The sequence below is a fragment of the Stenella coeruleoalba genome (assembly GCF_951394435.1).
Source record: "Stenella coeruleoalba genome assembly, chromosome: 6".
NCBI lineage: Eukaryota > Metazoa > Chordata > Mammalia > Artiodactyla > Delphinidae > Stenella > Stenella coeruleoalba.
Window position 1 is genome coordinate 1776406 of NC_137151.1, and position 70376 is coordinate 1846781.

The following is a 70376-nucleotide window of genomic DNA, read 5'->3' on the forward strand; positions in this document are numbered from 1 at the left end:
CTCACCACGCGGGTCTGGGGCTGCCTCTGGCATTCTGGGATTGACCGTGACCGCCAGCAAGCCCTCGCTGGGTGCCTGGCGCCTGCTGGGGGCTTGTAGTGCATGTAGACGGGTTCCTGTGGCCACAGGGCCACCTGAACGGGGTGGGGGGTAGAGGGCGGTTGTTATTGGTTTCCCTTTACAGGTAAGGAAATCGAGACAACCCTTTAAGTACCTTGTCTCGGACCACAGGCAGGTAGAGCCAGGACTGGAACCCAAGTCCCCCTGGCCCCAGAGCCCAAGCTCTGAACTGTGAAGTCGACGCATCCCTGAGCCTCAGTTCCTTCATCTGTAAGATGGGTGCATGGTTTGCTGATGTCCCAGTTTTAAAAGGTGTGGCATGGCGCCTGGGACGTGTGTTTCTTTCTCTTCCTGGTGTCTCTGCTATGTGTCACCTGCATAGGACCCCACAAAGTCTGGCTCCACCCCTGGTTGGGCCAGAGGTGCCAGGGAGCGGGTAGGCCCCGCAGGACGCTCCACCCCCCTACCCCCCCACAGGAGGGTCTGGCAGCCCCACCCACACCGTCAGCAGCGGGCCCGAGGGTGAGGAGTGGGTTGCTGCCCTGTGGACACGCCTATCTCCTGCCGAAGTGGTCCACGACCAGCTGCCAGAGCCCTCTGTGCCCACATCCCTGCCCAGTCCCGGCTCCCGGGGGTGGAGAACCCCTTGCAGGAGCCCAGAACTTGGTTTTGCAAGGGGGAGGGGGCACGGGGTCCCTCAGTCTCTCTTCTCAAACCCACTTCACACACCTCCTTTTCTGCCGCAAGTGAGGAAGGGCCCCTCCTCCCCTCTCCCTTCCATGCTCTCCACGTGGCATCTGGGGCTCTCCCGGGTGGCCTCACCTCACTTTTACTCTCGTGTGGCTTACAGGGTCCAGTCTCATCCCACTTACAGGCAGGATAACGGAGACCTCACAGCCAGAGTCCAGAGACCAGATAAGAGCCTGTTCTTTCGTTCCCTTTGGGGCTCCAGTGTCTGGGACACCCAGGGGTTATCCTGCCGGGGAGACATGGAGGGCCCTGTGCAGTGCTGGGCGGCTTCCTTCAGCCCGTTTTCCTCGTGGCCGCACCCTGCAGTGAAGACATCCAAGCCACAACGGCCTGAGTTTGTCTCTGAGCCTGTTGTGTCCAGCTGGGGGCTCTCGGCCACTCACCCAAGCTCTCTGAGCCTCAGTTTTCTTGTCTGTAAAATGGGCTCAGAACTACTTACATGCAGGGTGCTGAGGATTAAGCAAGTCAGTCTTAGTAAAATGCCTGACTCATGGTAGGCAGGCAACACACGATCACTTTCATTACGCTGTGGAGACTCGGTCAGGCAGGGCGCCCCAGCGTGGGTGGTGCTTGGGGCAGGGGATGTCAGGCCAGGGATATGTCTGCTGAGTGCACAGCCCAGGGCCTCTGTGGGAGAAACAGAAAATGCTTCCCTGCGTTCGAGCAGCTGGCACTCTCAGAGGGGCCAGGAGCAAACCCCGCAGACCCCGGTGTGTTTGTCTGAGCAATGGTGCGACGGTTCTAGCAGTGGGGACCAGGGGGTGGGGGACGGGGGATAGGGGATGGATGGCCGGGACCAGGGTTTGCAGGAATGGCTTCTGGGGTCAAGCGGGGACCAGCTTCGGGGCCTGGCAGGTTGGGTGGGTGTGGGTAACTGGAAGGGCAGGAGAGGGGCTCGACTCGGGCCAAGGCCCGGGGGTGAGCACGGTGTGGTGGGAACAGTTGGGATGTGGGCCTGGCATGGGCCGAGGCTCCACGTGGGGAAGAAGGTGGAAGTGAAGCTGGGCGTGAAGCTGGCCTTCAATTCTCATCCAAGAGGAAAGGGAGGGAAGGGCAGAGGAGAACAGCGGCCTCTAAGCATGGTCTCACACCCCTGAGTAGGAGAGATCTTTACTGCCACTCACGTCTGAGTTAGCCAAGGCTCAGAGAGGTTAAGTGACTTGCCCCAGGTCACACAGCTGCCTTCTGTTGTAGACTCCAGATTGAATCTGGAAAGCACCAGATTCAAATGTGAGCAGACTTTCCAGCTGGGGCGGGGCATGGAGAAAGCAGCCTGAGGGGGGCAGAGATGAGGAGGGTAGGTGGGCTGCAGAGGGCTGGGGGTTCAGAGGGTTTGCGTGGGCTAGCGGGCAGGAACAGATGGAGGGTGTGTGAGTCTGGGAGAGGACTGGCCTCTGCACCCCCAAAAGGGTAGGAGACTCTGACTTCTTGGCTTTCGGCACCGCCAGCTCTAGCTCTGTGGCCTGGGACTCTGCTGTTCCCCTCCCCGCTCTCCTGCTCCCCCCTTGAAGCTGAGAGAGGCCGGGCTGGTCCTCGGGGCCCCAGGCTTCCTTCTGGTGCAGACCCAGAGAACAAGGCCCAGAGCTGTGCGCTGGCTGCCTGGCCTCCCGTTTCTCAGCCTTTCTGGTGAGTGTATGTGTGTGTGTGGTGGGGGGGGGGGGGGGCGGGGGGCGGGGGGCGGGCACAGGCTGCACGCAGACACATCCTCTTCAAGGGGCCCCAGAAGCTGTGCACGTGTCAGGCAGCCCCCCAAGTTCCCAACAAGCCTGCCCCAGGGGTGGCTTCTGCCCTAGGAAGACCCGTGGTTTGTGGAACTTCACCCAGGAGCTGGTTTGTAAAGAGAGGGGGCTGGGCCGGTGGCTGCCCTGCTCGATCCAGAGATGGCACTGATCCCCCAAAGCAGGTGGGCACAGAATGGGGGGGTATGTACATCAGGAGGGAGGCCAGCGCTTCAGAGCAGAGGCCAGGCCCAGGCTCCCGGTGGGCGGGGAATTCGGGAGCCCGCCGCTGACTTGGCACCAGTGGTCCCGGGGCAGCAAGGAGCTGGTGAGGGCGGGCAGCCTCGTCTCCATCAGTGGAGCTGTTCTCCGCAGGGATGTGTCCAGCCCTGAGCCGGAGTCTCTCTGAGAAGCCACCAGGGCTTCGTGCGGACACTTAGACATCAGGCTGGGAGAGAAGCAGGCGCCCCTCGACGTCCGCGGAACGCACCTGCCGTGCGGCGTGTTCGTATTTGCTGCAGGCACTCACGAGAGGAGGCAGCCGTTCATTCATCCCAGAGCCCTTTACTGAGCAGTGACTACGCCAGCGCGTGCCCAGCACTGGCGTTTCAGAAATAACAAGGCAGAAGGAAAGAAACGCGCTTCTTCGTCTTCCTGCTCTGCACGCAGCACGGGCTTTCACTGCTCCCAACGCCAGCCCTGGGGCCCGCTCGTCCCCTGCGCCTTGGCTCTGACTTACCAGCCCAGGGGCCTCACCTTTTGGCAGCTTCCTTGCGAGGCTGCGCTAAGGACTAAGTGACTAGCTCCACACCTTGTTCCCAGCCCGGCGCCAGGCACAGAGAAGGCCATTCGGGGAAGAGGAACAGATAAAGAAACGGGCTCAGAGAGGTCAAGCTACTTGCCCGGCAACACTGATGGGAAAGTGGCAGAGCTTGGGTTTGAACCCGGCCAGGGAGGTGCTGAGGCCCCAGGAAACCGAGCCCTCGAACCTGCCTCTCCATCTGCTGCCCTGGTCTGTTTGGCCAAGCATGCTGGCGTGACTTTTTGGGGGGGCTGCCATCCCTAGGTGGACCCGTCTGAGGACCCTGCAGGGTCCCCAGGGTGCACTGACCCGAGCTGGGTGTGGGTCCCTCCTGTCTGGGTGCCAAGTCCTCCACACAAGGGGAGCAATTCCTTCTGCCACCCTGTTGCACCCTGCTTGCTCCCGTGGCTGGCAGCTGGGTTTAACGGTGATGTTTGTTTTGAACTTGACTGTGTTTGTTGCAGGAAAACGCTTCAAGGAGAAGGGCAGGTGAGGCAGCGAGCAGGGAGGGGCAGCCCGCCCAGCCCCACCTGTTTGCTCAGCACCCCCTACAGGGCTCTGTCTGCCTGGTGAGCCCCCCGCCCAGCCACGCGCGCATCCTCAGCTGCGGCCACAGGAACAGGTGTCAGGGGCACCTGGTAGGTGGGCGGAGCCAGGAGTCAGGGAAGACGACCGGGTATCAGCCAGTTTCACTCTTGACTTGCTGGGCAATCTGAGGGGCAGATCCTTCGCCTCGCGTCCTCAGCCCGAAGAGTCAAGTGCTTGTCACAGAGGGCAAACTGTCCCTTTTTGCCTGGGACCGTCCCAGGTTTAGTCCTGAAAGTCCTGCCCCCCGAGAAACCCCTCAGTCCTGGGCAAACTGGGACAGCCCTACAAACCTCCTGTGTGTTATCCCCTAGGGCCTCAGGGCCCCATAAGGCGGATGAAATCATGGGTCATCGTCCCATTTCACAGGTGTGGAAAACAAGGCGGGCAGCACTTCAGTTTTAGAGGGCAAGACGTTCTAATGCTGTTGTTCTAGGACAACGTGCTTGAAAAGCACAGACACACCAAGCACAGACACCCAAGACAACGTGCTTGAAAAGCAAAGACACGGGCCAGGCCAGGCGCTGTGCTGGTCCCGCCCTGGGGCTGCCTGAGGTGGAAGCAGAGACCTGGAATGAGAGCTGGCCTCGCGCAGGCTGTAGGCTGTGGGCTCGGGAGAGTGCCTGGGGCCTGGCTGGGTCAGCAAGTCCCTGAGAACGAGAGAGCGCTCCCACTGTGGTTCTTGGTGTGGGACTGGGGCGGCGGGAAGTGCACCTGAGCTGAGATCCCGAAGATGAACAGGGAACCGCCGGAAGCGCTACGGGGCTGGCACTACGCTGCTCCCTTTTTGGCTGTGTGTCCTCGAGTAAGTCGCTTAGCCTCTCTGAGCCTTGGGTGCTGCCTCTGGAGATGGCACACATCTCCCGATTGACGGGAGGCTTCAGTGGGTACCAGAGAAGCAGCTGGCCGAGGTAGGCACTTCCTTAGAGGAACAGCTACACTGAACTGGCGACTTGTGTGCCTGGCTCTGCCTCGGGAAGAAGGATGGGAGAGACCTGGCTGGGATGCCCCCAACCCAAGGTTCTGCCCAGGGGCGACTTCCACCCCAGAGGAGGCATCTGCCATCACTCCAGCCAACAACTGGGGACCGGAGACAGTTACAGTCCAGAGAGATAAGACTAGTAGATGCTCAACACTTCACGCACAATTGTGAATTTTTAAAATTTCAAGCTCTACTCAGTGCACTGTGGTCCTCAACGTGTGGACCAGAAAGCTCCCCACCCGGGAACTTTCACAAATGCAGATCTCTGTGTGGCAGGGCTGTGAGGAGGCAGGGGAGCAGCCCTCCAGGTGATGCCGATGCTTGCGTGAGCTTGAGAACCACCGGGCTATGAGGTCTCAGACTTCCAAAGCTCCATTCAATGCCTATTACCAGTAATAGTAAGAGTAGCCGGGGAGCCGATGTGTGCTGAGGATTTTCTGTGTGCCGCCCCGTCCCGAGCACCCTACACGCATTGTCTCATAACAGCCCGTGAGACTGTCATGGTCATTACCCCCATTTCACAAGTGACCACGCTGGAACTTTGCAGTTCGCACCCAGCCGCTGGGCTCTGGGTTCACGGGTTGCACCTCCAGGCCACCCTGAGCCTCAGCGGGCTGTGATGACGTGGCCAGAGTCACCCTGAGCTAGCCAGGGTCTGGAGGTCACCATTCACCTAGCATCGTGACCAAGGGCAAGTGACTTTCAGCGGCCTCAGAACGGGAACTAGAGCAGCCCCCACATGGGATCGTTGTGAGGACTCTGGGGGGTGATGGAGGAAACAGCTGACACTCAGGAGATGTACGTGTGGCTGGGGCTCCCCTTGCTTGCAGCTTGCCGAGAGAGGTAACCGGTCCGTGACTCGGTTTACCCATTAGCACCAAGGGAAGGAAGCTCTCTAGGCCCGGATCTGTCCTCCCCACAAGATGCGTGAAACGGGTGCTTCTGACCTGGCGAGGGAGTGGGGTGTGGTCGAGTACACAGGCCCTGAGGCCGAGAGACCGGCCTTGAACCTGACTTTGCTAGTCCCACTGTGCAGCCCTTGGCAGGTTACTAGACCTCTCTGGGCTCAGTGTCTGCATCAGTGTAAAAGGGCTGAGCCCCGGTGTCCCAGCAAGGCCTGTGGGCCAGCAGGTGTGTGGACCAGTTGGCCTTCAGGCCTCACCTGTGTTACTCGTTCCCACCCCAACCCTACACGCCCCATCCAGCCGCCAAGAATCTTCCAGGCATGAAACTTAATCTCGATCTCTGCCTTCCCTTCTGAAAAATGAGCCTGTTCATTGTGTCTTGAATGTAGGCGAGCCTAGTGCCATGCCAGCCTGGATCGTGTGCTCGGCCTGGGGACTCCGGGGGCACAAGAGGGCGGTCCCCTGGGACTCTCCACAGCTGTCTCTGGAAGGGGCGCTGTGTTCCTGGGGACCTTCCCAGGTCCTTCCCCGGCCCTGACCGAAGATGACGAGATAGCCCCTGGAGACGACTCTCCCCTGAAGACACAACAGAGGGCCCAGGAGGGCTGCGGTGAGGGCCGAGGAAGTCGTGCTGACCTCACCACGTCTGTTGACTGGTAAGGCGGCTGAGGCTCGGCCTGAATTATCTCTCCCTGCCCCGAGCTCCCCCCCACCCCGAGCAGCTGGGGCCAGAGGGAGCGCGGCCTTGGCACGGGGTGGTGGGAGGGACCCTCCCTGTGAAGGTGGATCGGAGCCTCTGCTTCCCTTGGGGCCTCGGGGTGGGGCGGGGCGGGGGACTCTCCACTGACCTGGACTCAAGTCCAGGCTGTCACCTCCCAGCTGTGGACTTCGGGCTGACTGCATCACCTCTCTGCCCGGGGCTCCCGCACATGCAGAGTGGGGCTGGGCCGTGAGAACTGCGGACCGGCAGGATGCCCTGCGGGGACGGACACTCCGCCCCGGTGGGGATGCAGGGCCTCGTTCTCAGGCTCCGTCCCCGCCCTGGGCGACCGGCCCTCCCGCAACCAGCCACCCCAGGGCCCTGTTTTGAGGTGGCCGGCCCGTGTAGGCCCTTGTAGGCCTCCTTGATGTCCGTGGCCTGCTGTCTGTCCACTTCGGGGGCCTGTGGCCTGGTCCCTGGGGCTGCCATGCCTCCCGATGGGGACTCTGGCCCTGTGGGTCTCCTCGCCACCCCACTCCTGGGGAAGGCCTGGGGCCAGGAGGGCTCATGCCGGGAGAGGAGGTCGCAAAGTCAAGGCCTCACCCCCCACAGGCCTCCACCAAATCATCCACAGGGGCTTGCGAGCCCCAGGGTGTGGCCACAGAGGGAGTGTCCGGCTGGACTCCAGCAGACCTATCTTCTCACCTGGGGACAAGCCTGGCCGTGGCCGGGGCTCAGCAATCCTGACCTGGTACCCTGGGCTTTGGGCCCACGTGGAGAATGAGTGAGCCTTCTGCAGGGGACGGCGCTTAGAACCTGGCATGTGGGCAGCAAGTACAGGGACGCCAGAGGCTCCCGAAGGAGGCCTGACCCACCGTCCCCAGGGCCATCAGGTCCCCGCTCCCAGACCACCAATCGCTTTGACAAGGTCCACAGGGCAAGGAACCACCTTGAGATTCATGAAGCATTTCCGGCCCTAGGAAGGGGCTTCCAGAACCTCTGCTGCTAGAAAAATGTCATTGGGAACACAGATGCTTGATCTGGGAGGAGCGGCTTGGCTGGGCTGGGGGCGGTGGGGGAGGAGGCTGGAGGCCTGGTGGAGGGAATGCAAATCGGCGTCATGAATTATGCATCAGCCCAAGCTTCTCACACATTTGGGGCTGGATGAAATCATGTTTGCCTGGAGAAGGGGGAGGGGAAGATAGGACGAAGATGAGCAGGGCCTGGCCCGGGATAGTTGGAAAGAGTGTCTTGCTAGGTTTCAGGAAGGGCCCTGGGAAGGTACCGGAGCAAGAGTTGGGGGTATCTTCCTGAGGCCCGCCTTTTTGCTGTGTGACCTCAGGCCAGTCTCTTACCCTTTCTGATCAGTCCATTTCCTCAAGGACATAATCTGGTTGAGAACCTCTGCCCTGTTTCACCGTGATTGAGGGCCAATTCATTTGTACAATTGAGAGTGATCTACCTGGGGAGAATTGTTACTATTTTAGAAAAGTGGAAATGATGATCTCTAGCTTATTATTATTTACTTATGGTTATTTACTGTACGGCTGCAGAGCTAAAGGCTTTGCACTTATTTTTCATGTGATCCTTGCAACCGTCTTTGTATCCGGGGGCTATTATTCTCCCCATTTTACAAAGGAGAGGCGTGGGGCTCAGAGAAGTTAAGTCACTGCCTAAGGTCACACAGCTGGGTAAGGGGCAGAGCCAGCATTGGATTCAGTCCTTCTGGCTGCAGGGTTGCTGTGCCATGGGTCAGGGCAGGAGGTGGCTCTCCTGGACTGAGGCAGGTCAGTCTGGCTTCCAAGGAGAAGCGACCTCTCTTTTCCTGAGTGGTGAGAATCCGGGGGCTTGCTGGGGGCCTTGTTGGGATTGTTCTGGGTTGTTCCCAGAATACCTATCAAGATGCTAGGCCTAGAAAAACCACTCAGTTAGGACTCCCTGAAATGTGTCACGATTTCCACTAAACAGAAAAAAAAGAAAAACAAAAAACCAGTGTTCAGGAAAAAACAAAACAAACAAAAAAACCAGTGTTCATTGAGCAACTACTGTATTCTGGGCCGTGGCCCAGGTGCTCCACAAGGGCTAAGATACCCCTACACTCTGGGGGAGGGTAGCTCCTCTCTCAGGTGCAAAAGTCGTATCTTCCCTCTTCATTCCTTCTAAATCAGGCCAACACTGTGGAGACACTTAGCAGAAGCGATAACTCTAGCTGCTCTGTTATTTCAAGTCAAGGACCTGGAAGTAATGAAAGTAAACTTGTTGGGGGTTAGGGGAAGTATTGTTTTGTCCCCAGATTGCAGCTGGATGAAACTTTGTAACCAAGATAGTGATGGTCAGAGTAGAGGAAAAGGCTGGATGATTTTTTAAGTGACTTTATTCGTAGGAAAACATACTGTGTTTCTGGTTTGTTTAAAAATATTTTTTGTGATCTCAGCGGTCACTTACTGCACCCAAACCATATCACGCAATAGTGTTCCATCCACCCTCCCACCCATCCATCCACCCTCCCACCCATCCATCCACCCTACCACCCACCCATCCATCCACCCATTCACTTATTCATCCATCTATCCACTCATCTATCCATCCATCCATCTGCCTACCCACCCACCTACCCACCGTCTCATCTATCCATCCATCCATCCAACCACCTTCTCATCCATCCATCCATCCATCCATCCATCCATCCACCTTCTCATCCATCCATCCATCCATCCATCCATCCATCCATCCATCCACCCATCCCTCCCTCCCTCCCTCCATCCATCCATCCACCTTCTCATCCATCCCTCCATCCATCCACCCATCCCTCCATCCATCCATCCATCCACCTTCTCATCCATCCATCCATCCATCCATCCATCCATCCATCCATCCATCCACCTTCTCATCCATCCATCCATCCATCCACCCATCCATCCAAATAACTGGGTGGGAGGGATGGGGCTGGAGAGCTGTCTGCCGCCTTTATGAGCTGCCCATCAAGCCACCAGCAGTAGCATGCAGGGGAAACTGCTTTTCAGTAGTTACTAAATTGCTACTAGTTAGCTTGGGATTTTGAAGTAGTTCAGTTTTTTTTTTACCATGAGGATTCCATCCATCCATCCGTGCATCCGTCTGGGGTGCGTGCCCCATCTATCTTCCCAAGTGTCCATAGGAATTTGTGACATCAAAATTAGAGCAAGACATGCCTCAGGTCCTGGAGGACCAGTGCTCTGAAGTGATGCCCTGGTGACTGGAAAGACAAAACCTGTGTGTCCTTGGAAGTGCCCGTCCTGCCTTTGCAGGGCCCCAGTGTCCTCAAAGGGTGGGGCGGGGCTCTGCATCCCGGGCGGGGCCCGTGTGCCTGAAAACCCGATGGCCTGCCCGCTGCAGCTGTCTTATCGCCACTGTTTGGCATTACTAGTTACCTCCTCCGTGGGAGGGCGTTTCCCGCCTTGACAGCTTCTACTCCTTTCCCGCCTGCCTCCTGCCCTCCCACTGCCGCCAAGGCCACTGCCAAGGTCACCGATGCCCTCCTAATTGCCAGCTCTGACAGGCACCTGGGGGCTCTTACAGCGGTTGCCCTCTGCATGGCCTCTGATGGGCTGACCCCGTCCATCTCCCGGGGGCTGGAGCTGGCTCCCCTCTGGGCTCCTGACCTGCTGGGCTCCCCATCGCAGCGCCTCTGCAGAGTTCCTGGGACTCTGGCTGCAGGCTCTCCTGGGGATGTGCTCTCCCACAGCTTCACCCCCCACAAAGCTCGGGGGACAGAGTCTGTGCTCTGAGCTCCCAGCCCCTCCCCACCCTGCAGCTGGTGCCCAGATCCGGAGCTGGACCCCGGTGGGTGTCACTAGTTCCATTTTACACCTGAGTAAACTGAGGTTCTGAGAATTGAAATACTTGCCCAAAGCCACTTAGGAAGAAAGTCGTCCAGTGGAGATGCAGACCGAGGCCTGTGGACCCGGGGACCCACCCATGTCCCGAGACTGCGTCGTTCAGGGAGAAAGGACAGGGGACCCCATGTAAACACACACAAAAGCTGCAAAGTCCTGGCGCTCAGCTGTCTGGCTGGTGTCTAGTATTTAATGTCTCCATTTCACAGTTGAGAAGACAGAGGCTGGGTGAGTTAAAGGACTTGCCCAAGGCGACATGACAGTCAGGATTCAGAGCAGAAGACCTCAGAGTCTGCAGTCTGGGGCCCGGGGCCTGACTGGACATCCCGACTCTTGGCACTTACCAGCTGTGTGACTGTGGGTGAATTACTGGCCCTTCAGTCTCTTCATGGGGGTGGGGCTGGTGTTATTTATCCTCGAATGGGGATCACATTTGCATGTCCTCCTGGGCCACAGTGAGGCTTAAATGAGCTTAATCTCTTGGAAGACCCCGACCCGCGGTGATGCTCAGTGCCAGCTGTTACCATTCCGGACTTGCCATGCCAACCTCTTCCCGCCACCCTGAAGGAGTTACGCTTTTTAAATTGTCCTGTTCTTGCCTCTTGCTGTTCTCTTTACCTGGAATGTTCTTCCTTCCTTATTTTTCTGGCAAATTCATGCTCCTCTTTGGAAACTCTGCACAAACATCTCCCCCAGGCAGAAAAGCAGTCCTTCAGTTATAGCTCCCATCAGACCCCATCAGGGTGGTACCTGCAGCTGCAGGGCACAGAAACCCCACTCGGTGGCCTTATGCAGCGGGGAGTTCTGGCCTCTCCCAACTGCAGCTCTGGAAACGGGAGGCTCTGGGGGAGACTCAGGGCGTGGTCTCCACAGTTCCCTCAGCTCTGTTTCCTCACGGGCCCCTCCGGGCAGGGAGCAAGAGTCCCCACCAGCTCTGGGATCCCTTCTCTGCAGGACAGCAGCTGGGCAGGGACGAGAGGTCACTTCTCAACCTGGATGCTCTCTGGGAGAGAGAGGACCCAAGTGGTCCAGAACCCCCCCGAAACCTCTGTTCCAGCCTCCTCGGCCTGCATCTGGACAGATCGCCAGCAAAGAGTGGGGTGCCATCACTCCTGGGGCATCAGTCACCGCCCCCCTCGCCCAGGTCCTGCTGGCGAGAGGAAGGAGCACAGGCGTGGCTGGTGGGTGGTGGAACGTGGGCACAGAGTCTGGGCGCTGGAGGGAGGACGGGACCAATGGCAAGCGAGGAATGGGCGCGGAGTCTGTTATGGAATTGCTTTCTAATTTCTAGTGGACGTGGCTTCCTCCCTCATTGAACCTTTTGCCCAAGGACGGTGGGCAAGGCTGGGTCTTTTCCTCTCTGCCCACCCGCCCCGCACAGGTGCTTGTTCACGCAAGCTCCCTCTGAGTAAGGGCTTGTAGGATAGATCACCAGAGTTCCTCTAGCCCGTGGCTGCCAAGCCCTCATTCACTCATTCATTCGTTCGTTCATTCACGCGCTCATAGCTAAGAGCCCTTTCTTCAAATGAAATACTTTGCAGGAGCCGAGTGGGAGGAACGGACTTCATGGCACAGCTTCGAGGCCCCTGCTTGGCACCTCTGGGGATCCTGACGCAGAGAATTCATTCCACACGGGCGGGGCTCGTGCCCCAGAATTCTTGGTGGCCCTTGCTGGTTCACATCCCTCCTGCCTGATGTCAGCCAAGAGCCCTGTGCCCCAGAGGTGGCCACAGGAGGCTGGCAGGGGGAGTGGGCTGGGCGTGTGGTCAGTAGCCACGGGATGAAAACTGGAGTGAGCTTTGCTTCTCCTTGGGCTGGGGGACAGACGGCCTCGGGGGGCTGCCACTTGGCCCTGACTCTGGTCGGTGTGCCCAGCTGCTGGCTGGCACTGAGGCTGTGGCACCCAGGCCATTCCGTGCCCCGGTCTGGATCCAGCCTGTCGTCTGAGGTGATGGCTACACGGGGGTTGGGGCAAATCACTCCTAGGTGGGACGTCATCGTGGGGCCTGCATGTCTGGGCCAGGCCTGTGGGCACTCGTCCGCATCTAATGTTTTATCACCTCCTTCTGACGTCAGCATTTCCTGATGTTCATTGTTCTCTTTAGGGCCCTTGGAGGGCCCATAAGGAGCCAGTGAAGCTTGTGAGAGGGATGGGGATGCAACTGAACCTGACCCAGATACGGGGGGCGGGGGGCAGAGAGGAGTTGCCCTCCCCGCCACCCCCGTGGCGAGGCAAGGCCCTGCCACCAGGATTTCCTGCAGGAGCCGGCCAGGGATGAGGCAGCCCTGCTTGGGGCTGGGGTCTCTGCCCAAGCTTCTCAGCTGGAGACAGGTGGGTGCTGTGAGGAGACCTGCTATGCGGGGGATTTGAGGGCAGGCCCTGAGTCCGTAGGCTCTCTCGGTGGGGAGAGAGAAGTCTCGGTGGACTGAGACGTCTTTCCTACCCTTTGGGTACACAGAAGTTTATCTTCTTTAATAAATGCACATACACATTTAATACAAACCTTTGTGTGTGTGATATGACTTCACAAATGAAATAACAGAAAAAAAATGATCTGCTGCTCTCTAGATATTCTTCAGGACTTCAGTTACAATGCCAAGAAGGAGAGTGGCATAACCTCCTTTGAGAATATCACCCCCTCTCTTCCCCTCTACCCCTCTTCCCTTTGCAGATGCTGCTGGCTTCATACCCAATATGCATTCTCCATGTCTTCTTTTCCAACAGAAACCTGATTTATTCCACGTGGTCAAGTTCTCAACTCAAGACATCTCTTGTCTCCCTTTACAGCTAGTGTTATAGCTAAAGGTATGCTCTTTAATGTATTGCCTCTCCTCTTCACCCCAGTTTGCTCCACTTCTTCCCTGGAATGAAGACTTGATGGCTGGAGCTCCAACAGCCATCTTGGAACACGAGGCAATCTTTAAGGGTAGAAGCTGCATTGAGGTGGCAGAGCAGAAAGGTGGGAGAAGCCTGAGCCTCTGAGGAATTTGAGGAGCTGCCCTAACACTTTTGGATAGCCACCTCAGGACTTCTTTAGATGAGAGAAAAACATCTATCTTATTTAAGTCACTTATATGTGTTTTTTGTTTGTGATGATAGATTGATTACGAAGATGGCTGTATCATCCACTCCTTTCCAAACAATGCAATGTATCTTTGCAGCTCCCGCATGAGAGATAGAGTCGGTTTCCTCACCCTTTGAATCTGGGTGGGCCTTGTGACTTGCTTTGGTTAACACAATGTGGCAGGAGGACCATGAGACAGCTGTAAGCCCAGGTCTCAAGAGGCCTTACAAACTTCTACTCACCTTCTTGGAACTCTGCCCAGCTGGTCTGCTGGAGGATGAGAGACACAAGGCTCGGTCCCCATCACTGCCAACCCCCAGGTGACCTATCTCGGATGCATTACAACCCGGCCGAGACAAGCCTAAGTCTGCAGAGACCAGAGACCCTCCCAGCGGAGCCCAACCCACGTTACTGACCTGCATACTCTTAGGCTAAATAAGTAGGGTTGTCTTTTTAAGCCTCTAGGTTTGGGGGCGGTTTGTTATACATCACTAGCTAAACGATCCACTCATAAACACCACCTTTAACCATCAGAGACAGAGTGAATTGTCCAAAAGGCGGCCATATGTGCCACCTTCCTCTGACCACTAAGCCTCCAGGCTACATATTCCCCCCCATCTCTCCTTTCCCTTTTTCCCCCTTCCTCTGTTCTTTTCTGCCCTTCATGTATTCATAGCATCCCAGAATCTTAGTGCTGAGATGGACCTTCTCAGCTAGTTTGATTTTCTGTTTGCCCATGTGAGGGAAAGTCACTTGCACACGTGATCACACCCCTTTGCATGTCTTTACACCTGGGGGCCTACTGCAGGACCAGGCGCCTTGGGTAAGTGTTAGAAAGAGGTCTGCTTGCCTGAGAACCTGGCATCTGAGAGCTGGAAGGCACATGCCTTGTAAGGTCTGACAAAATCCAAGCGCCACTAGGACTGGCGAGATGAGCAGAGAAACCAGGGGTGGGCAATAGGGAGGGGTGGGGATTGTGGTGAGCTGGGCCAGCTTCTCCATGGTGAACGGCTGTTAGGCACCTGCAGCAGGTTAGTGCCCTGGAGGATTGTGAGATTTCCAACAATCTCCTGATTCTGAGATGTCGGCAACTAGTTTGATTTTTTAAACATCATTTTGTGGACCGCAGTGTATTGACCAAAGAAAAGCTACCTGAGGGTCACATTCAGCCTTTAGGTCCTCAGTGTGTGATCTCTGATCCGGGATCTGATCCACACCCACCTCCACCAGAAATACAGGAGTCCCAGCCCAGTGGCTCAGTGGCCCAAACAGCTGGCTCAGCCCTCCCCAGATGACAGATCCTGGGCTGAAAAGGACAGCAGACCCTCTAGGGGACCCACACATGGGCCTGGCACTTCTCTGGGACCTGCCTTGGTTAGAGCAGTCTTTGTGAAGAGGTGCCCCTGGCCATCCACCGCCTCCATGCTGTCCTCCCTGCTTTCCTCTTGGGATGTAACCTGGGCTTCAGAGTGTCTTATCTCTTCCTTCAGTGCCCCAAACCTCGAGCACCCAAAGTTGTGGAGTCAGATAGACCTGGGTTCCGACTCCAGCTCTGTGTCACCTCAGGACATTGTGTAACCATGTCGGAAGCGGGTAGAGTGAAATGCAGTTAGGGTGATGAGGTGGTGTGTCCTGCTCGAGCATTTGCTGAATGGATCACAGCTGCCTGGGGAGGGTGAGGCGTGGGTCAGGGGGTGCCTGCCTGGTTATCCATTCCCGTCCATGGGCATCTCCTGGGTTTGTGCATCAGAACCCTGCCCTCACCCCCACCCCCACCCCCAGTCTGCAGGGGTTTCCATCTTCACTGAGTCGTTCTTGCCATGGGCACCTGTGTGTGTGTGTGTGTGTGTGTGTGTGTGTGTGTGTGTGTCTGTGTCTGTATCTCTGTGTGTTTGTCTCTGTGCGTGTGTCTCTGTGTGTGTGTCTCTGTGTGTGTCTGTGTGTGTGTGTCCGTGGGTGTCTCTATGTGTGTGCCTGTGTGTGTATCTCTGTGTGTGTGTCTGCATGTGTCTCCGTATGTGTGTCTCTGTGTGTGTGTCTGTGTGTGTTTGTGTATGTGTGTGTCTGTGTATTTCTCTGTGTGTGTGTGCCTGTGTGTGTTTGTCTGTGTCTGTGTGTGTCTCTCCGTGTGTGTGTCTGTGTGTGTATCTCTGTGTGTTTGTCTCTGTGCGTGTGTGTCTGTGTATCTGTGTGTGTGTACCTCTGTGTATGTGTCTGCATGTGTGTCTGTGTGCGTTTGTGTCTGTGTGTGTCTGTGTGTGTCTCTGTGTGTGTGTCTGTGTGTGTATCTGTGTGTCTGCGTGTGTCTGTGTGTGTGCCTCTGTGTGTGTGCCTCTGTGTGTGTCTCTGCGTCTGTGTCTCTTTCTGTGTGTCTGTGTGTGTCTCTGTGTGTGTGTCTCTGTCTCTGTGTGTGTGTATGTCTCTGTGTGTGTCTGTGTGTGTCTGTATCTCTGTGTGTGTGTATCTCTGTGGGTGTGTCTATGTATGTGTCTCTGTATGCGTGTGTGTCTGTGTGTGTGTGTCTCTGTGTGTGTGTCTGTGTGTGTCTGTGGGTGTCTCTATGTGTGTGTCTGCGTGTGTCTCCGTGTGTGTGTGTCTGCGTGTGTCTCCGTGTGTGTCTCTGTGTCTGTGTGTGTCTCTCCGTGTGTGTGTCTGTGTGTGTATCTCTGTGTGTTTGTCTCTGTGCGTGTGTGTCTGTGTATCTGTGTGTGTGTACCTCTGTGTATGTGTCTGCATGTGTGTCTGTGTGCGTTTGTGTCTGTGTGCGTTTGTGTCTGTGTGTGTCTGCGTGTGTCTCCGTGTGTGTGTCTGTGTGTGTCTCTGCGTGTGTGTCTCTGCGTGTGTGTCTCTGTGTGTCTCTGCGTGTGTGTCTCTCTGTGTGTCTGTGTGTGCCTCTGTGTGTGTCTCTGCGTGTGTCTGTGTGTATGTCTCTGTGTGTGTGCCTGTGTCTCTGTGTGTCTATGTGTGTGTCTGCGTGTGTCTCCGTGTGTGTCTCTGTGTGTGTGTGTCTCTGTGTGTGTGTGTCTGTGTGTGTGCCTCTGTGTGTGTCTCTGTGTGTGTGGGTGTCTCTATGTGTGTGTCTGTGTGTGTGTCTGCGTGTGTTGTGTCTGCGTGTGTCTCCATGTGTGTATCTCTGTGTGTGTGTGTCTGTGTATCTGTGTGTGTGTCTGTGTGTGTGTGTCTCTGTGTGTGTGTCTGTGTCTGTGTCTGTGTCTGTGTGTGTCTGTGCGTCTGTGTCTCTGTGTGTGTGTCTCTGTGTATCTGTGTGTGTATGTGTCTGCCTCTCTGTGTTTGTGTGTCTCTGTGTGTGTGTCTGTGTGTGTCTGTGTCTCTGTGTGTGTGTCTCTGTGTGTGTGTGTCTGTGTGTGTGTCTGTGTCTCTGTGTGTGTGTCTCTATGTGTCTGTGTTTGTGTGTCTGTCTGTGTGTGTCTGTGTGTGTCTGTGTCTCTGTGTGTGTCTGTGTGTGTGTGTTTCTCTGTGTGTGTGTCTGTGTGTGTGTCTCTGTGTGTGTGTGTGTGTCTGTCTGTGTGTGTGTCTCTGCGTGTGTGTCTGTGTGTGTCTCTGTGTGTGTGTCTGTGTGTGTGTCTCTGTGTGTGTGTCTGTCTGTGTGTGTGTCTCTGCGTGTGTGTCTGTGTGTGTGTCTCTGCATGTGTGTCTGTGTCTCTGTGTGTGTCTCTGTGTGTGTGTCTGTGTGTGTGTGTCTCTGCGTGTGTGTCTGTGTGTGTGTCTCTGCATGTGTGTCTGTGTGTGTGTCTCTGTGTGTGTCTCTCTGTGTGTGTGTCTGTGTGTGTGTGTGTCTCTGTGTGTGTGTCTGTGGGTGTCTCTATGTGTGTGTCTCTGTGTGTGTGTCTGTGTGTGTCTGTGTGTGTGTCTCTGTGTGTGTGTCTGTGTGTGTGTTTCTCTGTGTGTGTGTCTGTGTGTGTCTGTGTGTGTCTGTGTGTGTCTCTCTGTGTGTGTCTGTGTCTCTGTGTGTCTGTCTCTGTGTGTCTGTGTGTGTGTCTGTCTGTGTGTGTGTCTCTGTGTGTGTGTTTGTGTGTGTGTCTCTGTGTGTGTGTCTGTGTGTCTGTCTGTGTGTGTCTGTGTGTGTCTCTCTGTGTGTGTCTGTCTCTGTGTGTCTGTGTGTGTGTCTGTGTGTGTCTGTGTGTGTGTCTGTGTGTGTCTGTGTATGTGTCTGTGTGTGTGTCTGTGTGTGTGTGTCTGTGTCTCTGTGTGTCTGTCTCTGTGTGTCTGTGTCTCTGTGTGTGTGTCTGTGTGTGTCTGTGTGTGTGTCTGTGTGTGTCTCTCTGTGTTTGTGTGTCTGTGTGTGTGGGTATGGGTGTGTGTGTACACATCTGGTGACAGCACAGCTCTGTCCACCTTTGGGTCTTCCTGCTTTAAAGCGCTTCGGGACTGCCACAGCTGAACTGAAATCTAGAAGCTTTCTTCAGGGTGGCCATCAGTCCCAAGGTGGGGCTGCTCACCCTTTCTCCTCTGGGGCTCACTCGTGGACTCCTGGGGCCTCTGTCTGACCCAGGCCTGGTCTGATGGGCAGACCCAGGCCACCTGGGTTCACATGCTGGCGCTGCCACTTCCCATCCGGGACCTGAGCCCCTCCCTCCACCTTCCTGAGCCTGGGTTTTCTCATCGCAACCCAAAGGGTGGTGAGTGATGAATTCCTGCCTAACTGGAAGGGTTGTTGGGAGGATACAAGGGAAGGGAAGGTGTGTGGCAATCACTTAGCAAAGCCCCTGGCCCACCGTGGGGTCCCCTCCTGTCCTGATGGCAGCAGGGGCTGGGGAAGGCCCCGGCAGGCAGGCTGAGGGGGGATGGTCCTGAGGGGCAGGCTGCTTCCGGGGGCCTTCAGATCCTCCTGCAGAGGCAGCTGCCTGTGCAGAAGGCTGCCGCTGATGCCGGGCCAAGAGCAGGGGGGCCCTGAACGGGCTCCAGACTCAGCACCCACCTGCCCGCCCGCTCGCTCACTTGCGCACACGCGCAGGGCACTTGGGAGCGGTGGTGGAGGGTGAGGCTGCGTGTGCATGCGGGTGGGAGTGTGCATGTGTGTGCAGGTAGGCACGTGTGGGCTTGAGAGTGTGGACTGAATGTTAAGCGACTTGCCTGAGTTCATCCTGCTGGTTGGCGCTGGTGCCAACACAAACTTGACTCCAAGGGGCTCATTGAAGGCAGGGCAGCCCCCTTTTCCTGGGCTTCATTCTCGCATCTCTGGGGAGGCTCTGCCCACAGTGGGGGCACCAAGGAGAACAGAGTTCACCGTCCAGTGAGGCTCTGGACCACCCTGTCTGGCTGCTGTTTCTTTCCCAGGGAGACAGTGATGGGTTGGTTGTCATGGGGGCCAGAAGCTCTGAACGTGGCTTTCAGCTCTGACACCCGCCTCAGTTTCCCCAACTGTCAAAGGGCGCCAATGGTCCAGGCTGCTGACGTGGCAGGACTGTAGTGAGGACGGATGGATCCCGCATGGGGAATTACCCGTAAAGGATGCTCCTTGGGATGTGAAGATGGAAGGGATTCTTGCCGCCTGCCTGCGCCCTGGCCGGGTCAGGGGAGGTGGGCGTGACCCTGGGGGTAGACCTCCTCTCCTGGTCCTGAAGCTGGCTGGACACTGGCCATGCAGCCACAGCGGAGGCCCGGCCATGCAGGTGATTGGTGCTAAGCCCTTACTGGGCAGGCCCCAGGCTGGAAGCTGTCCCAGGTGACCTGAGGGGAGGGCCAGGGGGCTACGGGTGGGCAAAGACTTCCCCTTGCCTCGGGAGGTTATGGCAGAGAAGGGGTGAGGGTTGGGCGATGGGGGTGCTCTAAGCCCTGCCCGACCCTGGGGGCATCACTCACACTCACAGAACCTGGACAGCACCGTCATCCATTTACTGTTTAGGCTCGCCTTGGCCCCAGGAAGGATGTGAAGAAGGCTATCCGCGCAGGGACTCACCAAACGCCGGGCGATTCAATGCAGCCTCCCTGGGAGCTCTCTGCGCCCCCCAGCTTCAGAGGGAAACCATATTTACCACCTCGTTTGGTGACTGAGTCATCGCCCGTGAATTTATTTCTGCCACCCCGGCTAGGTGGTCGCACCCTCTGGAGGCCCCAGGGGCCTCTCGCCCGTGTGCACCCGCTCTGTGGCCGCCGCCCACGGGCAGCTCGTGGGGGGCTGGTCTGGTCTGTGGTTCCTTAGGGTCCGCATGGCCCGGTCCCCAGCTCAGAGCTGGGCTTAGGCCGGCACCCAGCAAGGGGCAGGGAGAGTGTGTCACATGGATGGCAGCTGCGAGGGCAGGTGCAGGGCTGCCCGGCGTGGGCACCCCACTGGCCTCGCTGAAGCTGACCGCCAGGCACAAGAGCTGTTCATAACTAATTCAAGTTCAAGTGTGAAGGATTTTCCTTTAGCCCAGTGGGCTTGGAGCGCACAGAGCTAAACTGAATTTGACAAGAAGAGCCTGGGATGGGGGCGTGTGAGACAGCCCGAGTCCTGGGTGTGCAAACACCACAGATGGTGGGACGTTCCCAAAAGGCAAGAGGAGCGCCCCCATCCCCTGCCGCCGAGCCTTTCCAACAGAAAGAGCAGGTGAGGACGGAGGGACTCCGGTACGATATGGCCTAGCTCTGTCCCCTTCTGCCTCAGTGACTTTGGGCAAAGCACTGAACCACTCAGAGCCTCCGTCTCCCATCTGTAAAATGGGAACCACAGCATCACCTGCCCCTTAGCTGGCTGTGAAGGTGGAATGAGACGATACAGGAGGAGCGGCCGGAACAGCACCCTGTGTGCGGTAAGTGAGAATTAGCTATTTCTATCACTCACTCATTCATTCACTCCTGAACGTGTTTATCAAGTACTGACTACATGGTAGGCCTGGGAAGTAGCTGAAAACAAGGTCCTCCACCCCGCGGAGCTTGCAGACTGCAGCACGAGGTATCAAGTGCACAGCTGCTCAGAGGCTGATGTGAGTTCTGGGACATGCACGTGGTTTCCAAACCGCTGGGTGTTAGTACGGACGAGAACCCTGAAAGCCAGGGCAGAAGCCCGCCTGCCGGGCCACACGCCCCCGGGTGCCGAGTAAGTCAGTGAGTCCGGGGGATGGGGGTGGGTGCAGGCTGGCCGGGCCATTTGGTTGTGAGGACAGAGGTGCAGCCAGTGCCTGCAAGAAAGGGTTGGTGACTGTGCAGACGCGCAGTCGGCTGCTGACGGGGCGCTGTGCTCACCTCTACCCCTCTCCCCCCGTCATTCTTCCTCCTGGGCAGGGGCCACGCCTCCGTTGCGCTCTCTCTTTCCCTTTCTCTGCGAGGCTCCCACCCCCTCCCTCTGCTTACAAGGATGCCCCCATCCCCACCCCAAGGGCAACTCCTGGCCTTCCCCTCCTTCGGCCACCAGCTCAGCCCTCAGAGCAGACTGGTCCAGCCTTTCTTCCAGGGGCGCTCCGGGCCCGCCCCTCTGCGGGCTCCCTGCCCTTCCCACTGGACTGTGCTGGGCCCCCTCCAACCAAGCACGACCCCCCAACATCTCCTCACCCCCAGCCCCAGGGTAGCACCTGGAAGCATGTCCAGGACAGGGCCAGCCATGGTCATTAAATCCTCCCCCACCCTCAGCATCCTCCCAGCCCCCTGGGGCCAGGGGACCATGAAATTCCCCTTGTCTCCCTCTCTCAGTGAGGGTGGGATGCTGTGGGCACACAGAGCCCCCGGATGAGACCCTGGCCCTGCCTTAGGGAGCTTGGGGTCTCCCAGGAGGCCGAGAGGCCCCAAATGATGACCTGCGTGCTGGGCAGAGCTGGACTCTGTGAGCTGGGAGGCCGGGCCAGTCTGGGGTCCTGGCAGCGTGGTCCACCAGGCCCCACGGGTGGGACCAGAGCCAGCCCCCTGCGGAGTCCCTGCTCTCCACACCGCTGGTCAACAGGCCCAGGAACAGGATCTGGGAGACATTGTTTGGCCTGGTGTTTTTACAAAGGAAACCATGGGATGCCTTAGGGAGTGCCCACCACCAGCCAGCCAGGGAATGAACACTCTATGTCCCCGACTGAGCAATCTTTCGGCCCCGCCCTTAGGTGAGGTCACATCTCCCCAGAGGCCTCACTACCCCGCCGCCCATCCCCACTGCCAGCCACATCCTGGATCAGAGGTTCCTCCGGGTGACATGAAGCTGGACCGGGCCGCGGGACACCCTGCTTTCCCGCCCTGGCTGACAGCACCCCTTGGAGCGGTGGGCTCCCAGCTGTGGGCTCTGCCGGGCGTGCAACTGAAAGAGTCGCTGCCAGTTCAGAGGCGCTCGTGAGAAGGCACCGCACCAATGGGCGATGACACGGGCTTATCGTTTTGGGGGTCACTATTATAATGATTCTTTCGAATGCCATTGTTATTACCTGGCAGTGGAGGCTCTACGCCAAGCTGCTCTAAACGACCGTGACAGCAAGCCGGTCAGGGTGACTTCATTCATTCATTGGGAACTATCTGTTGCCTACCTACCACGTGTCAGGGGCTGTGCTGGGCCCTGGGGGCCACAGACCCGAGACTGGGGACAAGCCCCCCACCTCCAGCCCTGCTTGCGGTCAGACGGCAGTGTCAGAGGCGGGCGGGCAGGTCTGCGGGGCTCTGAAGGCTGACCATCCCCGAAGAAAACAGGATGATGAACTGGACAAGAGCATAGAGGTCCCTACCTCCCTGGTGTGTCCAGGGGGAGTGTCACCCCTGGAAACTGCAGGTCAAGGAGCAGGGCATTCGGCCAGGGGTCAGCAGTGGGGTGCGGTCGTCCGAGGAGTGTGTGCCGCACGCCTGACCCTTCCAGGTCAGGCTGCGGAGGGAGGAGCCTCAGAGGAGGAAAAAGCAAGTCAAATGGCTCTGCCAGTTCAAATGCCCTTTCAGTCGGCCTCCATCACCTGCGGGGCGGGGAAGGCAGCAGGGGGCTCAATAGGCTCCAGTGGACCTGTTTTTCTTCCGCCACAAATGGACTTCCCAATTAACAGATACACACGACTGAATACAAACTAGGTTACTAAGAAGGACCTACTGTACAGCCCAGGGAACTCTACTCAACACTCAGTAATGGCCTATATGGGAAAAGAAACTAAAGGAAGAGTGGATATACGTACGTGTGTAACTGATTCACTTTGCTGTGCACCTGAAGCTAACACAGCACTGTACTCCAATAAAGATTTAAAAACTAAAATAAAATAAACAAAAAAGTAACAAACAAACAAACAAATGGACTTCCTGTTTTCCCAAATACAAGTAGGGCAAAAATTCACTGATCTCTTCATTCATGGATAAATGAACATTCACCCTTCATTTGTGTGTTGAGCCATGGTGCCAGGCGCTGGAGACTGTCCCTGCCCTCCAGGAATTCACGGTTTGTTGTGTAGGTCGGGGGTGGGGTTAAGAGAGATGAAACTCAGATAAATCCCCACGCAGTGCGTCAGCAGCGCCAAGGGGGCAGGAGGAGACAGGGAGACGGACACGTCCCAGCGCTTGGCCTCCCCCATGGCCCCACACGCGGCCCCCTAACTCTACTGAGATGCAGGGCTTCCTCCTCCGGCCACCCCGCTGCCCGCATCTGCCCGTCCCCCTCCCACGCCGTCCAGTCTTCCCACGATGCCCTCTGCACAGAAAGCCCCCTCCTGGGGGTCCAGGGCCAGTTTCTTGGGCCTCCCTCCTGGCCTCACCCCTGCTGGGCACTGACCCCAGTTCTGGTCACACCTGACCTTTCCCCAGTACACAAAACGCCTCATGCCCTGTGCCCTTTCCTACATGATTCTCTCCATGTGGACTGTCTTTCCTCCACGTAGCGCCTGTAGGAACCGGCTCCTCTGGGCCTCGGTTTGCTCATCTGTAAAATGGGGGTGATAGGCTCTGATGAAGAGGAAACGAGGGGCTGCGTGTAGAAACCCGCGCTGTTCAGAGCTCCCGGAAGGGGCTCAAGAAACGGTGGTCTCCTCCCCGCTCTTCTCTGGGAGAGATTGGGAGCCATGGCGGACTAAAGAGGGAGGGGCGCCGCCTGAACTGTGCGGGGAGGGTCTTGAGGGCAGAGAGGCTGCCAGTGGGCAGAGCTGCTCCAAGGCTGGGTGACGTTTCAGGAAGTTTGGGGGGTGCTGTACGAGCCACAGGTGTGAGCTCCACCCACCGGAAGGGGAGGCCAAGGGAGGGACAGACAGACATGCCCCTGAGCTTTCTAGGGGGCACTGGGGTGGGGCTGGGGCTGAGCAATGGTGCTGGTGTGGTCTGGGAAGGAGGGAGGCCAGTGGCAGATTTGGGGAGAAGAGGGAGGGTTTAGGGGTGCAGAGGTGGGACCATCGCAGTGGAGGGTGTGGCAGGCTGCGGGGAACTCGGGTCAGGCCTCGGGAGACAGGTCCGGGCTTTCCAGGAAGAGAGAAGGTCAGGCTGGGCCAGGTCGTGCCTCTGGACCGGGAGCTGATCCGGGCCTGCGTCCAAAGATGGCAGAACCTAGCATCTTTGCTGTGGGAGGGTGTGGATGGAGTGCCAGACCAGGCAGACCCCAGCATCTGGTGTTAGAAGCATCGCCCCACGGGCTTCCCAGGACCTGGCAGAGTCAAGGCTCCTGGCGCAGGACAGGTTCAGGGGATACGTCCTTGGCTTGGGAGCTCAGGGTCCGCAGGGGACGCAGACATGTAAACACATGGCTACCATGACAATGCAGGCAAGCCCCAGAATGTGGGGTGCCCCAAAGGGGGGGGAGTCCAGGAGGTTGTCTTGGAGGAGGTGTTGCTTGCGTTAAATCTTGCCATTTTCTGGAACTTCCTCCACCATCATCTATGTGATCTCTTTCTGCAGATTAGTCTACTAAAAACCAAACCAAACCAAACCCCCAAAACCAACTTACCTTAAAAGGGAACCTTCCACTGCCATCAGCTGAAAACCCTATCCCCTGCCTTTCGCAGAAGGCAATACAAACAAAAAGCCTCTTAAATTCCATCTTGATGAGGCTCCCTGCAGGACGGCTCTGAACCTGAGGCCTGATGAATGTGAAAAATGTGCCAGCTGCCAGCCCCCAACTCCTCGATAGGCTAAGCAGAGGTCCCAGCCTCACACCCTGGGTCTGATAGAGCAGGTGGAAATCCGCTAGCCTGCGAGCGAGTGCGTGTGCGTGTGACGGTGAGTGCGCACATGTGAGCACGAGTCTCTTGGGGAGGATGTGAGGGTGGGGCCGCAGGGACGCAGAGCAGAGAAGCCCCCTGGGTGTGTTGAGGGAATGGGGCTCTTGGAGGGATGCTCGGTGAGGATCGTGTGTGCTGTGGCTGGGGAGGGAACAGGGTGCGGGCCGGACCCCAAACTCACTGTCCCCGGAAATATTGTGCGTTGCTGGGGGCGGGGGCACCAGAGCCCCGTCCGCTGACACGCTGACCAAGGTGGCCTCAAGGGCTAAATAGAGGCTTAGGGGCCTTGGGCGGGGCTGTGTGGAAAAAACTCCCTCCCAACTGCCCCGCCCTCCAGAGGCCTCACCTGGAGTGTGTGTGTGTATTTACCGTGCACCTAAAATGCGATGTGCGTGTGTGTGCGTTCACGGTGCACCTACAGATGCAATATGCATGTGTGTGTATCCACACAGCACCTACAAATGTGATGTGCGTGTGTGTGTATTCACTGTGCACCTGCAAATGCGATGTGTGTGTATTTACTGTGCACCTACAAATGTGATGTGCGTGTGTGTGTATTTACTGTGCACCTGCAAATGCGATGTGCGTGTGTGTATTCACTGTGCACCTACAAATGCGATGTGTGTGTGTGTATTCACTGTGCACCTGCAAATGTGATGTGTGTGTATTTACTGTGCACCTGCAAATACGATGTGCGTGTGTGTGTATTTACTGTGCACCTGCAAATGCGATGTGTGTGTGTGTGTATTCACTGTGCACCTGCAAATGCGATGTGTGTGTATTTACTGTGCACCTGCAAATGCGATGTGTGTGTGTGTGTATTCACTGTGCACCTGCAAATGCGATGTGTGTGTATTCACTGTGCACCTGCAAATGCGATGTGCATGTGTGTGTATTCACTGTGCACCTGCAAATGCGATGTGCGTGTGTGTATTCACTGTGCACCTACAAATGCGATGTGTGTGTGTGTATTCATTGTGCACCTGCAAATGTGATGTGTGTGTGCATTCACTGTGCACCTGCAAATGCGATGTGCGTGTGTGTATTCACTGTGCACCTGCAAATGCGATGTGTGTGTGTATTCACTGTGCACCTGCAAATGCGATGTGTGTGTGTGTGTATTTACTGTGCACCTGCAAATGCGATGTGCGTGTGTGTATTCACTGTGCACCTGCAAATGCGATGTGCGTGTGTATTCACTGTGCACCTGCAAATGCGATGTGTGTGTGTGTGTATTTACTGTGCACCTGCAAATGCGATGTGCGTGTGTGTGTATTCACTGTGCACCAGCAAATGCGATGTGCGTGTGTGTGTATTCACTGTGCACCTGCAAATGCGATGTGCGTGTGTGTGTATTCACTGTGCACCTACAAATGCGATGTGTGTGTGTGTATTCACTGTGCACCTGCAAATGTGATGTGTGTGTGCATTCACTGTGCACCTGCAAATGCGATGTGCGTGTGTGTGTATTCACTGTGCACCTGCAAATGCGATGTGCGTGTGTGTATTCACTGTGCACCTACAAATGCGATGTGTGTGTGTGTATTCATTGTGCACCTGCAAATGTGATGTGTGTGTGCATTCACTGTGCACCTGCAAATGCGATGTGCGTGTGTGTATTCACTGTGCACCTGCAAATGCGATGTGTGTGTGTATTCACTGTGCACCTGCAAATGCGATGTGTGTGTGTGTGTATTTACTGTGCACCTGCAAATGCGATGTGCGTGTGTGTGTATTCACTGTGCACCAGCAAATGCGATGTGCGTGTGTGTGTATTCACTGTGCACCTGCAAATGCGATGTGCGTGTGTGTGTATTCACTGTGCACCTACAAATGCGATGTGTGTGTGTGTATTCACTGTGCACCTGCAAATGTGATGTGTGTGTGCATTCACTGTGCACCTGCAAATGCGATGTGTGTGTGTGTATTCACTGTGCACCTGCAAATGCGATGTGTGTGTGTGTATTCACTGTGCACCTGCAAATGCGATGTGCGTGTGTGTGTATTCACTGTGCACCTGCAAATGCGATGTGCGTGTGTGTGTATTCACTGTGCACCTGCAAATGCGATGTGTGTGTGTGTGTATTCACTGTGCACCTGCAAATGCGATGTGTGTGTGTGTGTATTCACTGTGCACCTACAAATGTGATGTGTATGTGTGTATTCACTGTGCACCTGCAAATGCGATGTGTGTGTGTGTGTATTTACTGTGCACCTGCAAATGCGATGTGCATGTGTGTATTCACTGTGCACCTACAAATGTGATGTGTGTGTGTGTATTCACTGTGCACCTGCAAATGCGATGTGTGTGTGTGTGTATTTACTGTGCACCTGCAAATGCGATGTGCGTGTGTGTATTCACTGTACACCTGCAAATGCGATGTGTGTGTGTGTATTCACTGTGCACCTGCAAATGCGATGTGTGTGTATTCACTGTGCACCTGCAAATGCGATGTGCGTGTGTGTGTATTCACTGTGCACCTACAAATGCGATGTGTGTGTGTGTATTCACTGTGCACCTGCAAATGCGATGTGCGTGTGTGTGTATTCACTGTGCACCTGCAAATGCGATGTGCGTGTGTGTGTATTCACTGTGCACCTGCAAATGCGATGTGCGTGTGTGTGTATTCACTGTGCACCTGCAAATGCGATGTGCGTGTGTGTGTATTCACTGTGCACCTGCAAATGCGATGTGCGTGTGTGTGTATTCACTGTGCACCTGCAAATGCGATGTGCGTGTGTGTGTATTCACTGTGCACCTACAAATGTGATGTGTGTGTGTGTGTATTCACTGTGCACCTGCAAATGCGATGTGTGTGTGTGTGTATTTACTGTGCACCTGCAAATGCGATGTGTGTGTGTATTCACTGTGCACCTGCAAATGTGATGTGTGTGTGTGTATTCACTGTGCACCTGCAAATACGATGTGTGTGTATTCACTGTGCACCTGCAAATGCGATGTGCGTGTGTGTATTCACTGTGCTCCTGCAAATGCAATGTGCGTGTGTGTGTATTCACTGTGCACCTACAAATGTGATGTGTGTGTGTGTATTCACTGTGCACCTGCAAATGCGATGTGTGTGTGTGTGTATTTACTGTGCACCTGCAAATGCGATGTGTGTGTGTATTCACTGTGCACCAGCAAATGTGACGTGTGTGTGTGTATTCACTGTGCACCTGCAAATGCGATGTGTGTGTATTCACTGTGCACCTGCAAATGCGATGTGCGTGTGTGTGTATTCACTGTGCACCTACAAATGCGATGTGTGTGTGTGTATTCACTGTGCACCTGCAAATGTGATGTGTGTGTGCATTCACTGTGCACCTGCAAATGCGATGTGCGTGTGTGTGTATTCACTGTGCACCTGCAAGTGCGATGTGTGTGTGTGTGTATTTACTGTGCACCTGCAAATGCGATGTGCGTGTGTGTGTATTCACTGTGCACCTACAAATGCGATGTGTGTGTGTGTATTCACTGTGCACCTGCAAATGTGATGTGTGTGTGCATTCACTGTGCACCTGCAAATGCGATGTGCGTGTGTGTGTATTCACTGTGCCACTGCAAGTGCGATGTGTGTGTGTGTGTATTTACTGTGCACCTGCAAATGCGATGTGTGTGTGTGTGTATTCACTGTGCACCTGCAAATGCGATGTGTGTGTATTCACTGTGCACCTGCAAATGCGATGTGCATGTGTGTGTATTCACTGTGCACCTGCAAATGCGATGTGCGTGTGTGTGTATTTACTGTGCACCTGCAAATGCGATGTGTGTGTGTGTGTATTCACTGTGCACCTGCAAATGCGATGTGTGTGTGTGTATTTACTGTGCACCTGCAAATGCGATGTGCGTGTGTGTGTATTCACTGTGCACCTACAAATGCGATGTGCGTGTGTGTATTCACTGTGCACCTGCAAATGCGATGTGCGTGTGTGTGTATTCACTGTGCACCTGCAAATGCGATGTGCGTGTGTGTGTATTCACTGTGCACCTACAAATGCGATGTGTGTGTGTGTATTCACTGTGCACCTGCAAATGTGATGTGTGTGTGCATTCACTGTGCACCTGCAAATGCGATGTGCGTGTGTGTATTTACTGTGCACCTGCAAATGCGATGTGCGTGTGTGTGTATTCACTGTGCACCTGCAAATGCGATGTGCGTGTGTGTGTATTCACTGTGCACCTGCAAATGTGATGTGTGTGTGTATTCACTGTGCACCTGCAAATGCGATGTGCGTGTGTGTGTATTCACTGTGCACCTGCAAATGCGATGTGTGTGTGTATTCACTGTGCACCTGCAAATGCGATGTGTGTGTGTGTATTCACTGTGCACCTGCAAATGCGATGTGTGTGTATTCACTGTGCACCTGCAAATGCGATGTGTGTGTATTCACTGTGCACCTGCAAATGTGATGTGCGTGTGTGTGTATTCACTGTGCACCTGCAAATGCGATGTGCGTGTGTGTGTATTCACTGTGCACCTGCAAATGCGATGTGCGTGTGTGTGTATTCACTGTGCACCTGTAAATGCGATGTGCATGTGTGTGTATTCACTGTGCACCTACAAATGCGATGTGTGTGTGTGTATTCACTGTGCACCTGCAAATGTGATGTGTGTGTGCATTCACTGTGCACCTGCAAATGCGATGTGCGTGTGTGTATTCACTGTGCACCTGCAAATGCGATGTGCGTGTGTGTGTATTCACTGTGCACCTACAAATGCGATGTGCGTGTGTGTATTCACTGTGCACCTGCAAATGCGATGTGCGTGTGTGTGTATTCACTGTGCACCTGCAAATGCGATGTGCGTGTGTGTGTATTCACTGTGCACCTACAAATGCGATGAGCGTGTGTGTGTATTCACTGTGCACCTGCAAATGCGATGTGTGTGTGTGTGTATTCACTGTGCACCTGCAAATGTGATGTGTGTGTGCATTCACTGTGCACCTGCAAATGCGATGTGCGTGTGTGTATCCACACAGCACCTACAAATGTGATGTGCGTGTGTGTATTCACTGTGCACCTGCAAATGCGCTATGTTAGAGTGTGTGCACCCCAGTGCCTGCCCGTGTGCACACGTGAGCCTCCACCTTGTCCTCACGCGCGTGCGTGCACCTGCCCCACAGGGCCGTCTCACACCAGCTGAAACAGCCGAGCCCCCGGGGTGGGGCAGGGGCTTTTTCTGCTTGGGAAGCTTTCTGAGCCCACCTGCCTCTCTGTGTCCACACTTGCAGAGGCTGTGTGACCTGCCCCAGGTCATGTGGTGCAGATGCTGTGTTCTTTCGTAGGAGGTTTATCTGAAACTTTCTGGAATTTCAGGAATTTGGGGGGGAGTCTCCTGCCTGAAGGCAGTTGGATTCAAGGTGATAGGAAAATTAACTGGGGACAGGGGCATTCCTTGTGAGTGACAGCCTCCCAGGCAGAGGTGCAGTGGCGATGGCGGGTGATGGGAGGCGGAGGTTAGGGTCTCCCAGGAGCGCGCTCCTGCCCTCGCCAGGCCCAGGAGAACCAACGGAGTCACGGCTGTTAGACCCGTGAGTATGCAACTTGGCCTCACGTGGAGCTGGAGTCTGGTGACTCTGAGTTCTAAGGGACAGAAACCTCTAAGCTCCCCAGAGCTCAGTTCCCGCATCTATTAAATGAGACGTGGTGAGGATTGGCTGGAATTAGCATGAAGTGACTTAACACAGTGCCTGACGTGTAGTCAGTTACAGACGAAAACACAGTCCGGAGAGGTTAAGCAACCTGGCCAGGGTCACACCGCCCCTGAGGGAGAGCTGGACCTCAGTGTCAGCTTATCCCGCCTCGTCTCCGCCCCCATCCCACAGCATCACGTGGCTGGGGCAGGGACTGGCTCCTCTGGGTGTCCTGGACTTCCCACGGCCCCGGCTCCTGGACCACGGCAGAGAGAGCCGAGGCTCCAAAGGGCGTCGGGAGGGTCTGGCTGCATGCACCATTGCTCAGGGGCTTCCTGGGGGGAAGCTTGGGGCCAACCTTGCTCTCTGTGGTGTCAGGTCTGCCTTCTGGGGAGAAAGGGCTCTTGGCAGCTGTCAGACGCTCTGGGCAGCTGGGGTGGCTGTTAACACGCCCAGGCCAGGCTCCTCTCACCGCCGAGGCCAGCAGACCTCACTGATCACACGGTTCCAGCTTCGGGCTGGCCTCACACCTCCACTGCCCAGGTGGCCTTTCTGAGGCTGGAAGCTGCCAGCGGTCCCCACCGCCCGCAGGATGGAGTCTCCACGACGTTCTCCGAGGTCTCCGAGGTCCTCTGTCCCCGTCCCCTTGGACTTTGTGGTCCCAGCAGAGAGCCAGCCGACACTGGCTGATACCCCAGGATGTCCACACCTCTGTGCTTTCACCAAGCTGCCGCCATTGCCCGGGAGGCCTTCTCCCTGTCACTCTGGCAAAGACTTTCTTAGCTCTCAAGACACAGCTTCCTGCCATCTCTGCTCTGTACTTTTCTCTGAAGCTCCTTTCAGGCCCCCAGGGCCACCCAGACACTGATGGAGCGTCTGCATGGACCCCCAGGCCCTGGCAGCGGGGGCACCAGTGTCAGAGTCCATTTGTACCTGTTCTCACCTCTGGGGCCCTGAGCCAGGCCAACCTGGGGTCCCGCTTCTGTCCACTCTGGCACAAAGGTTTGCAACAATTCCCCACCCCCCGGAAAACAGAGAGCTCCATTAAACAACCCAGCCGGCACACACCCGCTGGAGCGGGGCCACCTGGGGAGGGTGCTGTCCAGGGCACGCCCTTCTTTGAACCTCGGTCCACCTGTCTCCTGGTCTGCTCTCAGGACAGATGTCCTGGGTCCGTGAAGGGGGTGCCTGGGAACTGCAGGCCCGTCCCCACCCATCACGGCCCCCGCAGCTCCATCTCCACCCACCAGGTCTCACACCTGGGCACCTGCATCCGGCTACCTACCGGGGCTCCAGGCCACGCCCACAGGGGCGCTGGTTCCTCCGCCCCTTTATCATTCCTGGGGAGGGGGCGGGGCCGCGGCTGGAGGTGGGAGAGGCCTGGGAGGAGCCTTGGGAGGCGCACCTGGGCCGGTGGGGTGCGGTGCTGTGCGGACCCGACAACCGTGGCCGTTATCTGCACTCTCGTCCTCCTCCTGGGACATTCTTCCCTGCCCTTGTCTACTGGCTCCTCTCGCTCAGCTCCCAGCTCTCCCTCGGCTCAAGTACCTTCTTCCCTGGGAACCTCCCCTCGGGCTGGGTTAGCTGCCCTCTCTTCAGGCTGGAGGCCAGGCAGCCACAGGCCACACCTGGCCCGTAGGCTGTTTGCCCAGCACCGTGTTTCAGAAACATTTGAATTAGTTGCCAGTGTTTTGAAACTGTATGTCTTCTCTGGAAAGACTGGGCGCTGGGCTAACTCGGGGCCCACATTCCCGAACACTGGGGGGGGGTCGGGGCCGAGTCCCAGCAGTGCCCTCTAGAGAGGACGGGGTCTCGCAGTCCGCGGCCAGCCGCTCACGGTTTTCTAGTGCCTGCCCGGACCCCGTCTGCATTGGAGTTGGCCATCCTGGGTTCCAGGGCCTGGGGTCTCAGCCATCCCTGAATCTGGGGTCAAGCACAAGCACAGCTCATGCGGACGCCCACTAAGTGTTGGCAGGATGTTTCTGAAGAAGGCCGGCCAAGCGGGGGAGGAATTGTTTTTAAGAGAAGGGGAGGTGGGGCTGGATCCCGAAGGAGTGGCGGAGATAGGAGCATCTGGAGAAGCGCCTTCCCAGCAGGAAGAGCCGCCTGAGCAGAGCTCCGAGGCGGGGGCTGGAGGTGGCAAGGCCTGGCTGCAGTCCGGGCGTCCACGGGGACATGGTGGCGCATGAGGTCAGAAGAACAAGAGCTTGAAGGGTGAGTGGGTATTTGTGAGGAGCTAGATAAGCCTCGGTGGAGAATTCCAGGGGGAGGGGTCATGGGGTGTGAACACAGGGACAGGAAGGTGTCCCTCACGTTTGTGAACAGCCGGGAGTTCACAGTGTGTGTCGGGGACGGGGCTGCTGAGAGGGGTGAACATGATGCAGGTGGTGAGTCAGGCCTAGGCAGAGAGAGCTCTAACACAAGCCTAGCTGAGGGTTGCCCGTTTTTTCTCTTCATTGTTTTTTCTTTCCTAAAAGCACTGGGAGTGAAGTCGTTGGATTTTTGTGTGAGAAAGATTGCTTTAGTAAACCCACAATTGGAGTTGTCAGTTTCAACACATACTTCTCAGAAACTGATTGATCAAGTGGGCCAAAAATGATATAGATAGACACCATTGATAAACTCAGATTTCCGTAGGCGTGTAAATGTTGCACAAGAATGTCAAGGTTATCCAAGCACACGTGGAGCGGTCACAAAAATCGTCCTTGTGCTGGGCCTCAGAGGAAGCCTCCATGCACTTCACACGACCCACTTCACACCCACTATGTTCTCTGACTACCACGCAATGAAATCGTAAATGAGGGACTATAGGATCAGCGCAAACATTCCGTGTGTCTGGGGACTAGACAGCATCTTGGTCAATTACACCTGGATCAAAGAGGAAATCACCAGGAGGAATTATAAAACAATTAGACCTGGATGACCTTAAAGATGCTCTATATCCAAATTTTAAGATATAGCTAAAAAAAGTACTCACAGAAAAATATATAGCATTAGATACCTTTATCAGAAACAAGAAATAATGAAACAAATGAGCTAAGCATTCAACTCCAGCAGTAAAGCAAAACAGAAGAAAGGAGGGATGAAATAATAACATTTAAAAATCAAAGAAATAGAGAGCGAAAAAGGATGGACTACTGAACACCAAACATTGCTTCTTTGAATAAATTAATATGACTAATCAAGGCAAATAGAACAAGCATGCAAATACAATGTAGAATAAAAAATAATAATAACTACAAAAATGATATTCTATGAATATAGTAATAAGAATAACCATATGATAGTAAATTGATAAACCTGAGCAAAATGAATAAATTCCTGGAAAACACAAAGAAATGAATAAAGTCAAGAAGAAGTAAAAAGCTTGAATGGGTCAATAGTTATTTAAAAAATTGAAATGATAATCGCTGATCTTTTTACCAAAAAAGTCTAGGGCTATTCAGTCTTGCAGGTGAGTTTTGTTAAAATTTCAAGGAATAGGTTAAGTGTTCTCTTACAAAGTCTGTTCCAGAATTAGACAAAACAGGAAAGATGCCAATCCATTCAACAAGCCTGGTTAATATAACCTGGATTCTGAAACATGTTTGGGACAGTACAGGAAATTATAGGTTTATTTCATTTATGAGTCGTGGACATAGGGTTTATTCTGGAATGCAAGGATGATTAAGTATCAGAAAAATCTAATGATGCAATTCTTCCCAGTCATGAATGAAAGAATAAAATCATTTCATTATTTCCATAGCACTCAAGAAATGCTGACATCTATTTCTGATTAAAAGCCTCTTAGAAAACCAAGAATAGAAGGAAATTTCCTTAACTCGATAAAGGCTGTGTACCAAAACCTACAGCAAAACCATAATTAATGCAGAAATTTTAGGCTCATTTTCGTTAAGATTTAGAGCAAGGCAATTCTACTCATACTATCAGTACTGTTTTTTTAAAAAAATTATTATTAACATAGTATTACAGGCCAAAGCTATAAGACAAGGAAAGGCATGTGAAATATAAGGGTTAAGAGGGAACAGACAAGACAATCATTTGTGGAAGATATGACCAACACAGAATCAAAATACGCAACTATTCACAGTATCATAGGAACCATGAACTATCTGGACTTACCCTAACAAAAAATGAATGAGACTTTCTTGAAGAGAATAGCCTCTCTACTAAAGGAAATTTTTTTTTTTTTTTGCTGTACACGGGCCTCTCACTGCTGCGGCCTCTCCCGTTGCGGAGCACAGGCTCCAGACGCGCAGGCCCAGCGGCCATGGCCCACGGGCCCAGCCGCTCCGCGGCATGCGGGGTCCTCCCGGACTGGGACATGAACCCGCGTCCCCTGCATCGGCAGGCGGACTCCCAACCACTGCACCACCAGGGAAGCCCAGGAAATTTTTTTTAATTTGAAAAATCAAGAAACGTTATATATTCACAAATGGAACGACACATAGCAAAATCTCAATAAAAACTGTTGCTAGATTTCTCAAAGAAATCAACACATTCATTATAAAGCTTATATAGAAAAATAAACGTCCATTTATGGTAAGGTCCATTTTGGAAAGAAAACAAAATTGAGTGTGTGTGGCAGATAGGCAGCTGGTCCCCACCTTGAGCGGCACTGATGGAGACCATTCAAAGAATTCTAGATCAACAGGATAAAGACAGAAAACCCAACAGAACAATGGGCAATGGCTTTGAATAGGCAGTCCTCAGTAGAGGATTCCCAAGTGACTAAAGCAGATGTGAAGAGATGTTCCAGCTCACCAATAAAGAGTGAGATGCAAATCAACACAAGGTGTCGTCATTCATGCCCATCAGAATGGCAGATTAGAAGCGTGAGGAACGGATGCCAGGTGTTAACAGGTGTGTGGGGAGATGAGGACTCTGCACCGCTGAGTGTAGGATGTGAACAGGTATAACCAGTCTGGAAAATATTCTTTGTTTTAATTAAATATGCACATGCTTTTTTGGCCCAGAACTCCACTCCTGGTTATGCATCCGAGAAAATTCTTCAAACAGGGCCACGAGCGATGACTCACAGAGGCATTGGTTACAATAGCTAGAAGTCGCCAGTGACCCAGGTGTGCATTCTGAGGGGGTGGGTACCATGCAAATGGACGCAGCCTTTGGAGCAATGAAAGAGTTGTATTTATAGCACAGGGAGGGGCCTTGAGTCGTATGCCGAGCACAAAAGAGCAGAAAGAGAAGAAAATTGATCACACTATACCAGAGATTCTCAAACTTTCATCTCAGATACTCTTAAAAATTACTGAAGACCCCAAAGAGCTTTTGTTTCTGTGCATCCATCTATCTGTATTTATCATATTAGAAACTAAACATTTAAAACAATTTATGAATTCGTTAAAAAACAAATCTATTACATGTCAACATATGTAACATATTTTATTTAAAAAGTTTTATTTTTCCAAAATAAAAAATACAGTGAGAAGCAGCATCGTTTAACATTTCTGCAAATCTTTTGAACATCTGGCTGAATGAAAGACAGCTGGATTCTGGATTCATTCTGTCGTGATATAACACATCCTGTAGGCTCTGAAAAACTCCATTGGACATTCAGGTGAGAACGAGATGAAAAAGGCCAAGAACATCATAGTATAATCATGAAAACAATGTCAACCTCCTGCATCCCTGGACCGTACTTTGAGAGCCGCTGCATTATACCGTTTGTGTCTATTGACAACACGTAAGTACACATAAAATTTCACTACACGTTTTACGTTTCAGGCATATTCAAGGCTGTACATAAAACGTACAGAGGTCAGAGCCTGTAGGGTGCAAGAGGGAGACAAGAGGGGCAAAGGATAAAAGGGAAAAAAAGATAAAACAAAGCAAGACAGAATCTCTATGTGTTTTACCGGGGATTACAATTAAACTCAGGTCTCCGCCCCTGAAGAACAAGAATGCTGAAAAACAAAATGAAATAAGAAGACAGTCCAGGAGCCTGACCGGCCAGGACTCAGCAAGGAAGCAGGGAGGCCAGGGTGTGTGTGTGTGTGTGTGTGTGTGTGTGTGTGTGTGTGTGTGCGTGCGCGTGCACGCACACACGTGCGCATGGGGGGTTAGAAGTGACGAGGTCTGATGGGGACAGAAATGCATCTGTGAATTCATCTGGACCAAATCCAGGATATCCAGGGCCGGGAGGGAGGAAATGCAGCTTCCTCCGCCTCTGTCTCCTCCTCTGTCTGACACTCTCCAAGCTCCAGGTGAGGACCCCGCTGCCCTCAGGGGAGCCAGCCTCCTGGTTTGAGGCTGGGCCAATGTGGAGAGGTCTGTGCTCACAGCCCACTGCTGCGGCGCTGCAGACCCTACTGCAGGGCTGAGCAGAGATGATCGGGTGACCCCAAAGGCCTTTCCAGACCTCTAGGCCTTGACATCATGAGCATTCGGTGGCCGCTGAGTGGTGACCACAGCTCCCGGGCTGCACGGAGCTGGACTCCTCCCTCCCGGCCTGCACCCTGCCAGGTGTGGCTCAGGCAGGTAGCAGGCATCTTGTACCACTGTGTCAGCCGTAAGCAGCGCCCTCCCCAAGGTGACCTCCCCACTTGCCTCAGAGCAGAGCTACGCACTGCGCCCAGTCCCCTGGGGGACATCCAGGGCCCCCTGGCATTCAGAAGCAGGAGAAATGACTTGCGGGTCCCTGGCTGACCAACCAGAATCCATGGCTGCCCGCTTGGGCATCTTTAAGAAGGCAGGTGTCCTGGACAGGCCTCTTGTCGACGCCCTTCCGTGGGCTACTGAGCCTCTGCCCCGTCTTCACCCAGTTCCCCCTACGGGCTCTTTGTCGGTCTGTCCAGGTGTCCCTATTCCCGGACCCAGTACTCCACCCACAGGTGTGTCCCCCAGCTGCACTGGGAGCGATTGAGAACAGGGACATTCTTCCTTCCTTCTTGTGTCCCCGGGGTTGGCCACTCAGGAGGGGCCTGGCATTTGAGAAACAGATGAAAGAAGTGAAGTCCTGTGCAGGCGTGTGGCCGTAAGGGGCCGGGGCTGGGGGCTGGGGCTGGTCAGGAAGGAAGACGGCTACCTCCGGTCACGTTCCCCCTCCCACCGTGGCCGGGGGCTCTGTCTCCCCTCTCCTCTCCTCTCGTTACAGTCAGCACCCTTCCTGCCTTTCACCAGAAGTAGGAAGCATCTCAAACAGGCAGAAAAGTCGAGAACCATGTCATGCATGTAATTAACACCCGTGGACCCCAGGCTTGTATTCAGCTGGGATGGTCCGGTTGTTAAGGCACTAAACTCTCCATGTGTTCAGACAGGCTGGGAAATGAGCGGCTCTCCTGAGCCCTCAGACGATCTGCGCCCTCCACCAGGGGGCCCTCCCCCAGACACCTCTGCCACCTGGCAATTAAAGGGTTAAAGCCAGCCCAGCCCAGGGGTGAGGGGGCACAGCCTGGTGCCAAGATCTCAACAGTTCCTATAGACTGCGCCTGCGGGACCCACTCCTCAGCTCTGTCAGAGGTGAACATATTTTCCTATTTATTTCAGATTTTCTTTAAAGAAACAAGACCACAGGGAATCTGGAAGCTCCCTGTGGACCCCTCCCCATCCCATCTCTCCCATAATGAATTTGTTGCTTTTCATGCCCTTGCATGTGGTTGTATTTTTGCTCTAGAGATAAGTATCCGTCAACAAAATATTGTACTGTTTTGCATAACCTCAAGCTTTATATAAATGCTACCAAGCTGTCCACATCCTTCTGCAACTTGCTTTTGCGCCCAGTGCTGTTTTGAGAGGGTCCACGTCGACACACGTGGCTCCAGCGCACCCTCCCCACTGCTGAAGGGTATTCATGCCATTGGACGAATAGACCATGATTTGGAAAATCTATTTTTTTCTTATAAAGATTCAGATTGTTTCCAACGGTTTGCTTTTACAAACTGTGATATCCTGAACATGCTTGTGCATATCCTTTGGTGCACACGTGCATAGATTTCCATTGGATATGGTTCCAGTTACCTGTGGCTGCAAAACAAACTACCCCCAAACGTAGCAGCTTTGTAACAGCAGCCATTTCATCAGACCTCGTGAGGCTGTGCGTCAGGAATTCGGGGCAGGGCTCAGCTGGGACGGGCTTCCGGTTAACATGGCACTGACTGGGGTCACCCGATGGGATCCCTCTGCGTTGACCTGGACAGTGGTTTGGTGGGAACGGCTGGAAGACTGAGCGTCTCTCTCTGGTTTCTCCAGCGTGGAGGTCTTAGGAGGTCCTCAGACTTCTTATCTGGTGGCCCAGGTCTCCAGGAGTGAGTGTCCTGGCCAGCAAGGCAGAAGCCCTGTGGCCTCTTATGTCACCCAGCCTCACTTCCACTGAAGTCATTGACTGCAGTAGCCCCAGACCCACCCGGATTCCAGGGGACAGAGCCTAGACCCCACCTTTGGGTAGGCGTGTCAAGCAATTTTCAGCCATTCTTAGAAACCACCTCTTGTACTCAGGGGCAGAGCTACTGTGCTGGGGGCCTGGGCATCTTCAACAAACTGCACTGGGCGTTGCCAGATTGCCCTCAGAGGTGAGACACAGCAAGGTGTGGGTTCCTGGTTCTCTACATCCTCACCAACACTTACTAGTGTCAGACTTTTTCTTTTTTGAGAAATGGTATCTTACTATAGTTTTAATTGATTGATTTAATTGTAATCACAGTATAGCATGATTAGTAATGAAATTGAATGCCTTTTCATATGTTTATTGGCCATTCAGGTTTTCTTTTCTCCAAATTGCTCTTTCCTATCACTTGCACATTTTTCTCTGGGGTAGTCTGTTTTCCTCCAATGTATTTGTAAGTATTCTGTTTCTTTCTTTATTTTTGGCTGCATTGGGTCTTTGTTGCTGCGCGTGGGCTTTCTCTAGTTGTGGTGAGCGGGGGCTGCTCTTTGTTGCGGTGCGCGGGCTTCTCACTACAGTGGCTCCTGTTGCTGTGGAGCACGGGCTCTAGGTGCACAGGCTTCAGTAGTTGTGGCACATGGGCTCAGTAGTTGTGGCTCGCGTGCTCAGTTGCTCTGTGGCACGTGGGATCTTCCCGGACCAGGGCTCAAACCTGTGTCCCCTGCATTGGCAGGCGGATTCTTAACCACTGCGCCACCAGGGAAGCCCTGTAAGCATTCTTGAGAGTACTTAGATACCAATCCTTTGGCCGACATGGGCATTACACATCTCTCTTAGTTTGTGGCTTATCTGCTCACTTTTAAAACTGTCGTTTTTTTGACAGACAAATTTTTCATTGCAATGAAGTTAAATTGGTCATTCTTTTTTTACGGCCTGTGCTTTGTGTGTCCCAACAAGCTCAGCATCCCCTGGGATGTGCCTGATCTCCTGGCCTGGGTGGACTCTGAATGTTCCTCCACTGAGCGCAGTCTGACCCTCACATCTTCCCTCCTGTGTCCCCGGCATGTGGGATGCCTCTCCTCCTGCTACCGACCAGGGTTCTTGACCTCCTTAATCAATAGAAATTGACTAGAGGCCAGACAAGAAATTCAGGCAAGGCTTTATTGGGGCCCTGCTGCAGCAGGGGGGAGCGAGAACGAACAATGGTTTCCCTTGCTAGCTCGCTCCCTGAGGGGGTGGGGGCGAGCTTGTTTCTTATATGGGGTGAAGCTAGGGGTGTGTCCAGGGGACAGGCCAGGGGTGGGTGGCTTAGGTGCTCTGCCCGCCCCTTTGTTGGTGCGTGCAGGGGGCATGCGCAGTACCCTGCTTTTCCCCCTGGCTCCTCAGAAGTGGCAGTTGGGTTTTTGGTCTTTTTGTATCTTCTTGTCCAGAATTTGCTCTGACTGCACATGCACACGTTTATTTTTAGTCCCTTATAGTTTCTTTGTATCTGTTGCTCCAGGAGACGTTTGTCCAGGTGTAGGCACTGCAGCAAAGGGTCCCGGGTCCCAGGTCCCAGGTCCCAGGCTGTCTCACTCCAAGCTGGCCATGCAAAGCCTACCTGCCCCCGGAAAGCCTCCCCAAGCCCTGTCCCTTTCAGCACAGTCTCAGCGGCTTCCTCTCTCCCTCCTTCCTTCCAGGACTCCCAGGCCCCCTGGTGCCTCTTTTAGTTTCTTAGTTTTAGTTTCTCTTTATTCCCTGCAGCTCTGTGCAGATCTGGATTTGCAAGCCTGGATTTTTAGGCCTGGCGTTTCCTGCTGAGCATTGGGCCTGCACCCAGGAAAGGTGGTTCCTGAATTTGCCTGCAGAGGCCCGGGGTTCTATGTCCCCCAACCATCATCAACAGAAACATCAGACTTTCAACAATGTTCACAAGACACAATATTAAAACAACGAAAAAAGAATTTTTTACAACACAGTTAAAATAACTGCATAATTTATTACTAATCACCCTGAGACACACAAACAAGAAAGGAATACAATTTAAAGCAAGACTTCAAGAAATAAAAACATCAAATCACATGCAGTCTCCTTTGACACTGAACTCCACGACGATTAAATGAAACTTGGCGTTTCTTCTGGAGGGAAACCATGCTCCTTTGAGCTTCTAGGGCCAATGCACGGGCACGTCTTCACAACTTCCCACTGTGGAGGCAGCTCTGGACATTTCCAACCCCCGCCCCCCGGAGCAGCTGGCTCCCTGTATAGAGATACAGCTACGTGCTCTTATGGGATCGCTCACTCTCGGCCCTGTTCCTTGGGCACTTAGCCGTACCTGGATCCACCCTCTTTCCTGATCACAGCGCCAATCCCCCAGCATCTCCAAGGGAAGATGGTGGCAGCAGCAGAAGGAGGGGGTGTGCCGACCCCTCCTCAGAGGCTGGGGCTCAGTGAGTGAGCCTCCACTGGGCAGGGATGTAGGGGCAGGAAGTGGAGGGTCTTGCCAGAGGTCAGGGAGAAGTAGACTTTGGTGCTGCTGGGCAGGAAGGGCACGGGGAGAAGAGCGAGAGTGAAGGGGGCCCAGATGGCCCTGCAGGAGGACTTCAAGAGGGTGGCCAGGCTGCCAGTGCAGAAAGAGGCTGCCCTCCCACGTCAAGGCTCTGATCCTTTTGTGCCCGCGCTGCCTCACCTGTAAAACAGAAGAAGGAAAATGTGACCTCCTTCCTAAGGTTTTATGAAAATCAAGCTCGTTTTACTAGTAAGAGTGATTAGAATAACGACCAGCAATTTAGGTGAAGTTTGGGTTTCCTTTTTCCCATTAAAAACAAGTACTGATTACTCGGATGGATGGGGCTGGCTATGTTCCTTATTTGATAGGTGGGGAAACTGGGCCCCAGGGACTAGGGGGTGCCCTTCAGGGAGAGCTGGAAGCCACTTTCAGGGCTGGCCTGGAGGATTTTCCCACGAGGCAGGGTGGGAAAGCATTCTGGCCCCAAGTGGATGCCAAGCAGGGGTAAGCTTCCATGTGGCTCCTGCTGTGATAACGCAGTGTGGCACCCCGTCTCTGGCAGCAGAAAAGCTGAGAGCAGGGGGAGGGGCCGCAACCCGGTTGGTTCCCAGCAGGGCCGGCTATATCCGTTCCCTGCTGTCAACCAGGAGGAGGGGACCCGCTGCTTGGGAGGGAGTCGTGTGGCCAGCCTAGAGATGGCAGCCTTCCTTGGAGCTGGGGAGGGGATATGCCCACACCCTCCCGGCTCGGGGGGGGGGCCCTCGACACCCCCTTCTCAGCACTGCCCTCTCCCTGGGCGGGTGGGGGCAACTGATGCAGTTACTGCCACAGGCTGCTCAGATGGCAGAGAGGCCCTTCCCACGGGATTTGAGGCTTAAAAGTGGGTTGGATAAGGGTAGTGTTTCCCCTGAAGGAATGAACTGGGAATTGTGGGATTTTAGGAGCAGCAGGAGGCCTAAAGGGCGGGGGGTGGGGTGGAGTGAGGATGGTTTTCCCGGCACCTATCATCATCATTCAAACTCCCGACCCCTGCCCTCCTGGCAGACGCCGGCAACAAATGAGCGATTAGCCTCAGGCATCAGCCCATTTTCTGCAGCCACCCATACCTACCCATTTGTTATTTTCTTCATTCTGCATCCATCTATCCATCTGCCCATCCATCCATCCATCCACCCATCCATCCATCCATCCACCCCATCCATCCATCCATCCATCCATCCATCGATCCACCCATCCATCCATCCATCCACCCACCCACATATCCATCCATCTGCTCCATCCATCCATCCACCCCATCCACCCATCTATCCATTCACCCATCCATCCATCCATTCATCCATCCACACCATCCATCCATCCACCCACCCATCCATCCATCCATCCATCCATCCAACTATCCATTCATCCATCTATCCACCCATCCATCCATCCATCCATCCACCCATCCATCCATCCATCCACCCATCCATCCATCCATCCATCCATCCATCCAACCATCCATTCATTCATCCATCCATCCATCCATCCATCCAACTATCCATTCATCCATCCATCCACCCATCCATCCATCCATCCATCCATCCATCCATCCATCCATTCATCCATCCACCCCATCCATCCATCCATCCATCCACCCATCCACCCATTCACCCATCTATCTATTCAATTCATGCTCCTCAAGGGGTCCAGCCTTCAGGAGCCAGCAGTCTGCGTTTGCAGTCCCTGGGCCCAGCACTTACAGATTGGTTGCCCTTGGGCAGATCACTTCACCTTTGTGTCCTCAGTTTCTGCAAGTGTACAGTGGAGATGACAATAGTACCTACTTCACAGAACCTTCTGTGAGGCTCAAGTGAAATAACATACCCAGCACACATACACACACTTTTACGTGTCAGCAGTTTTTTTTTTAACTCTTCTTAACTTCACTCATTTATTCAGTTTCTCTATTCACTCATTCATTTATTCACAATCACTGTCTTATTCCCAGGAAATGAACCTGAATTTCTTCTTAGTTTTTCTTTCATCACTTCCCATCTCTGGCCTTTGGCTGGAGGATTGGTGCTCTTCTTAGAAAGTAGATCCTGAAAGCTGATCCTGGAAGCCAGGGTTTGTTTGTTTGTTTGTGTTTTATTTATTTTACTGAAGTCTAGTTGATTTACAACGCTGTGTTAATTCCTGCTGTACAGCAAAGTCAGTTATACATATATACGCATTCTTTTGCATCTTCTTTTCCATTAAGGTTTATCACAGGGTATTGAATATATCAATAGTTCCCTGTGCTCTACAGTAGGACCTTGTGTTTATCCATTCTGTATACTGGAAGTCAGGTTTTAAGAGAGACCAGAAGAGGGGAGGACCCTCTCAGCAAACTCCCAGGACCCTGCCCACCGGTTTTACTTGCTGACCAACTTAAGGCTCCTCTTGGGTTCCCGGCTCCCATGTACCCACCTTTGTCCCGTCCCTTCCAATGCACAGAGATCAGAAGGCAAGAAGGACCAGAGAGGGATTTCCAGCCTCTTTTCTGTGCCAGGCTTTTCCTAGACCTTCTCTGATTTAATCATCCTTATAGCCTTTAGAGGTATAGGGCTAGTTCCATGTTGTCATAAGAAAACTGAGGTTCAGAGAGGTGAAGTGACTTGCCCCACGTTGAGCAGCAAGTCAAGAGAAGAGTTGGAATTCACACCCGGGTTTAGTAGGGTGCAAAGCTCAGAGCCCTCCCCCAGCTCCGAAAGCCCTCGGTTCTCTGGCTGGAGGAGAGGTGCTCAGAGTAGAGTGTCTTGGCCATGGCTCGCCTACTCCCCGCCTGCCGACCCTTGCTGCTGAGTGTGCATAGCTCCTTGACCCGCCCTTGCCTGAAGCCCTAGGAGCTGGTGGGGCTGCAGGAGCTGATCTGCAACCGTTTCAGCTGGGGTGTGTGTGGCGGGAGGGTGAGTGACTCCGGACTGTCCTGGGAGAGCAAGGACACTTGGTTCTCACCACGGGGGCGAGGGCAGTCAGCTGGCCCGAGACACCAGCTCAGGGTCTGGAGAGGTGGTTCCCCCACTTTCCCTGCTTGCCCTCAGTCCCCTGCGGGCCCCGCTTGTGAGGACCTGCCCCCAACCTGCCGACTGTAGCAAAAACAGATGCAGAGTCTGCCCTCGTCCTTGCCAGGCTGGACCCTGGCCTCAGGCCCGGGGGGATCCAGGCCTCTGGGAGTTTGGGGGCTCACATGCCTCTCATCACCCTCCAGCCTGGGGCGGCATCCCTGTGTCAACTCAACTCAACTCGATTCCATCCATTCCACACGTGTCTCTGGAGCCCCATTCACACGCCAGCCCTGTGCCAGATACGGGGGACACCTGCCCTCAGCGGATCGACCTCATCCCTGTGTCCACAGGAGACCCCAGCTTATCTCCATTGGGTCGTCGAGAGCAGAGCTGCCCAAGGGGCCCCGTCTGGAGAGGCGCAGGGAGCACCGAGCCAAGGGTGCAGGACGAGGCTGGGTTTGCCTCATTCCTTCCACAGCGCATCTTGGCACCCACAAGTGCAATGTGCCGTGCTGGGGGCTGCGGTAGGGCTAGGGCTCCAGGCGAGGAAGACGATGCCAGCGACGCAGACGGCTCCACAGCAACGACTAGCCCCCCTCCCGCCCCTGCCTCGGCGCGCAAGTCTCCCACAGGGTCCTTCTCGGTTTCACTACGAGCATCTTAGATGGGTGGCTGGTCTGACTGCCAACGGCCACAGCGTGGCATCTCCCATGCAGACCTCTTTTCTGGGCTCCACGCAATGCCCACGAGGCATCTCCACGTTGAGGCCCCACCGCTCTCCCCCTCCTGCCCGTACTTCAAGCGCTGCTCCTCCAGCTAGGCGAAGGCCACACAGCCATCCTGCCTTTCGGTCCAGGAACTCTGCAGCACCCTTGCGGCTCCGACCGCCTCACCCCCATGGGTCCTCCCCTGCCAGCCTCTCCCTGCGGTTGGTGATGCGGGTCCTGAGCAGCCCTGGGCGTCCGGCCCCCTCACTTTGACGGCTGCAGCCTCTCTCAGCCCAGTTCGTTGCCAGCATCTGCTCTCTCCCTGTTGGCCAGGGCTGGCTTTGGAAAATTAAAATCTAATCAATCATGCCCCTGCCTGTCTAGGTCCCGTCAGTGGGCCCCCTTTGCTCTCCGCTTCCAAGGCCCCCAACTCGGTCACGCAGGCATCTCCAGCCACGCTCTGGTCACACGGGTCCTCTTTCAATTCCATCTCCCCGCCCAGGTACGTCTGTACAAACTGTGTCTTTCATCTCTTGTATTCTGATGCTTTGACATCTGGGGCCTGGCCGGCCCTGGAGGGACTGCCCCTCTCAGGTTAATTCCTAAGGATGGTAAACCAAGTGAGTGTGCTTTTCAGATACAAGCCAATCAGTCCAGTCCCCACCCCAGCACCTCCTCTGTTGGTTCTCACGCTCCAGGCCACTATCCCCCTGCCCTGATCACCCCAGGGCCAGGTACCGGGCAACAAGGGACAGTCCCTGTGCCCCTGAGCCCACGAAAATCATTCAAACTAGCCAATCCTAAGCCTGCGGAGCCTGCCTGGCCCATTCCATCCCATGGAAACCACAATCCAGGTTCTTGTTCACATTCTCTCCTGTTCCCTCGGCCTTCGGGACCAAACCCAGCGCCCCTGGGACATGATGTGCCCCTTGCCTTGGGATCCGCGAGTATAACCTGTTATTTTCAATGTGTTGGCCTTCCCATACCAAAATCACAATAAAACCTATGCCCCAGCCTCCTGTCCCTCTGCACCTGGCCCACTCCCCCACTTCCTGCAGCCTTGCTTAGGCGGCCTGCTTCTGGCGGCTTTCCCGCCACAGTCCTCCGGGGCTTCCTATGCAGGACCCGTCACACCGTACTGTCATTGGTGGTTTCAAAGCTCTGTCTTCCCAGAGAGGATCTAATCTCCCACGGAGCAGCAGCGCCTGTTTCCTTGCTCACCGATTGCATTCCTGGCGCATAGTAAATGCTCAATAAAAATATCAGCTGTGGAGTGAGCAAACACGCACTGCTCATAGGTTATGTTATAACAGAGCTCAACGACCCTCTGGTCAAGGGCGGCAGGAATAAAACTGTCTGCAGAGTGTTTGCCACTCTCCTCAGTGCAAGGTTGGGTCAATCTCCCCTTCCCTTGGATAGGGGCTACCTTTGACCCACAGAATGTACCAGAAGTGACATTGCAACTTCCAAGTCCAGTCGCAGCCCCGAAGAGGTCTTCCGCTTCTTCTGTTGCATCTTGGAACGTTCCTCCTTGGAATCCAGCAGCCACATAGAGCATCCCACGTGTGGAACTGACGTGCCCCCAGCTGACAGCGCGAGCTGGGTTCCCCGAGGAACCTGCCTGCCATGTGAGTGAAACCGAGGAGGACTCTGTGGGGCTCTGGGGCACGGAAGCCTTTTTTTGTCCCCCGTCTCTCGTAGGCAAGACTCCAGCCTCCGTGACCTTCCCTGGGTTCCAAAGGGTGGATTTGAACAGTTGCTAATCAGGGGGGAACGGCCAGGAAACCACCTGGGGCGAGATTCAAGGGACCCGAAAAGCTCCTCAAGATCAGGAGACCCTGCACACACCCTCATCTTGTCAGCAACCCCACCCCTGAACTATTGCTAGAGAACCCCTCATCAAGTCCTCCCGGGTTGGGACACATAGTTTGGAGTGCAGGAGCCCGCTGTGTCCCCCTCTGCCTGGCAAAGCAATAAAGCTATTCTTTTCTACTTCACGCAAGGCTCTGTCTCTGGGATCTGACTCGGCCCCGGCGCGCAGAGAGGCTGAGCTTTCGGCATCGCGAGTAGGGCCTTTCCGGACCTCTCAGCCCAGAAACCCACTCAAGCAGGTGAACGAGCCTCCCCGGACGCTGCACGGAGCAGAAGAACTTCTTATCAGCGCTGTCGAAGTTGCTGACCTACAAAAATCGTAAGCAAATGAAACGGCTGCTGTTTCAGCCGCTCAGCTTTGCGGTACTGAGTTAGGCGGCGATGGCCACGGGAAGAGAGATCCCGCTGCACGCCGGGTCACGGTCTCGCACTATTTATGAAGCTCAGAACAGCCCTGCCAGGAAGACATGATCACTGTCTTACAGAAGGAGACTGAGGACCAGGCATGAGATCATTTGCTAAGGTCACAAAGGTGGAGAAAGTGACAGCAGGATTTTCGTCTGGCTGCAAGCCTGTCATCCTTCTGTCCATCCGTCCACATGGTAGAGAAATGACTTGAGACTGGGGCCGGAACCCAAGAGCCTTTGTGGTGGGCAGAGGAGGACGCTGGGAAGGTACTCCATGACCAGCCAGCCCGAAGCGGCCCCAACCCTGGCTGGGCATGGATGCCTGGCTGCGGGTCTGGGTGTGAAATCACATCTTCTCCACCAGGCTGATGCTTGGTCGCAGGGTGCCCCTGGCCTCTCACTGCGCTGCTGGCCTCTGCTTGGCCTGGGAGCAGATGCTGTCAGCGGCGAGGGGACACCCCAAGGCCCAGCCACGCGTATCGGGAGGCATTAGGAGGAGGCTTTGAAGCGGGGACCTTGGACCTTGCTCAGATGCTCTTTGCAGGGTTTGCCCAACCCCTTTCTTCCCTTGGTGGTGGCGGCCGTCCAGGGCTGGCGTGGGCACTCGAGGCTCTTTCCTCGCGGGCACTTGGCCGTCCAGCCCCCTCCGTACTGGCGGGGCCTTAGGGGGCTCGGCCTGGCATCGGCTGGCACACTGCCCACCAGCACCACTGGCTCTTCCATCTCTGGCCAAACCAACAGTCACAGGTGCGACTGTCAAATGTGGCCCAAACGGAGAAGAGAAAAAAGATGAACAATGAACTACAGTCTGATTAGCTGCACCCTTTGGCAGAACTCTGGGTCTTTCTTCTTCAGATTCTACAGAGAAGTTTCTTGTGATTTCTTCTCTAGGGTGTAAAGGCCTGGCTGCCAGCATTTAGCAGGAAAACGAAGGCATAGAAAAATTAAGAAACGTGTTCAAGTTCGTACGGCTGAGTCAGCGGTGGGGCTGGGATTCGAACCCAAGTAGACTGCTCCTGAGGATGCTGTACTAGCTCAGGTAGCACGCAGGAGGGGTCATTACCGTACTAAACAGACACTTGGTACCTACTTTCGAGTTAAGGACCAGAGGGGTTATAGAATTTAGAGTCATATGTCTCTCTCCTTTTCTTCCCTTTTGCCATCACTGAGAATTATTATTGAAAGAAACCAAACTTTGTACGTATTCTTTTCTTTTTTGGCCGCACTGCAGTGGCAGGCGGAACTTCCCTGACCACGGATCGAACCCGTGCCCCCTGCAGTGGAAACGCGGAGTCTTAATCACTGGACCTCCAGGGAAGTCTGAAACAAACCAAACTTTGGTAGCATACCTGAAGCTATTAGAATAACACAGAATGTGCAAGGAAAAAAAATGCTTATTTCATAGATAGGATACAAGACTTCAGAGAGGTTAATTAAGCTGCCCAAGATCACACAGCATAAGGAGAAGGACTGGGGTTTGCATCCCATACCATACCCACTGCCTTATCCAGTCATGAAGCACTCTGCTCTGGATCACCTCTTCCCTGTATGGTTCTCGTCTGCCTCGATCACCCTGTTATTTTCACTCCTGGGATGCGCCTGACTTACCTTTGAACTCACAGAGCTCTGTACAGTGCCTGGCACATGCTGGGCGCTCAGTACCTACTTCCTGAAATGAGCGGTGCCTGTAGAGGTTGGGAAACAGAGGCTCAGGGAGGCCAGTGACTTATTTCAGGTAGTCACAGCACAGGGACCGGGTCCCACGACTCCAGGACAGGACCCTGGCACCGCCCAGGAGGCCAGATCAACACACTTTTTAAACCCTGGATAAAACCCGGAGGGGTGAGTGATTTGGTCAACAAAGGCCTCGTGTGTTCAGAGAGCACCGGCAGGGTAGGGCTCTGAGAGGGAGAGGGCTGGGGAGGCTGGTGCCAGCGGCCTGGAAACAGGGGGGCTTCCGGAGCCCAGAGCAGGGGTGGGAGGATGGGGTAGTCTTTTTTCTTTCTCTTTTTTTTCCACCTTGGCCTTGGTGCTAAGGTTGGCAGGTAACATACAGAGCACCCAGTTAAATCCGAATTTCAAACAAGCAACAAATCATTTTTAGTACATGTATATCCCCAATATTACATGGGATAGAATTATACTGAAAAAATGTACTCGTTTACCTGCAGTTCACATTGAACTGGGTGTCTTATACTTTTACTTGCTAAACTTGGCAACCCGGCCTGGTGCTGGCGGCCCAGGCTGGTGGATGGGGCGAGGCAGGACTGGGTTCGCCCTGTGATCTGGCTTCCTTGGCCGTGTGGCCGGGGCAGATTCTCAGCCTGAATCCTCACTGTGCAAGAGGAGCCTGAGCCGGTGCCTCTCCTGGGCTCCTGCCCCGCCCCCCTTCCTCCCTACACTTACCTTGCTTGCTTTTCTTCCCCTCCCCCACCCCACGGCACGCATCATTCTTTGCAGTACATTTGTATTTGATGTTCTGTTTCTATGTTCCCCCAGATGGAAAGCACCACGCAGACAGGGCTCTGATTTTTATCTGATTTTTATCATTCATCTGTGCACGTTTGTGTCCCAAGAACATGCCGTAGGGCTCATTGTACACTGTCAAGGGAAGCAGTGAGGAAGGGGAAAGTCAGAGAGCTGTGCTTGTCCAAGGCCACGCAGTCAGCAAACGCCAGAGCTGGGGGCGTCCGTCGGGGCCCTGAACACACGTGCTGATGACTGAAACTGCGCTTGAGGGTGTGCACGTGTGACACTGGAGGAGCGAGCTCCCCTCCCAGGCTCAGTCTGCCCTTCGGTGGTTGTGGGGGCCGGCAACATGCTCTTCAGCCCCTCCCGACTCCCCTCCTCACTCTGGGAGCCTCCACAGATGACTGGCTGATGGCTGACCCCCAACCTCCCAGACGGTGGTGGGAAGGCAGAGGGGAGCTCGGGGGCTTTGCGGGAGGCCCGCCTGGAGCTGTCTAGACGCCAGCAGTCTGTGTGGACGGCATAGCAGCAGCGGCAGTGGGAGAGCCGGGTGGCTCTGCCGGGGAAGCTGCCCCCATGACTGCCACGCCAGGACAGACGGCAGGAAGGCAAGTCAGGATCTTGCCAAAGCCTGGTCTCCTTCCCTCCTTCCAGGTACCCTGGGGCACCCCTGGAGGTCCGGCGGGTGATTTCCTGCACTGCCCAACCCTGGGGGGAAGGGCTGGGCTGAAGCATGCCAGCATACAGAATCCCCGCTGCGGAATGCAGTGGGGAAGGTGCCTGGCCAGGGCTGTGGGCCTGCCGCACGCCGTGCTCACACCAGCCGTGGAAAAGAGAACCGCGGGACTCCCCAGTGGCGCAGTGGGTAAGACTCCGCGCTCTCAGTGCAGGGGGCCCGGGTTCCATCCCTGGTCAGGGAACTAGATCCCACACGCCGCAACTAAGGAGCCGGTGAGCCGCAACTAAGGAGCCCGCCTGCCGCAACTAAGACCCGGCGCAACCAAATCAATCAGTCAATCAAATAAATATTAAGAAAAGAAGAAGAAAAAGCAAACCATTTCCCCACTGCCTGGTACAGAGCCTCTGCCTGCACGGCAGTGCCACGAGTCACTGGATGGCCTTGTCAGCGGCCACTGCAGGTGGATCACAGCTCTGGAGGTGTCCCAGGGCTGCCGAGCGGGCTGACGGCCAGGCTGCCTGCGGGATGGGGGGCCTCTTCCAGTGGAGCCGCTGGGAAGTTTGGCAGCCTGGATGCTGGGTTGTCGGCGAGGTCCAGAGCAGGCTCTCTGGGTCAAGGCCACGTGGGAAGCTTTGGCGCCCGGGTGTGGTGACCACCAGGGCTCTGAAGACTCTCGGCCTGATGGAGACAGTGGGGGAAGCTGGACGAGGGCCCCTGAGTCAGATCGGGGCTCAGACCTCGGCCTCGTTCACCTGGTGACAGCTGCAGCCAAGCAGAGGCCTGGGGAGTGAGGGGAATGCCAGACTGGCCTGGGCGAGAGATCTGGTTCTGAGCAGCCGTGCTGGGGAAGCAGTGCTGGGGGAAGGTCGAGGGCACTTGGCAAAGTAAAGGGGAAACACTTTAAAACCTTACGTGGGTATCTGAATTTGCATAACGGCCCCAGGTGTTAAACACTTTGACCGCCACACCTGCCGTGACTTGGCTCTTCCTGTGGGGGCCACGGGCAGCGCCCAGGGCACAGTGGTGCCCAGTGAGTACAGACTGGCCCGAGGGCAGGGAGGTCCCTACTCCGGCACATCCCAGAGGCTTGGCAGTGGCTCGAGAGGCCTCTGGGCGTCCGGGGTGGACCATGGCCCCCAGTTTCCAGCACTGGGATCTAGCAGAGAGGAACCAACAGGGCCCGGGCACCCTTGACCCCAATCCCTCTGGATACAAGTGACCTGAGGCCTGGCTCCTGTCCCATCTGTGTCCCATGTGCAGGAGGGGACAAGGACGGACAGCCCCCCCCTGGACTGCTGTCCTGGTGGCTTCTTGCCTGGCTGCCTGGCCCCATCCCCACACCCCAGCTCCCCGCCCGGTGAGAGGCAGCTCTGAGGTCACAGTCTTGGGGCTCAAGATTCATGAGCTTACAAAGGTGACACCGTTTTCTCATCTGTAAAGGAGATGAATCTGAATCACAGAACCGACCTCTCAGGATGATTCTGGGATCAGAGATAAAGCCCCGCTCTGTGCAGGAGCTCCATCATGGGACAGGGCTGTGTCTACGCTTCCATCCATGGGTCTCTGCCCCTCCCCGCCTGCAGTGGCCCCTCCGGTGACCTCTCCCCTCCTTAGGACACAGTCTCAAGTTCCGATGTGGCCCCCCGTGGCCCCGCCTCACACGCCGCCCCTCCATTCTCCTCCCCTCACAGGCTGCCCCTCACCTGCTCTGCTCCAGCCACCCAGGCCCCCTCCTGGCTGGTTCTCAAACCCGCCGCTCACCTGCCTCAGGGCCTTTGCATATGCTGTTCCCTCTGCCCGGAACGCCCACCTCCCAGATCCCCCATCCCTTCACCTCCTTCAGGCCTCTGCAGCCCCCTGCCAAGGGCCCACACACACATGGCGTCTCCCTAACTGTGGCTCCCTGTGCTGGCTTGTTCCCCCCGGGGACGTGTGGCTCCCTCACCCGTCTCCCAGGGGAGGAAGAGCCGCGAGCACCCAGCAGGTGTGACGGACAGGAGGAAGCAGCCGACCCAGGGTCCCAGTGCCAAGCCTGGTGAGGAAGCTGGCGCTCTGACCAAGGGCTCGGGAAGGAAGCGGTACAGGGGCTGTGAATCTAGGGCCCTCGGAGTCACCACCAAAGCCACAGGCCAGAGACGGGCACTATGCCTGCCGCCCGGCGTCCACCCTGCAGAGAGTACGAATGGCTCTGCCTGCCTGTCCCTGGGCATGGGGGACACAGCGCCGGCACCCAGCACCTCCACAGCAGCTCTGCCCGAGTAGCTGGTGGAGAGCGTCTGGGGGGCGCCTTTGGAGGACCGACCGGCAATGGGAAGGCCAGGGGTGCAGGACAGGGCCCGGGGCTTCCTTGCCCTGCAGGCAGCCTTTCCAGCCTGCTGCCCACCCAAGGGCATCCAGCCTGCGGCACCAGCACCTTCAGGCACAACTGCCTGCAGGACCGAAGGCCCTGGGCACTAGTGGCCAAGGTCACCACCTTCTGTGCTCATCATGACCTGGGCCCCGTGGCCCGGCTTTCCCCTGGGGCCGAGACTCTTGGGAGTTCCTCCACTGCCCATCCCCCTCCCCCTGCCCATCATCGGCTCGAGGACTAAATAATATGTGTGTGTGGCCGTTGGGGGGGGGAAGGGGGAGGGGCAGGTTTCAAAGTTTCAAGCAGACACGAAAACTGCCCAGAAATCACGAGCCTGGGAGAGCCAGGCACTTACTGTCATCCAGGACGTGTTGGCCTTGGGAGAAGGGGACCCGAGGTGGCACCTCTGCCCCTGGGCCCCAGCTGAGGGCACAAGCACCTGCCCCCGGGGGAGGGTCCCACTCTCTGGGCCTGAGGGTGTTCCCCCGCCACACCTGGTGAGATGCGGCAGTGAGGCCCCGCCCCGGGGGGGGCCGGGAGGGCCGCCCTTGTCTGGACGCCACCCTTGGGCAGGACTCTGTGCTAGGTGCTTTCCCGCCATGGTGGCCTCTGGAGGCCCTGTGGCAGGCACACTCAGCGCCCCGATGGGCAGACTGAGGCTCGGAGCGAGAAGGGACCCAGGGTCCCCATCAGGGCTGGGAGAGGCCCTGGGTCTGCCCAGAACCCAAGCTTCACGCCGGATCCTCTGGGGCCTCATCCCTCACAGCACATAGCATGAAGGGGAGGCCCAGAGGCCCGCGTCACCTGCTCAAGGCCCCTGCAAGGGAGAGCTGAGCCAGCCTGGCCTGGCCACCGCAGCTGTGTCTCGGGCACGTCACTGGGAGAGGGCCCGAGACCCCTCTCTCTGCCCCCTTGCTAGCCGCTGCTGGGCCCTTTGGAGCGTCACACCTCTGAGGCCGTCAGGGAAGACCTGGTTGTCACCCCCATGTTACAGGGGAGGAAACTGAGGCCCAGAGAGGTGAAGCTTCTTATCCGCGGTCACGCAGCAAGCCAGCTGCCTTGCGCCCAGGCCTCTTCTGCCTCGTGGCCGTGGTTAAAAACAAGGTCATTGGCTGGAAGCCTGAGTTCCTAATCCTGACTCTGCTCTGTGAACTTGGCAAGCTGCTTGGACTCAGGTCTCCCTTTTCAGAACGGGTAGAACGATGCTACGGGGGGTACTGGGACCCCTAGCCTGGCACATTCTACGTGGCACTTAGAAGTGCCTCAGGAGCGATGGCTACGATTACTCCTCAAGAGCCAGCCAGGGCCAGGGTGGGCGCCGGCCCCGTCTGACCCAATTCCCACCCCTGCCCCCGCCCGGGTCCCGGCATCTAGGCCTCCTGATGGGCTGAGGCCGCCCTGAGGTGTGGGGCTTCCGACGGGGCTGGGGAGGAGCACGCTGCTCCCCTCTTCGGGCTGGGGGGGCTGCCTTTGTTTTCTTCCACCCCAATCTGTTTTGAATAAACCACGTTGTCATCATCTTGAGCCGTAATCCCCGGCATCAGAGGAACATTGGGAAACGCCAGCCCTTTCTGGAGGAATCTCAGCAACGTGTTTTTAATGTTCAGCATCACATATGGGGACAATAAATACCGAAAATATGTGGACGAGAACAAGGATGGGAGCGCGCTTGGCGCTCAGCTCTGCTTCCCGCCGCCCTGGAGCCTGATTCTGCATCACAATAAATTAGCCCCAGAGGCTCCCTGGGAGGCCCCGATCCTGGGAACCAGGTCTTGGGTCCCCAGGGCCGTGGCACCAGGTGCTCCTGGTGGGTCCCTGACTGGGCAGTGCCTCTCGGGTCGTATCTGGGTCTACCCTGGCCACACCCGCTAAGCCAACGCCATCTCGTCACCTTGCAGCCGAGGACACTGACAGCCAAGAACGGGGACCTGGCTCGCCCCAGGTTAGCCTGCTGGCGAGTCGCGGAGCAGGGATTCCAGCCTGCCCTTGAAGACTCCGTGTCGTGTTCTTTACATGTGAGGGTCACAGACGCCCCCCCAACTGTCACAGCCAGGGGGCCTCAAAGATAAAGTCCTGTTGTCCACCCTCCTCTTGCCAGAGGTGGGGAGACTGTGGGCTCATACCGGGCACGTAGCACGTTACTCCCAGCTTCCCTCTCCCTTCACACGGCGTGTGCTTGAATCACGTGTGGCCTCTTCTGAGATGTGTGACTTGGAAAAGGCATTTAACTGCTCTGAAACTCAGTAGGCTGATCTGTAACATGGGGGCATGATGCTTCCCCTTCAGAGCGACCGGGAGTATGAAGGGAACCGCCCACAAGAGGCTTTGAGAACTGAGTCCGGCGCTGGGAAGTAGCGGTACTCTTCCTTCCTGCCCTGCCCCAGATCTCCTATCTGTAACACAGAGCCAGTGGTGCTCGCCCTGCCTGCCCTATCTGGAAGTAGACCCTGGAGAGGGCTGGGCCCCAGGAATCATCAGGAGTTGGTCCCTTATAGTCGAACATGAGTATTATTATTGGCTCACCGAACTGCCGGGCTCTGGGCAGTTGGCGTCCGCCAGCTGACAGGCCAACGGTAAGCACGGATGCCCCTGTGCAGTGCCCGGCACAGGTGGCAGGTGGGCATTCTTCTGCTGACCGCAGCCTACCCTGGTGTCAGAAGATCATTCTGGGGACATGTACTCTTCCTTTGCAAGGCCGGGAGCCTCAGGTTCAGAGCAGGGAAGACACTTGTCTGTGGGCGCCCAGAGGGACTGCCACCCCTGACCAGAGCCCCGAGCCCCCAGAGGCCAGGCCTCCCTCCCCCTGGGGCCAACCGGCCATGCCCTGCTGGCTCGGCCCCTGCAGGTGCCTGGGAAGCTGCCCAGCCTGCCCTCCTTCCTCCAAGGTTTGTTACCTGGGGGCTGGCGTCTCCCTAAGAGTGCACGTCCAGCTGTCTCAGAGGCATGGCCCCCTCAAAACAAGGAGCAGAGTCGGTCCCGACTGTGGCCCCTGCAGCTGGGAGACCTCGGGCTGGATGCCTCTGCTCATTGCCATTCCTGCAAGGCGACGTTAAGCTCCTGCCTCCAGGGCTGCTGGTGACTAGGCTTCGCAGCATCCCCGGCTCCTACTAGGAGCCATAGGAGATGCTCGGTGAATGAGTCACCGCTGCTTTCTGGGGCGAATCCCCAGGCTTTTCCTCTTACTCAGCTCTGGCCCCATCTGGGCGGGGCCTGTTTTGACCCTGTCTGGGCTCCCCAGGGTGCCCCGAGCAGAGCAGCGTGACTTTGGCTCCTGTGTCCGCAGCCCCCTCTGCCCAGCTCCCCACCGGCAGCAGCTGGCTCACCAAGGCCGTGCACACCAGTGAGTCATCTGTTTTGGTCTGGGCCCTGCCGGGAACACTGTCGGCCCCAGGTCAAGTGACCTGGTTCTTCGCCAGCAAACAAGGGGGCCGCTCACCACCCCACCCCTGCCTCAGCGCCCCAGCCTGTCACTCAGCCACCCACCATCCACCCGGTGCCCCGGCCCCAGCTCTGCGTTCCTCCTTGGGTCCCACTTACTCACTTGGCCAACTCTTCATCCATTCAGTCCCTTTACTGCCCAGAACGGGCCTGGCACGGCATAACTGCCCTGTAAACATCTGTTGACCAGTGAGGTCACTCATGTATTCCTTTGCTCCCTCACCCAGTCTTTCACGCCTAAAGCATCTACTGAGCCAGCCTGCTGACCCCTTGGTGGCTCGCAGGGCTGAGTCTGGGCAGGGGGAGCCCCTTGCGAGAGGCAGAGAAGGAGAGAAGAAGGGGTCCCAGACACAGAGGATGGAGGAAGAGGAGGTGGTCCACGGTGTTGGCCAGGATCCTTGGAGAAGGTTCAGCTGAACAGCAGGGTTGGAAGAGCCTGGAGGAGATGGGAACCTGGCCGGGGCAGATTATCATTTAGGGCTGGGGACCCCTGGGCCTGTGGTGGGTGGGGTAGGTAGGGCCATGGGGACAGGGAGGTAGATGAAAGGGCAGGAGCAGGGGCCAGAAGAGGCCTGGAGCTCACGCGCCCACAAGCGGCCAGCCTGAGCGAGGATGGAGGCCCAGCATGCTCTGCCCTGGGGCCGGGGCGCTGCTTGTAGGCAGCCCAGCCGGATCCAGCCTGCTCAGGGCCTGAGGGGGAGCCACCTGGTGGCAGCGTACCCAAATTACTGACTAAGTCCTCAGGCCGAAGCCAGGAAGCTAGACTTCCTCTGAGAGGCCAAGGGGTCAGGCCGCACGGCAACCCCGTGCTCTTATCCCTCCTGGTCCCCAGGGTGTGAAGGAGCAAGGCGGGCAGTGGCCACATTCACAGGGTCCCAGGGGTGCCCTGATGAGCCTGCCGGGCCTCAAGTGTCTTCCTCACACTGCTGAGATGATCAGCACCCAACCCCCCACTTACGGAGCTTCTGTGACCTGGGTGGGATCAAAGGTGACCCCCATGTGGGTGTCCTGTGAAGGGCCGCCCTTCTCCCCACACCCAAGGGCGGCGAAGGGTCAGGCCCCCCACAGTGTCGGGCAGGGTCTCCCCTGCCCAGGCAGGGGCCATGGGAGTCACAACCGCCTGAACAATCCGGGCTGCTGTCCACACCCCCCCACAGAGACCATGTGCCCTGTGCCTCCCCTCACACAGGGCAGGGCACTGGTCTGTGGGCCGCTGGACGGGCCCTGGGGACGTGGGATAAGCCCACTCAGGCCAGAGCACAGGGAGGCTTGGCAGTGCCGGCCAGGAGTACCCTCCGGGTGCCCCTCTCCCCGCTCAGCCATCCCTACAGTGAGCCGTGGCCGCAGCCTTGCCTCTGGGCTCTGCCATCCCCGCGGCTCAGCAGTGATGCTAATGACCATAACAACGTCAACTCCGACTTCCCGGGTTCAAGGCTCCGTTCTAAACCCTTCACTATTCAGATTCATTTAATCCCCACAACAACCCCATGAGGTCGGTGCTATGGTAAACCCCCTTTCACAGATGGAGACACGGAGGCCCAGAGAGGTTAAGTAATTTGCCTGAGGCCACACCCTGTGAGTAAGCCCCGGAGCGCCGCATCCAGCCCTCTCTAACACGCTGTAGCTGAGGACGGGCAGTGGAAGCCAGGGCCGTCGTCCCCCAGTTCCACTGCCACACGGTGGCTTCATTTCATCGCTTGTTAAAGGTAGGATGTTGCAGGAGGGTCGCCGGGAGGATGCTGAGCAGATGTCAGCAGGAGCTGCAGGTGGGGAGATCTGAGCCCTCTTTGGTCCAAGAGCTGCGAGCAGGAGGTGTCCTTGACCCTCCAAAGGTCCATCCCGGCCCCCAGCCCCACCCTCATGGCTGTGGACGATGCCCTGATGACTACGCAGTCCCACCGCCCCATCTAGCGTCTTCCAAGGTTGGGCACTTGTCCGTCCTCAGTTCTCCAAACTCAACAGGCTTCAAACTTGGCTTTGTCACACTCCTGCCAGGAAGCCCCTTCCAATTACTCTCTTTTACCAGTGGTCTCACCATTGCCCAACCCGAGCCTGGAGACCCGTGTCCCCTCCGCCCTGGGCCTCTTCTTCCCAGCTTGACTAAGTCTCTTGCCTCGTGAGACCCCTCCGGGCTCTTCCATCTCCCAGCCCTAGAGGCTCTCCTTCATGGCAGAATGATGTTGCAGCTCCTTGCCATTCAAACCCCACTGTGGTCAGACCCCAGCCAATCACCCCCCAGCCCTGCTTCCTCCAGGGGACCAGGCCTGCGCACCCCTCCCCATCTCCGTGCCAGAGCCCATGCTGTTCTCACCATCCACAAATTCCCCCTGCTCTTCCCTCTACCTGGATTCACTGACACCCTGCCCATCCCTGGAGAGCCATTCCAAAGGCCCCCTCCTCCAGGAAGACTTCCCTGACCTCTCCTCCAGGGTGGATTTTGAACCCTGCCAGGCAGCATGTCCCTAGGTGACAGGCTTGCAGTCTCACTGGAGACGGTGGAACAAGCCTTCAGCTCCTGATTCCACTGCCTCTTGGCTGCGTAAGCTTCGGAACAGTATCCAACTTCTATAATAGGGTCTAATAAATACCAAATGAGGGGCAGGGCCGGCATCTTGAGCTGATGTTTGGCTAAATGGTGATGCTCTGAGATCTCATCTGTGAGCTGTGTGTCCCCCTAATTTCTTCATTCTCTCAGGGCCATGTGTGGTGTATGGTTGGATGGGGAGCAAGCAATAGGGGGCACCTTGGGGCTCTCAGCTTTGAGGGCCCCTGGACATGTCTGTAGCTCCAGGGGCTCGAGAAGGGAGTAGGAAGAGGCCCTCTCCCGACCCTGCCGTCCCAGTGGGTGAAATCCCAGAGGGCAGCCCAGCCAAGTGGGTCAGTCCAAACAAGGGAGATACTGAGAGCAGCCTAACGCTCTGCACCTGGCCCGACAGGGTGAGGGCGGGGGTGGAGTGGCATGGGCAGTGCCGCACCTGCTGCCTCTGGGACCTTCCACCGGGCGGTCACTGGCACAGCCCGTGTGGGTCTCAGCTCTAGCCCTGTCCCGTTGCCGAGCGAGGGAACCCCAAGCCTGGCTGAGGTCTCTCGACCCCACTTCTCCTCCCCAGAGCTGCCGGGGTCTGAGCCTTGAAGTGTGTGGAGGCACCTGGAGCCCCACCCCTGAGCTCCGGGCACTGCAACTGCATCACCAGCACCTTGGGCTGCAGGCTGGAAACCCGGTGGCTGCGGCCACGAGCCGGGGTGCGGCAGTCCCGCCCCCGCGCCAGGGCTCAGGATCGAGCTAGCTCCTCTCCCAGCACGGCTCTGAAGAATCCAGAGGAGCTTCATGGGGCGGGGAGACTAACAAAAGGCAACGAGGCGGGTCCAGGACGGGACCCAAGACTTACTAGGGGTGGGCTGTGTGCTCTGAGGTTGGGGCTTGAAGCCCTGGGGCCCCAACTCCACTCAAGTGCACATCCCCTCCTTCGGGATGGTGTCAAAGTTTGAAAGCCACTATCCTGGGACTTCGCTGGTGGTCCAGTGGTTAAGACGTCGCCTTCCAATGCAGGGCGTGCAGCGTCGATCCCTGGTCCGGGAGCTAAGATTCCACATGCCTCGCGGCCAAAAAAACAAAACATAAAACAGAAGCAATGTTGTAACACATTCAATAAAGACTTTAAGAGAAAAACCAAAGGAACCGCTCTCCTCCCTCAGCCCACAACCTCCCTCCCCATCACCTCATTTTACAAAAGAGATGAACTGAGGCCCTGAGAGGCCTGTGGCAATCGAGCGACAGGCCAGGCCCTAGGGCCAGCACGGGGCTCTGCCCTTCATGTCACCGCGTCCCACGGTGGGGGGGGGCAGGCACAAGCCCCCTGCCAGGGTGAGAGGCAGTGTGCCGCACTGTGCTCGCTCAGCCCGGGCGGCTCTGACGGCTGACTATTTTCTCCTGGTAGAGCTGGATTCCCCCCAACCCCGTGCCTCGCCTCCCTCCTTCCCCCACCCCTCCTTCCCCGACAGGACAGCCCAGCCACACTCTATCCCCTGGGGTGGAGGTGGGGGTGGAAGGTGACACATACACACGCACATGTGGGTGAAATGTAACATTTCCTGTGTGCTGAGTACAGCGGTAGGAGGGAGTGAGGGCGGGCTTCCTGGAGGAGGTGACGCCCGCTGTCAGAAAAGGCGTCCAGAGCTCAGCAGGAAGAGACAAGGGCTGGGCTCCAAGGTGGGGGGAGACAGAGAGGCAGGATGGGCTTTGGGCAGCATGGCATGAGGGCACAGGCCTGGCCGCCGTCACAATCCGGCTGGAGGCCAGGGGGGTGGGGGTGTGGGAAGGGGCAGCCCTCTCCTGAGCTTACCCCTGCCTCTTCCTCCATGGCCCTCCCCACAGCTGGAAGTCTGGGAGTCACCCCGGCTCTCCTCGTCCAGCAGTCCCCCATGCAGCCTGTTTCTGAGGACCAGAGGACCTGCCCCCAAGACATCTGCTCGCCCTCCTCCTCTTAACACCCCCGCGCCCCGCATCTTGGTCCAGGCCGCCCTCCTCTGGCTTGGACTCCTGCAGTCGCCCCCCAGCTGGTCTCTCGTCTTCTGCCCCCTTGGGGCAGAGTGAATAGCTAGCATGCAAATCAGACCTCAGCCCGTCCCCCACACCCTCCCGGGGTCCCTACTGCTCTCAGGGTGAAGTCCACGTGCCTCATCAAGTCCCTGCTGACCTCCCAGAAGCATGGGGTTCGGGATCAAGACCCCAGAGGAACGTGGGCCTCGCTCACGGAGAGGTCAGGATGCACAGGGCTCCAGGTCCCAGAAGGCGAGAAGAACCCCGCATGTTGGACCCGAGGGCAAAATGGTCTCTGACTTTGGAAAGAGCCCACAGCCCCATTAGCAGAGCTTTAAACCGATACAATTTCTCAAGCAGTGTGCATCTTAGCTACGAAGGCCTCAGGGTTCTGCCCCCTGGCCCCCAGGCCGCCCTCCTGAGTCATTTATGGAAGGCCTTCATCTACACGGGTGAATGTCGAAAACTTGGAGCAACAATTAGCAATTAGTTAGGGCCTCTTCAGGAATCTGTGGTGAGGGACCACTTGGTCACTTAAGCGAGACCCTCACCCACACGGATAAGAGCTGTTCTTAGGGTGAGATGCTGACCGAAGCCCCATCCCCGGGTAATCAGGGAAAGACTGACAGCCTCTGGCCCGCATATGCAGGGGGTCACATTTGCAGTAAAGGAGTGATTCGGTTGGACAGCGGGTGCATAAACTTGACCGTCCGGTGGTTTCACCCAGGTTTACAGCAATATCTGTGGCCTCGTTTGTCCCTTGCTGTGGACCCAGCGGGCAGAGGGCGGTCAGCTGCACCGGAGCCCCTGAGGCCAGCTCTGCACCTGGACACTCGACCACAGAGTGTCCACGGGGCAACAGCCAGTCCCAAGGCCTGGCGAGGGTGGGGAAGGGATGCGCCCGTCTCCAGGAGGGCCTCTCTGCAGGGGTCCAGAGTCAGGAAGCAGTGAAGCAACCCATCGCAGCACCAGAGAAGGGACAGCAAGGAGAGAGAAGGGGGAATTTTTATCCCAGCCGCACTTACGTTGGGGGTGACCGTATAATTTATTATCTAAACCAGGACACTTTTGAGAGTAGAGGCACAATAAATAATCATGCTGGGGTCACAGGTGTGACTTGGGACGGTCCCGGGAAAGCTGGGGTGCAGGTAGGACTTCCTCGTACTCATACATAGGATCTCACTGAACTCCTAAACCAGCCCTGTCGCGGGATCTGATTACCTCCTTGTAAGTGGCCGGTGGCTCTGAGAGAGCCATTTGCTCCAAGTCACAAAGCGAGAGCTGGCATTCGACCTGAGGGGTCCGAATCCAGATTTGCTCACCTTCCTTCCTCTCAGCCTAAAATCTGCCTGTACGGAGAAGAGGTTGCTTGCTCGGGGAGTGGGAGAGGGTGGGGTGCTGGGCTGGGGGGTAGGGGGCTTCCGGAAATGGCAGGCTGGAAAGATCAGGAAGGATTTTCCAGGGAGCGCCAATGCAGAGTGAGCCTGGGGGCCGGTTCCGGGGCCGGGCTCCCGAGAAGCACAGGGAACCTTGAGGCTCCAGCCTTCCCATGCTGGGGGGTTCAAGATGGCAGATGCACATCCCCCTGACCTGGCCGTGCTCCTGAGCCCACGAGGGGTGCCCAGGTGCAGTGCGCGCCTACAGAAGTCTGTACCTGGGGTCACACCGTGCGAGCGTCGGGTCAGTACAAGCCACGCAGGTGCAACCTGCTTCAAACACGGACACGGGAAGATACCCACGACTTCACAGAGGGGAGCAGCGTGAAACCAGAAATACACACACGCCAGCGGGCACACACGTACACCCGCGTGTACCACGTACAGGCCCGGGCGCCCTCGGCCCTGCCTCACGGAGGGTGTTTGGCTGAGACTTTCAACAGTTACCGTGCGCCTCACCCCCATGACACCCCCAGCCTCTCCCCTGGGAAGCCCCACTCCCTCACTAAGGGTGGCAGCCTCGGGGCCCCAGCCTTTATGCAAATGCCAAACCACAGCTCACTCTGTCTTTTCTCTCCTCCCTAATTGACTGTTTTCCCTCCTTGCTGGGGCTGCGGGGAGCCCGGGGTCGGCATTCAGGAGGGATCTCTCCCCCACGGCCTGGCCCCTCCAACCCGGGCTCCCGGCGCTTTTAATCTAGTTACTTTTCCATCAACACACTGGGAGAAAGACACAGGGGCGTAATCGCATCTGTGGCTGTTGACGTTCAATTAACCGCATAACCTTCAGGCGCTCCCTTTCTGTCTCTCTTTCCCTCCCCGGACCCCACCCACACCCCTTTCCAAGCCAGCTGCCCCTCTGAGCCTGACTCTGCCCCAGGGGCCCTGGAACACCACAGGCCCCCAAACCTGGCGCCTGGGTGGATGCCCCGACGCTGCGGGGAGGCAAGCCACCAACCCCAAACGCAGCCGCACCCGCCTCTTGCCCCTGTTGCCCTGGGCCCTGCCGGCCCCCGAGGCCACCCGCGGGCCCACCGCAGGCCCGGAGCAAGGGGTGCCCAGGAGCAAGGGGTGCCCGGGAGCGGGCGCCTGCACAACCCCACTTTCTGGCCCTCGTCTGGGGCCAGCAGCTGTCATTTGCCGGGCGTTCCGCTTTCTCCAGTGTACCATGCTAATTTTTCGAGGGACAATTTTTCGACAATGAGCCCTCCAGCCCGAACAGAACCCCTTTATGGGGCCGGCCCCAGGGAGGCCGCGGCGCTGCCAAGGCGAACAAAGGCGCATTGCAGCACGAACACGCCTGCGCCTCTCAGGCCCGAGAGCGCAGAGCGCGCCGCCTCCGGCCCCGCCGAGCGGACACCTGGTCCGCCGCCTCCTGGCGCCCGCTCAAGTCATCCGTCCCGGCGGGAGGGGGGTGCCGCGGAAGGCTCCAGAAGCCGCGTGGGCAGGTAGGCGGCCGGCCGGCCGGCGCGGCTTGGCTGGGAGCGCGCGGGTCTGCGGAGACATTGAAGCCCCGGAGCTGTAGCACTTAATTAGGCTGATATCATCCCGCACAAATGTTCCTCCGAGAGGGGAAGGCTTCTGGGCACCAAAATTATTTTGTGATTAGAAGTGAAAACGAAGGAGAAATTATTCCGCCCTCTGAAGAGCTTGGAGGGGTGAGGGAGGCGGCGGGGGGCGAGCCCAGGGGGGCTGGACAGGCTCAATTGTCCGTTGGTCCCTTTCACTCTCAGACTTTCCACACTGCCCGGGACCTATATCGTTTAAAAGAGTGACAGGAAATGTGTCCGGATCCCTTCCTATAGGTTGTTTCTTTGAGCTTCAGACCAAACCTGAAAGGCAATACCTGCTCCCGTCGCCCCCTTTTGTAGATGCCCAAAGTCCCACAGTGGCCAGTGGCCAATGGGGCCAGTCCTGCCAAAAGCTCTTGTTCCTGGAAGACGCGGTCAGGAGTTGCCGTGGCCCCATTGCCAGCTGCACGCCTGTGTCTCCTCTGAAGATCTAGCTCGAGGAGGGCGAGCATCCCAGCTCTGGAGAGGAGGACCCTGGGGCGGGGGCGGCGCTTGGCTCAGGCCACGCCTCCTGAGAGCCAGCGCCTCAACCAATCCCCAGGTTTGTCCCAATCCCCGGGTTTGCCCCAGGGACCCTCAAACACCCCACCCCCCAAACCTGGCGCCTGGGGGGATGCCCCGACTCTGGGGGGTGACAAGCCACCAATCCTGAAAATCACGCCGTCCTGCTGGCCCCTCCCAGTACCTGCGCAGGTGCAGCACGCTGGCAATCCACCACTTGTGTGGCCACACGCTGCATTGTCCCAGAGGACACCTCCGCGGGCCGGGTCCAGGGCCTGGTTCAGCCACTTTCTGGCTGTGCGACCTCCAATGAGCAGCTCAGCCTCTGAGTCTGTCTGGGTGTCCTCACTAGAACATGGGCCAGTGGCCAGTCCCTCCTGCCTTCTCGTGCTCTTTGAGGATGGAATGACCTGAGCGTGAATCTCAGCCCAGGGCTGGCCATGGACGTGTTCAGGAAACTCCACGTGCAGGGCTGCATCCGCCAGCATCTTTGCAGAGACGCTTCTGCAAAGTGGGTGAAGAGCTGTGCTTCTCAAGCGCCCCTCCCCCCTGGCCATTTTGGTCCTTCCCTGGGACATGCCCCTGACCTCCCCAGGGTCCAGTGGGGGCCTCAGGACCTGATCTAGCCCTATGGGGGGGTTTCCTCCCTGATTGGTTGGTGCCCATGCTGTACTGCTTGTTAAATATTTGAATATTACCCCAATTATGTATATAATAAAATATTTTGCTATGACATATATATATATATATATATATATATATACATAAAACTGTGATACAGAACGTAGGTACTGTCCCATTCAATCAACCAACCAATCATTCATGACCTAAGTCACTCATTTACAGAGCTATTGATTACTGAGTCATTGATTCCTGTGCATGTTCCCTCATAGGCTCAGTCATTAATTATGCTATAGTCACTCCACCTACATATACAAATCCCTTTTCATGGACCTGGGCGTCCCAGGCGGGCCTAGAAGTCTCTCTTTAAGAGCCTGTGGGCGATTACAGGGCATCAAGCGTGTGTACCGCCTTCTGTAAACCAAGAACTGACAGGTGACCGGCAGGAGAGAAGAGTTCCAGGCGTGCAAGGAGAGGGGTCAGGAGGCTCCGTGAAGAGGGGCAGCTGAGCTGAGCTCTGCAGGATGGACAGGACAGGGACACTAGGGTGGGGGCCCTTGGTAACTTGAAGAGAGAGGTCAGATCTGCCTTGCAAGCAGAGTTGCTTGTGACATCAAAGATGAATCCAAGAAGACAGAAGGGGGAGAAGGGGTTACTTCCAGAGCCCCCGGGCCATCACAGAGGACATGGGCTGAGCTGCGGCAGTGCCAGGCTGGCAACCAGTGTGGGCTCTGGGACAAACCTGGGTTCTAACTTGATTCCCTAATTACCCAACTGGGGTGACACAGAGAGGTTCCTGAGCTTCTCAGCCTTCTAGGCGCTTCCGCTGTAAAGCGGGGACAACAAACCTATTTCATCCAGCTGTCATGACTCTTCCGTGAGTACTCAAATTCTGCATCAGGAGTAGGGCACACAGTAGGTACTTTGACACACAGTGGATTCTCAGTAAAGGGCCCTTCTCGCTCCGAGGCTGCTGGAAATAGGGACCAGAGGACAGAGGATGAAACGTGAGAGACGTCGTAAGATCGAATCAGCAGGTGGGATGCAGTGAAGAAAAAACGGACTCTGTGACTATTGAGATCTGAAGATGGGGAGGAAACAAGGACGCTGGAGGGCAAATCTGTTTGTAGAGGGTGTTAGTTGTCTGTGACAAATTACTCCCAAACCTAATGGCTTAATCAACATTTAATACCACTCACGGTTTCCGCGGGTAAGAAATTTGGGAGCAGCTTAGCAGTGTGGTCCTGGCTGGAGATGTCTCTTGAGGTTAAGTCAAGATGTTGTCCAGGGCTCTGGTCCCCCGAAAGCTTGACTGAGGCTGGGAGCTTGTCTTTCCAGGTGGCTCCTTGGCAATGTGGACAAGGCAGTGCTGACCGGGGGTCCTCGCCTGTTCCCTCACCAGATGCCCTGGCCGCTGCTCACCCACACGGCGGCCAGGGGGAGCTCCCCTGTGTTCTCTCGGTGTCACAGATCAGCTCCTATTCAATGGGAGAGGAGCTCACGCAGATCGGGAGTCAGGAGGCCAAGGTCGTGGGGGCCGTCCTGGAGGCTGCTCACCACAGGCGGTGACTTGACACAGTTTTTGACACATAGATTTTGGTGTTTGTGAGGGACCCGCACAGGGAAGACTCGCGGGCCCTTAGCGATGCCTGAAAGCAACAATGTCATCAGTGCTGGAATCAGGGCAGCTCTGGAGACCTTTGTCTTCAAGCAAAGCCACAAACGTACCTGCGACTGGCTTTCAAATTCCTGGTGAGAAGGAAACTGATTGGTTCCACCTGGGTCAGGAACATTCTCTGAGACCGGTCAGCTATGGCCAGAATGCTTAATGCAGCACGGGGGTGCCTGTGTGCTGCGTGCATGCACGCGTGTGTGTGCCAGCGTGTGCCCACACATGGGCTTGCATGCGTGTGTGTGTGCGGTGTGTGATGTCCCACAGAAGCCACCTTGAGCGGGGCTTCTGTCCCCACAAGTATCAGCTGGAGCCAGGGTAGCACACTTTGTCTGCAAAGGGCCGGGCTGGGACTATTTTAATCTCTATGGCTGTTTCAGGGCCAAAGCAGCCACAGGCAATAGACGTAGAACAAAAGGAATGAGCGAGGCCGTGTCCCAGTAAAACAGTTTCCAAAACAGGTATTGGGCCAGATTCGGCCTCCGAGCCATCGTTTGGCAGTCCTCGAACTGTGTGCTAAAATTGTTCCATGTTTGTTTGAAATTTTTCATTCTTGTCTGTGGTGGACGGTGCAGATGCACACGCCCTGGCCCCCTCCCCAACCTCGCTGCAGATCCTCCTGTGAGGAAGGGCCAGCTGCCCAGCTGCAGGCAGTGTGGACCACAGACATCCCTGGGCGGGGCGGGGGGTGCTCCCCAGGGTGGCCTCAGCAGCAGGAGCCTCCTCGCCAGGCCACGCCCTTGCCCTTGCCGGGGGACAGCCAGCAACAGGGTGCAGTGGAGAGAGGTTCGGCCACTTCCGCCCAGAGTGCCTCACCACTTGGCCCAGCCTTCGAAGGGCCTGCCTCACGGTTCAACGTCCAAGCTTCGTCCAATCCTGCCTTTACCATCTTATGCATTCCTTGGAGAAAATTTTTTTAAAAACCAAATTGTAAGGTCATGTGAGTGTGGTACCAAGAATAGTTGCTCTGAGGGACCAGAGGAAGAAGAGATCGCTGAAGGCTGAAGCAGTCAAGGATGGCTTCCTGGAAGAGTTGGTGTTGGAGCCGCCCTTAAAGGATTCCTTAACGAGTTAGTTTGCTGAATGCTGGTGCTGAGCTGGGGTCACATGGGGTGACCACGTAGACAGAGACACTGCCGTGGGGACGAGGGCCCGCCTGGAGGAAGGAGCTGTCCTGAGGGGGAAACAAGTCAGTGCTCCTCAGGAAAGGGGGAGTCCCATCAGTGCTGGGCACTGAGGGCTTGGTACTGGGGGTGGGGTCCTGGTGACCCCGTTGCTGACTCTGGGATTTCTGCACATTTCCACCACAGGTAAGAACTCCCCTATTCCTGAGTTTCCAGCTCTGGGTGCATTTCTGTGCTTCTGGTTTTGGGGTGTCACTGAGCTGGGTGGTAAAAGAGCAAAGAAAAACGCGCCTCGATCCCCCTCTCCCTCCACCGTGCTGGGTCATTCCGTCGCAAACGCTTCTGCTGAGCCCTGTGCTGTGGCCGCTGCTGTCAGAGGTCACAGCCCAGTTAGGGACACACCCTCGTGCTTCCCAGGGGTGCTGTCACGGGAGCCGTGGGGAGGCCCACACAGGTGCCCGGGGACGAGAGCCTTCCGGAGGGCTCCACGGGGTGGGGGCCATGTGGAAGGGTGAGTGGGATCTCAGCGGGCAGGCATGGGTGGAGGATCTCAGAGGGAAGAACAGGCGGCACGGGCCCCGTCGAGGACTGGCGAGCGTGTCTGGAGGCAGCCTGGGCGAGGCTACTTGGGTGTCAGTGCTCCAAGCCCCCGGCCTCTCTCAGCATCTCCCCCGTCATAGGCCCAGGGACGTTCTGCTCCTGCCCTGAACCCTCTGGGCTCAGGCCCACCCCAGGGCCCAGGACATCTGCGCCCAAGACGGTCGTACCCCTGGTTTACCCATCATCCTGACACCGGCCAGCTGCATAGGGGACAGGGGAGGTGGGGGCATTTGGCAGGAATCGGTCACTCAGCAGAGGGTGATGCAGTGCAGGTGTGGGACAGGTGATGGATTCCATGGTGAGTGAGGCTTCCACGTGGGAGAGCCCTTGATCCTGAAAGTGACCCGAAGGTGAGCGTCACAGCTGAGCCGGGAAGCCCTCACCCGTACTGAGGATGCCGGCAAAGCCGGGGCCTCCCCTCCCCCGAAATGAGCAGAAAATAAATGGAAAAATGAGTGGAACGCTTCAAACAAGGCCTAATGCAACAGGGGAAAGCGAGGACTTTGCCAGATGTCCTTACACTGATTTTACTGCTTGTATTGAATCAGGCACCTTCTGGGGGGAAGGCCGGGTGAGAGCTTCAAATGCTTCCAGAGTCTTAATCTGATGTGAGGAGGGTCACGAGGTGGAGTCTTGCATAAAAGGAGGAAAAATTAGAAACAACCGCAATGCGCATCTGTGTGGGATCGGTTCCGTACATCAGGGGGTGCGGCCGGGCTGTGCTCTGGGTATTGTGAGAAAACACGAGGACGCGGTGTCCTGCAGAGCTGCCCAACTTAACAGGCGTCAAAGTAGTGCCCGATATCACCCACTTGGGTTTTGTTTCTTAAAGCATAGAGGCCCAGAAAAGCCTGAAAGGGAGTGTTCCAGAATGTAAGAAGCACACACCTGCAGCTAGTGGAATTACGGGGGATTTATTTTATTTTATTTTACTTTTGAATTTAATTTAACTTTATTTTACCTTTTTATTTTATTTTACTTTGTAATTTTACTTTACTTTTTAATTTTATTGAACTTTATTTTACTTTGTAATTTTATTTTACTTTGTAATTTTACTTTTTTATTTACTTTTTAATTTTCCTTTACTTTTTTTTTACTCTAATTTTATTTTACTTTACCTTATTTCATTTTACTTGATTTGCCTTTATTTTATTTTTGCTTTTATGTGTTTTCCAAATTTTCCACGGTGAATAGATGCCACTTTGGTGATCAGTTACAAACGTCAGTGGTTCCTGTAAACCACTCCGTTCCTGAGCTCCCCAGGGCTGCTTCTGGGAGCCGGGCGGAGGAGGGGTCAGGCAGGGGCCTCCAGCCCTGGAAATAGAAGTGCCCAGAACACGTTTTCTGAGCAGCCCCTGAGCAGGAGAGCCCCAGTGAAGGGGTGGCCAGATTCGGAACCTCGGGGGCCTCCGCACGGAGAGCGTGAAGGAAACAACACAAACCAGAAACTGCTCGAGTTGGTTGTGAAGACACACACCCGAGGCTGCAGCCCCAGCTTGCAGGTATCCACTCCTGCTTCTCGCCTGTTTAGCTGCCCAGGGGAGCTCTGGGCACCGTGCCAGGCCCACCCGCAGCCCGGGTACACCCCCGTGCATCCCTGTCAGAGCGGGGCCCAGGGAGCCTCCGGGAGAGCCGAGGGATGCCCAGGCCGAGGCCTGCAGGATGTGGCTGAAGCACCAGCTGCCCACGCGGGACATGGGGGAGGACACCGGCTGAGAGCCGAGAGGGGAGGAGGGGGGCAGGCTGGGGCCCCGCAGGCATGCAGAGCAGCTCAGAGCCACCCTGCCTTGGTCGTCAGAGCCAACACAGTGTCACCGGTAAGGCAGGGCAGGGGAGCCGCGGGACGATGCCCCAGCACAGGGGAGGCCCCGTTTCTTAGCGTCTGCCTTGCCGTGGAGCGTGGAGGTCTCAGGACAGGGGCCGGCAGGGGCTGAACGGCGGGGATGCTGAGGGGCCTCCCTGTACTGGGCAAGGCTGGTCTCCAGGGAGGGGGGTTCCTGGACGCAGCAGGAAAGGGACAGCACTGCAGTCACACCCGAGGGTGGCTCTTGGATTCAATTAGATTTCCTGCTCTGGTCTCAGCTATGTGTAGCTGGGCGCTTGCCCCTCTTGGTAAACATTTTTGGTTTTTTAATAATTTCCCCATTTACTTCTTCCCCCTCTGGTGTGTGGCTGCCCCTTCAGGCTCCTCAAGTCTGAGGAAGGCGGAGACGACACCCCGCCCTCTGGGTCCCTGCCGCCAGGGGAGGGAGCCGTCCTGGACCTGGACCCCCAGCCCGGTCCCGCCTTTGGATGACTGCAGTCCCGCTGACGGCAGCCTCCCTGGAGGCCCTGAGCCAGAACGGCCCAGCTTAGCCGCTCCCGAATTCCTGTCC

At 56.2% G+C, this 70376-nt stretch overlaps 1 long non-coding RNA gene across 1 annotated transcript; it reads left to right on the forward strand.

Annotated features, from left to right (window-relative positions):
• The first annotated feature begins 32033 nt into the window (after positions 1–32033).
• LOC307187866 lies at positions 32034–40649 on the forward strand. Its single transcript, XR_013828707.1, has 4 exons — positions 32034–32374; positions 35604–35864; positions 37667–38688; positions 40245–40649. It is a non-coding gene; the product is annotated as an uncharacterized lncRNA (long non-coding RNA).
• Positions 40650–70376: the final 29727 nt, after the last annotated feature.